Source organism: Bos javanicus, chromosome 20, assembly GCF_032452875.1.
Source record: "Bos javanicus breed banteng chromosome 20, ARS-OSU_banteng_1.0, whole genome shotgun sequence".
In the NCBI taxonomy this organism is placed as follows: domain Eukaryota; kingdom Metazoa; phylum Chordata; class Mammalia; order Artiodactyla; family Bovidae; genus Bos; species Bos javanicus.
In genome coordinates this window covers 62,682,968-62,739,008 of record NC_083887.1, presented here as the reverse complement: position 1 = coordinate 62,739,008, position 56,041 = coordinate 62,682,968, and the positions used below count along the sequence as shown (strand labels likewise).

General features: G+C 45.5%; 2 protein-coding genes and 1 pseudogene across 3 annotated transcripts; 1 reads left to right on the top strand and 2 right to left on the bottom strand.

The window, feature by feature from the left end:
* Positions 1–15,990: 15,990 nt before the first annotated feature.
* On the bottom strand, positions 15,991–41,356 carry ATPSCKMT (ATP synthase c subunit lysine N-methyltransferase). Of its 2 annotated transcripts, none has more exons than XM_061393882.1 (5): positions 41,163–41,356; positions 36,576–36,865; positions 35,754–35,891; positions 33,872–33,922; positions 15,991–18,435 (listed from the first exon to the last, which is right to left on the bottom strand). In XM_061393882.1, exons 1-5 carry the CDS (start codon positions 41,176–41,178, stop codon positions 18,385–18,387), a joined length of 546 nt encoding a protein of 181 aa, XP_061249866.1. In that variant the 5' UTR covers positions 41,179–41,356; the 3' UTR covers positions 15,991–18,384. The 2 variants fall into 2 exon arrangements, with proteins under 2 accessions (XP_061249866.1, XP_061249865.1); XM_061393881.1 differs by lacking the exon at positions 15,991–18,435 and adding an exon at positions 24,006–25,620 and having other exon boundaries at positions 41,163–41,232.
* LOC133233827 (U2 spliceosomal RNA) lies at positions 31,559–31,658 on the bottom strand (annotated as a pseudogene).
* A 101-nt stretch (positions 41,357–41,457) lies between the features above and the next one.
* Positions 41,458–55,595, top strand: CCT5 (chaperonin containing TCP1 subunit 5). The gene is made up of 11 exons (XM_061393877.1): positions 41,458–41,717; positions 44,340–44,400; positions 44,938–45,102; positions 46,410–46,608; positions 50,937–51,129; positions 51,210–51,359; positions 51,565–51,684; positions 52,262–52,447; positions 53,072–53,209; positions 53,622–53,802; positions 55,036–55,595. Exons 1-11 carry the CDS (start codon positions 41,613–41,615, stop codon positions 55,161–55,163), a joined length of 1,626 nt encoding a protein of 541 aa, XP_061249861.1. The 5' UTR covers positions 41,458–41,612; the 3' UTR covers positions 55,164–55,595.
* Positions 55,596–56,041: the final 446 nt, after the last annotated feature.

Genomic DNA, 56,041 nt, shown 5'->3' with positions numbered 1-56,041 from the left:
AACATAACACCATCTGGAACTGTTGTGGTAGAAATAAGTAAAAGCGAAAAAAGTGCTAGTCACTTAGTCATGTCCGACCCTCTGGGACCACACAGGCTCCTCTGTCCATGGAATTCTCCAGGTAGGAATACCAGAGTGGGTTGTCATTTCCTACTCCAGGAGACCTTCCCAACCCGGGGATTAAACCTGTGTCTCCTGCATTGCAGGCAGATTCTTTACCATCTGAGCAACCAGGGGAGTGTAATAATTGATGCACTAAATCCTAATGATTCTGTCCATATTTTATTGACCACATTGAATCCCATGGCCATACCTAATTTAAAGGAGCTGGGGAATTCCAATCCTACTATGTGCCTGGAAAAGTGAAAGTGTTAGTTGCTCAGTCGCATCCATCTCTTTGAGACCCCATGGACTGTAGCCCACCAGGCAACTCTGTCCATGGGACTCTCCAGGCAAGAATACTAGAGTGGGCTGCCATTCCCTTCTCCAGGGGATCTTCCCGACCCAGGGACTAAACCTGCGTCTCCTGTACTGCAGGCAGATTCTTTACCATCTGAGCCACCAGGGAAGAAGACTGTGAAAATAACAGTCAATAGCCCTTATGATTATCATACTCATTTTTTTAGATCAAGACACGTGAGAATAAGCTCGAATAAACTTTCCAAAAGACTGCACACAAAAAGAAGACACCAGGATTTCTGTGGTGGCACAGTAGATAAGAATCTGCATGCCAGTGCAGGGGTCCTGGGTTAGATCCCTGGTCAAGACAGGATTCCACATGCCACAGAACGACTGAGCCCATGAGCCATAATTCCTAAGCCTGCAGGTTACAACTACTGAGGCCCCGTGCGCCTAGAGCCTGTGCTCAACAAGAGGAGCCAGCACAATGAGAAGCCCACTCACCACAAGCAAGAGTAGCCCCTGCTCGCCTAGAGAAAGCCCACGCAAAGCAACGAGGACCCAGCACAGCCAAAACTTGAATAAATAAATATAAATTATATATTAAAAAAGAAGACACCAGTCTTCCTCTGTGGTTCTATATGCAAGAGAATACCTTAGGCCATCTCCCAGTCTTTAAAATGTAGTTTCCACTGGATTTTAAGAGATGATACGTGAAAAAAAAGAATTCCGTCTTCCAACAAAGTTGAAAAAAATGGATCGAAAGTTAAAATGGGTTTCTTCACTGCAGAACTTCTCAGGAGCATCTCATGGAATGAGAGGACCTTGAAACCCATTTAGAGAGAAAATGGCTTTCATTTCTAAGAATATAAGGCAGTAAGTGAATTATCTGGGTTGTGTTTAAGTTTTGTTTCTCAGGTGAATTTATTCTAGGCTTGGTTATTTTTTGAGGATATGAGCCATGGAATCCAAAAAAAAAAAAAATGACCTCCTACAGAAGGAGATCTCTGTGTTATGGAACCAGCTCTAGCATGTCAGAGCTTCGTGGTCTGTGTTTCCATGATTTTAGGAGGCTCCTGGCAGTTAACATAGGAAAATATTTTCATATATGTAGATAATTCTTCTAACACAGATTCTATTCTCAACTTCTATGCCTTAATCAGGAAAAGGGATGGAGTGGGTCTTCTCTTCTCAAGCTGCCCTTTTTTTGGAGTTCTTTTCCCATAAAGACTATCCTGTCATTCATATTCATGCCATTTACTCACCTAACAGCAGAAGAAAGCGTCCTCCAGATTCCATAAGGTCCATGGACCAGACCCAGACTCACTTGTGCCGCTTCACTGATTCCAGCCTGTTCCACACATCTTACCAACTGTCGCTAGGCATTTCTTTGCTTTAGACCACAGTGTAACTTCCAAGCCCTGGTTTTCTGTTTGGAGGACAAGGAGGCTGTGTACCTGTTTACATCATTACCATTGTGTTTACAACTGGTTTTTGTTACAGAATTGCTTTACAATGTTGTGTTAGTTTCTCCTGTACAAGGAAATGAATCAGCTATATGTACACATATATACCCTCCCCTTGAGACCTCCCTCCCACTCAGTCCCATCCCACGTGGTTACAACTTTAGAAATGCAAGACTGATTATTATCTCCAGACACTAAACTGCATTGTGAGCAATTTTATGTGTGACACACTCTCAAGAAGGAGTCTGCTCTCTTGTTGTTCTCTTGCCTTATTTACTTCAAGAAGAACACTGGGAGTCTGCTCAAGAAGGATGATGCTCCGTGGTTATATCTTCTCTGGGAGCTGCAAACAAGACACCATCAGCCTGCCAAGCATATGCAGGGCTGTTCCAATGTGAAAGAGAAGCTTCGCTGATCAGTGAACAGAACAAACCACAGCTGCTAGTTTAGCTCTGGCTTGAATCAGAAGATGCAACTTATCCCACCTCCAAGGGCTGATTAAAGCTCTGATTCACGCATGAACTACCCAGCCCATATGGGATGGGCCACTCAGCTCAAGCTAAAACTTTCTTAGAATTTTATAGAGTTCAGGAAGGCTTCCTTGGTGGCTCAGTGATAAAGAATCCACCTGTAATGCTGGAGACGAGGGTTCAGTCCCTGGGTCAGAAGATCCCTTGGAGGAGGGCATGCCAACCCACTCCAGTACTCTTGCCTGGAAAACCCCATGGACTAAGGAGCCTAGTGGGCAATAGTCCACAAAGTTTGGGTCACAAAGAGTGGGACTGAAGTGACTGAGCACTTATGCAGAGTTCAGGAAAACTGCTTCTGATAACAACCCATTGCTGTTTTCTGATCATTACTTGAATAATGCCATTTAAAGCCATACTCTTTTCATCATCACATTATGACTTCAGCTCAGTTCAACTGCTGTCATGTCCAACTCTTTGCAACCCCACGGACTGCAGCATGCCAGATTTCCCTGTCCTTCACCAACTCCCAGAGCTTGCTCAAACTCATGTCCATTGAGTCAGTGATGCCATACAACCATCTCATCCTTTGTTGTCCCCTTCTCCTCTTGCCTTCAAGACCCTGATGCTGGGAAAGACTGAAGGCGGTATGACTTGCTCAGAGGTAAAATTTGTAAAGCGCTGCTAAGTCATCCTCCCAGTCAGACTGCCTGTTCCATCTCCTTAAATGAAGTCTTAGTCTCTGGAAGTTCCCCGTCTGGGCATTAAAAAGCCCTCAGAACAACCGATTAAAATGTTTCCAGACTTCCTCACTAGGGTACCCCTAATAGAAGATAAGGAAGGTATCTGGAAGGAAACGCAGGAGGCATTTCTGAAAGGGTGCCAAATTCCTTTGAAGAAGTCCCTGTTTTGTCTTTTAAACGTAAATAATTCCTGTGCTATACTCCACAGATATTTATCCTTAATGTAATTGTAAATACAGACTGAAGTACTTATATCACTCATAGTTTGATAGGGGAAACAAACCACACCCATTATTTTAACTGAGAATTTAACATAAAAGCTTGATAACCAAGCACTGGTATGACCTAAAAAATGCAAATAGGGGACAGTGAGGTTCCCAGTCTAGTCAAAGCTATGGTTTTTCCAGTAGTCATGTATGGATATGAGAGTTGGACTATAAAGAAAGCTGAGCACTGAAGACTTGATGCTTTTGAAATCTGGTGTTGGAGAAGACTCTTGAGAGTCCCTTGGACTGCAAGGAGATCAAACCAGTCCATCCTAAAGGAAATCAGTCCTGAATATTCATTGGAAGGGCTGAAACTCCAATCCTTTGGCCACCGGATGCGAAGAATTGACTCATTTGAAAAGACACTGATGCTGGGAAAGACTGAAGGCAGGAGGAGAAGGGGACAACAGAGGATGAGATGGTTGGATGGCATCACCGACTCAATGGACATGAGTTTGAGCAAACTCCAGGAGTTGGTGATGGACAGGGAGGCCTGGCATGCTGCAGCCCATGGGGCTGCAAAGAGTCAGACACAACGGAGCTGAACTGAACTGAGGTTCCCAGAGGTTGTAATGCAGAAAGCAACTAAACACCCCAGGGCTGGGAAACAAAAGGAAGAGGTTGGGATCATTAAACCCTAGAAGCAGAGAAGCGAGTCCCACGGGGGATGAAGGTCTCTGGGGTGGAGACACGAACAGCAGTGTGGGTGTTTCTAAGGGGATCAGTGAAACAGGTTGTGTGCACGTGGGAAAAACTGCAGTTGTTATTACTGCAACATCGGATGCTGAGGGGTAAGGAACCATCAGCAGGCAGTCAGTCACTGGGTGGTCACTAACAGGAAAAAGCAGCAAGGAGGACCCTTCTTCCTCCTCCAGGCTAGCAGCCACCCTCTGGCACTCCCTTTTGGCAGTGCCTTAAAAGGAGCAGCTTGGAAACAGAGAGACTCAGGCTTCCCTTGTGGTTCAGCTGGTAAAGAATCTGCCTGCAATGTGGGAGACCTGGGTTCAATCCCTGGGTTGGGAAGATTCCCCTGGAGGAGGGAATGGCTACCCACTCCAGTATTCCGGCCTGGAGAATTCCATGGACTGTGTAGTGCATGGGGTCGCAAAGAGTCAGACACAACTGAGCAACTTTCACCCTGCAGACACTTAGCCCAACACCAGCACACTGACCACAGAAAGGTTGGGGGAGCTGAGAGACAACAGCTTCATCAACACAGTCCTTAATTTTTTTCCTCCAGTATCAGTTCTAGTTGAATTGATGCTCCAAGAAGATGTACCATATGGATTCATCCAATGGCTCTACATTGTTCAGTCACTCAGTTGTGTCTAACTCTTTGCAACCCCATGGACTGCAGCACGCCAATCTTCCCTGTCCTTCACCATCTCCAGAGTTTACTCAAACTCATGTCCATTGAATCGGTAATGTCAACCAACCATCTCATCCTCTGTCATCCCCTTCTCCTCCTGCCTTCAATCTTTCCCAGCACCAGGGTCTTTTCCAATGAGTTGGCTCTTTGCATCAGGTGGCCAAAGTATTGGAGCTTCAGCGTCAGCATCAGTCCTTTCAACGCATATTCAGGGTTGATTTTCTTTAGGATTGACCGGTTTGACCTCCTTGTAGTTCAAGGGACTCTCAAGAGCCTTTTAATTTCATGGCTCTACACACTTCTGAGAAAACATCTCCTGAAACAGTTCTGAGAAACATGAGAGGCTTCCCTGGTGGCTCAGATGGTAAAGAATCCACCTGCAATGCCAAAGACCTGGGTTCTATCCCTGAGTTGGGAAGATTCCCTAGAGGAGGGCATGGCAACTCACTTCAGTATTGTTGCCTGGAGAATCCCCATGGACAGAGAGGCCTGGTGGGCTACAGCCCATGGTTGCAAAGAGTCAGACACAACTGAGCCACTAAGCCCATACACTTCTGAAAAAACATCTTAGAGACTTGACAACACACCAGTATTGCTATGACCAGTCTGGTGTGAATTAACTCATCAGGCGTTTAGGAAGGTCCAAGGGCCCTGTGTTCCCACTCCAGTCCAGCCACTTCTCTGTGACCGGGGGGCACACTTTCTCGGTTCTCTCATCTAACCTGAGGGTGTTTGATGAAATTTTCTTAAAGTCTGTTCCAATTTTATAATTACTGGAGATCGCTATGGAAAAGCTCATAAGCATGGTTTTTGTGAGAGCGGAGTCAAAAACAGTGAGATTTCTGAGATCCTGTGGACAAAGAGTGTCACCAGCCATTTCAGTAAACAAAGGATATTGCAGTCATCAAGCCGTCAGTCACTGCAGCCGCCTGACAGTGCACCCTGAGGGGAATTCAGGATGGAGATAAACAGGATACTGACCACAGATACTGAATGTGCACATCAGAGGAGTAATCGCAATGAGCCAGACTCCTGCCTCTTCCCTTACGTAGAAAAGCACTAAAATTGTTAACTTGAGATATCCGGGTTTTGTGATTAGCAGCTATCTTTTGATGTTCTACGAGGGTTGTTTTTATTTTTTCCACCAAAACTGTGTATCCTGGCTCCTCCCTTTCCTCTTTGGAGCCATCCTCAGAGCTACCTGAGACACCACATTCCTGGCCACCGTCTTCAGTAATTTCCCAGATAAAACCTAACTGACAGCTTTTAGGCTGTGAATTTGTTTTCAGTCGACAGCACTCAGAAGTAACTTAGGAGGAGGAGAACTTTGAAAAAAGGAGATGAGGCAGAAGGATGTGAAACAGGAATGAAAGAGCAATGAAGAGAAATCCGTAAGGATGTTGAGGGCAGAGCAGATGGAGCAGGAGTTGTTCAGTCACTAAGTCATGTCCGAATCTGCGACCCCATGGACTACAGCATGCCAGGCTTCCCTGTCCTTCACTATCTCCCAGAGCTTGCTCAAACGCATGTCCATTGAATCAACGATGCCATCCAACCATCTCATCTTCTGTCGTCTCCTTCTCCTCCTGCCTTCAATCTTTCCTGGCATCAGGATCTTTTCCAATGAGTCGACTCTTAGCATCAGGTGGCCAAAGTACTGGAGCTTCAGCTTCAGCATCAGTCGTTCCAATGAATATGCAGGGTTGACGATTGTTGGAGCAGGAGGGCACCTGATATCTCTGTGATTCTGATTACCTGCATTTTGCTCAGTGGCTCCTCTCAGGCTTTCCCGTGGTTTTGAAATGTAATCATTGTGAGCTCTACAATCCTGTGTGTCAGCAAGATAAAATGGGCACAGCCTTTCTTCTGTGGTTGGGGATTAGAGTCCAAGGGTGGACACTTAATCGACTTCTCCTGCCAGGAACAGGAGCTCCACCCGTGGCAAAGGTCATGAGGAAGGAGGCTCGGCATACGCAAAGGCGGGATTGAGCCTCAGGAGTCCCCCTGGAAATTCTCAAGCATCTACCCCCAAAACTAGAGTCTGCCTACTTTCTGTTTTGTGCTCTCACCTACACCTCTGACTTTATGGGGGGCTGTCCCCCACTACCTCTCTCTGAAAAAAGTTAACTTTTTACAGCTCCAGTTAATAATTCCTGCGTGTGACAGTATTTCAACCTACAAACTCCTTTGGAAGTCCTCTAGCCTGCCTGAATAGGTTTTTCCGGCCACATGTGATTGTTCAGAGCCTCCCAACTGTGAGAGGCATGAGATGTTCTAAACTGTCTACATACAGATTCCTTTGAGCAGTTAGAAGATAGATTAGAAATTGTATTGGTGAAGGGTTTTTCACTTGTTGGGCCAATGTTTGCTGCTAAGTTTCTATATCTCTTACCTGCTGTGTCCCTGGCAGTGTATTGATTAATATAATTGGTGTAAGTAGTAGCTTTAATGTTTGTAACCTGGGACCCTTGAGTTAATTCTTTTTCTTGTTGTAGTCCACCACACCTTTGCCCTATAGGAATGCAACTTTATCTAATGCTTTTGGAGGGTGGCGCCTGACTAATCACCTTTAGAGAAAAATAAGTTTTCTGAAGAAAGGGTCTTAAAATGTTAACAGGCCTCCGGGCCAGAAGATGATGCAAATCACCTAAGCTTTTGCATATGATAAGTTTGCAGGAAGAAAGCCTGGCTTACTGCATGACTCTACCCCTTCCCCCATTATCCTCTATGCATAACTTAGGTATAAAAACTACTTTGGAAAATAAAGTGCGGGCCTTGTTCACCGAAACTTGGTCTCCCCATGTCGTTCTTTCTCTCACCTTCTGGCTGAATTATTCAGCCTCTTTTCTCCACTAAATTTTCTCACTGAGCTATCCTTATTTAACCACTCTTTATATCTTTAATTAACATTTAAATAAGTTGTTGTTTCCTGATCACCGATGCCGTCTCCCCTTCGAAACCCCTGACTCCACCGGGGCTGGACCCCGGCATTCTCCTCTCCACTTTTACAGTGGGGAAGGGAAGAGACCTGTATGTACTGCCATCTGCCACAGTGCGTTTCTTGACATCAAACTCCCTTCATAGAGATGAAATACCTTGTCCTTCTTGGCACGATGGTGGTATTTCAATGCATCGTATGTGTAATTCACTGCCTTGCAGAGGCAAGAACTGCTTCTGTTTGGGTCACAGAAAAAGCACTGAGTACCAAATATAGACAATGTTTGTGGCCAGACTTTGTGTGTGGTGTTGATGTCAACATGTTTACAATTCTTCCTATAATTCTCCAGTGAATCTGGTTACAAATCACTTGGTAATTAAATACCCTCTTCAAGATATCATGGCTGATTTAATGAGGGCCAAACCCATCATAACAGATTGTTAATCTGAGCTGGTGAGTTGTTTTTTTTTTTTTCCTTTGTTTCATTTTCAAAGATCTTTATTACAGTAAGATATTTGGTAATATTCTTTATTAGGCTGATAAGTTTTGAATTGCTTTTCATTTTATTATCACATTAGTTCCTTTTTAATGGTTTTGCTAGAACTCAGAAGTCTCCCGAGTTTTAATAACCTCTCCTTTTCAGTACTTATAGTCATGGAATTAATTGCATAAAATCATGATCCTTCACTGAATGTGTCACTGGGCCAAAATAAGAAAATGCAACAGGAAGAATTAGACCTTGCAGAGTGATTGACGATTCATCTCACTACAGATTTTTCACTTTGAGACTTTCATTTGCTTTGCTGTATGTTGCACGATTTCCTTTTTTTTCACCTCTAAGTATATCCTTCAGACTGAAGAGTACTTTAGAATTCTCTGAACTGGGGGGTAATACAGTTAAACTTTTTGTTGATGTTTTAAACATAGGAAAGGACACGTTTTTATTCACCTAAGAATATTTTCTTTGTAACTGGTTTTGTTTAAAGGAGAGACAATGATAAGGTGAATTATAAGAAATCATCAAATTAGCAATTAGAAAATTTTCTTAGGATCATATTTTCATGTTCATCTTCCTTGATTCATGATGGTACCAAATCTCTTAAAAACAAATGTTACTTAAAGTCTTAAGGTGAGATCACCCTTGTTAAATCACAATTAATTACTTAAAGAACAAAATGTCAGCTATAACAGACTTGGAAACAACAGAAATTTTAAATTGCTTTATCTTGAAGTGAAGTGAAGTGAAAGTTGCTCAGTCATGTCCGACTCTTTGTGACCCCATGGACTATACAATACTAGAATTCTCCAGGCCAGAATACTGGAGTGGGTAGCCTTTCCCTTCTCCAGAGGATCGTCCCAACCCAGGGATCGAACCCAGCTCTCCTGCATTGTAGGCAGATTCTTTTCTGCTCAGCCACCAGGAAAGCCCTAAACCTAAATATAGTATGTATGTAAAAATAAAACATATTTTATTTTCTTCTAAAGCATCGGGTAACCATATGGCTTCACTGGTGAGTCTTATCAAATGTTTAAAGAAGAATTAATGTCAGTCCTTCACAAAATCTACCAAAAAAATAGAAGAGAAGGGAACATTTTCCAAACTCATTCTATGAGTCTAGCATTTCCATGGTACCAAAACCAGATAAAGACATCATAAGAAAAGAAAACCACAAATTATTCCTTATGGCTATAGGCATAAAACTCCTCAACAAAATACTAGGAAACGGAATCCAGGAACTAAAAACAAAGATCACAAGGTCACCTGAATAAAGAAAAACCATACGACAAAAGCAAGCACCTTTCATCATAATATTCATTAAACTAGGAATAGAAGGAAGCTTTCTCATCCTGACAAATGATATCTACCCAAAAAGCCCACAGATAAAAGCATAGTTAATGCTGAAAGACTGAAAGCCTTCCCCTCTAACACCAGGAACAACACAAGGACATCCACTCTCACCACTTCTCTTCAACATTGTACTGGACATTCTAACCAGGACAATTAGTCAAGAAAAAGAAATTGAAATGTCCAGATTAGATGATATGATCTTGTACACAGAAAATCCTAAGGTATTCACAAGGACACAATCAGAGCTAACAGACAAGTTTAGAAAGGTTGCAAAGTACAAGATCAACTGCATTTCTATACACTAACAATGAACAATCTGAAAAGGAAATTAAGAAAACAATTCCATTTACAATAGCACAGAAAAGAAATATGGAGGAATACTCTTAAGAAAAGAAGTGCAAGATTGAAACATGAAAAACTATAAAACATTGTTGAAAAAAGTTAAGATCTAAACCAGCACTGAGCCCACAGGTTCTAGAGCCCCCCATGCTACAACTAGGAAAAACCTGGGGGCTGCGAGGAAGCGCCCGCTCACCGCAAAGAGCCCACGAGCTGCAACTAAGATCCGACACAGCCAAATAGATAGTTTTTAGAAAAGAAGAGATAGTTCTCATGCTCCCTTCCCCTCCTTTTGTCCCTACACACCTGGAAAAAGGCAAGGCCATGTAAGCGCACAATGAGGAGGTGGCCTCCTACAGAAGAGTCCTCAAAAAAAAAAAAAAAGAAAAACAACAGTGAAAAGACAACCCACAGAATAGGAGAAAATAGTTACAAATTATACATCTGATAAAAGTCTAGTGCCTGCTTAGTCACTCAGTCATGTCCGACTCTTTGCGACTCCATGGACTGTAGCCCGCCAGGCTCCTCTGTCCTTGGGATTCTCCAGGCAGAACACTGGAGTGGGTTGCCATTCCCTTCTCCAGGAATCTTCCCAATCCAGGGATCGAACCTGGGTCTCCCACACTGTGGGAGATTCTTTACCATCTGAGCCACCAGGGAATCAGCTATAACCCAATACAAAATAAAAAGGTTTTCTTTAATGTTAAAAAAAGAAATAATCAAAATAAAAAAGATTCTGTACATTAAAAATCCCAAAGAATCTACAAAGGAGCTATAACTAATAAGTGGGTTTAGCAAAGTCATGGTCAATATATATAAGTTGTACTTTTATGTACTAGTAATAAAAAAAAAATTGGAAACTGAGATCTTTAAAGCATTATTTACAATAGTACCCCAAAACATGAAATACTTAGGTACAAATCCAACAAGATCTGTGCAAGATCAGTACACCAGAAACTACAAAACACTGATGAAAAATGTAAACACTTAAGCAAATGTGAGACATACTGTGTTCATGAACTGGAAGACTCAATATTGTTAAGACATCAATTCTCCCAAATTAATCTATATATTTAATGAAAATTCCTTCAAAATCCCAGTAGACTTTTTTGCAGAAATTGACAAGCTGATTCTAAAATTTACACAAAAAGCCAAAGGAACCACACGGCCAAAACAATTTTTACGAAAAATAAAGTTGAACCTTATAAAGCTGAAGTCCTCAGGACTATATGAAATTAAAGAAAGGACAGATACATAAATCAGTGGAAGAAAATACACAGTCCAGAAGAGACTCACATATATTTTGTCAATTGATTTTCAACATAAATGCAATGACAATTCAAAAGAGAAAGAACAATTTTTTCAACAAACGCTGCTGGAATAATTGAATGGCCTAATGCAAAGAAGGGCTTCCCTGGTGGCTCAGACAGTAAAGAATCTGCATGCAATGTGGAAGACCTGGGGTCGATCCCTGCATTGGAAGATCTGTTGACGGAGGGCATGGCAACCCACTCCAGTATTCTTACCTGGAGAATTCCACGGACAGAAGAGCCTGGCAAGCTACAATCCATGGGGTCGCAAAGAGTCAGACAGGACTGAGCCACTGAGCTACTAACACACACACACACACACACACACACACGCAAAGAAATGGGCTTCCCTGGTAGCTGGGATGGTAAAGAATCTGCCTGCAATGCAGGAGACTTGGGTTCAATCCCTGGGTTGAGAAGATACCCTGGTGAAGAGAATGGCTACGCATTCCAGTATTCTTTCTTGAGAATTCCATGCACAGAAGAGCACTGGCGGGCTTCAGTCCACGGGGTCACAAAGAGTTGGACATGACTGAGCAACTAACACCTTCACACTTTCACATGCAAAGAAACAAGCTTTAATCCATACCTTACTCTACAATATTTAACCCAGAATAAATCACAGACCTTAACATAAGACCTAAAACTCTAAAACATCTAAAAGCAAACATAGGAGGAAATCTTTGTGACTTTAGGAAAGATTTCTTAGATGTGACATGAAAGTACAACTCATAAAAGATTAAGTTGGACTTCACCAGAATTAAAAACTGCTTTGCAAAATATACTGCTAAGTGACGGAAAAAAGAAAAGCCACAGACTAGAAGAAAATATTGGCAAAACACACACATCTGATGAAACATGTCTCATATGTATTTGTATCCTAAATATATAAAGAACTATCAAAACTCAGTAATAAGTAAACAAACAACCCAATTTTAAAAACAGGCAAAATACCTGAATAGACACTTGATTAAAGAACTGATGTGTTATGGGTAGCAGCTAAGATTATGAAAAGATGCTCCCCATGACATCATTTAAAAAAATGCAAAATGATGCTCTAATAAGAAACCAATACAATATTACAAAGTAATTAGCCTCTAATTAAAATAAATAAATGTAATTAAAAAAAAAAAAAGAAACCAGTACAAACTTATTTGAACAAGGGGAGAAAACTCAGATAACCAAGTGCTGATGAGGACAGCAAGCTACCAGAACTCTCCAAAGCTGCCAGTGGGAACACGGACAATATTAATATGCGCACAGTCTGGCAGTTTCTTAAAACATAACATACACCCAGCAATTCTATTTCTAGGTATTTACCCAACTTCAACAAACAGTTGTGTTCAAAAAAAAAACACTATGCAAATTTTTACACTGACTTTATTCATAATCACCAAGAACTGCAAAAAAAAATCCAAATGTTTTTCTACTGGTGAATGATAAAATCAGGTGTATCCCATACAACAGACCCCTACTCAGCAATCAAGATTAATAAACACACGACACAGATGAATCTCAAATGCATAATGCTAAGTCAAAGTAGCCAGACTCGAAGGTTTACATTCTGTATGTGTTCAGTCGCTCAGTTGTATCCCACTCTTTATGGCCCCATGGACTGTAGCCCACCAGGCTCCTCTGTCCATGGGATTCTCAAGGCAAGGATACTGGAGTGGGTTGCCACTTCCTACTTCAGAGGATCTTCCCAACCCAGGTATCAAATCCACAGATGGAACCCACATCTCTTGTGTCTCCTGCACAGGCAGGTAGATTCTTTACCACTAGCACCACCTGAGAAGCCCTTACATCCTGTAAGGTTCCATCTACAGGATATTCTGGAAAATAGAGGGGCAGGAAATAGATGAGTGGCTGCCAGGGAGCGGGGGTTGGGAGAGGGTCTTACCACAGATGGGCACAAGGGAATTTTGTGGATAATGGGATTATTCTATATCTCATTGTGTGTAATTATGTGACCCGCATGTATTTGTCAAAACTAACAGCCCTGTAAACTAAAAAGGGTTTTCTTTTTCTGTAAATCATACTGCAAATTTTTATGCATATAACTTTAATATTTTACCATTAACACCTTGAAACATTAGGTCAAAACATTCTGAACAGTTCTTTTATATGGTATCATTACTGGCCTACCCTTGGAAGTTATTTCTATTTCCTTAGGCCAGAATATTGGTTTTTTCTGAACAAAGGATTGAAAACTGAAAGAAAAAAAAAAAATATATCAAACCCACTTTGAAACTTTCTCCTGCTGTGGGGGAAAAATTGTAAATAGCAAATTGCCATCCTTCATCATTTCCCTCCATATACAAATCAAGCAGTAAGATCCTCTTCCTTGTCTTAATTCTAGCAATAGTTCATTTCTTCTGGGACAGAATTCATCATAGTCCGTCTAAATTATTTGCACGTTTGCTTAGCAGTTTGTAGGATTTGACCAATAGTCATATGGATAATTTGAAATATTTGTTTGTTCCTATTACTCTAAACATAATCCACTGCATTCGGTATCAAAGTAATTCTTTATGCTTGAAAAAAAAAATCAGAACTTTCTGTTTTAATGGAAACTCTTTTTAAATAGATTCAAAATCCATGTCTTAAAAAGCATCAGGTAAAAACCTTAAGAGACAATCACCAAACTACTGAAGACACAAAACACTGACCTGTGAACCAAACAGTGAAACAGAATAAAATGTAAATCCACTACGTACTTATCTCAGAGACCTGCTGAGCACTCAGGCTTTTTTCCTTCTCTCTGCCTAACTACTAAGTGGGGGAAATGTTTTCCTTTCATTTACTGGAAACAAAAGTGATGCTGCGTCAGCAGACAGGCTACAAAACAAAACGTGAAGAAACAAGATGACACCCAGTTAAATGAGAACAAAACAAAACAAGAGGCTTCGTCACAACGTGAATGTCAAGATCAAAACCTGTATTTGGAAACATTAAAATGTGGAAGGAAAAGACCCTTTCGAGAACAGAAAGAGGACACAGCAAATGCCAGGTTCCAAGATGCCAGAGCCAAGGCAAAAAGTAAGATGACGGTGATGGTCCAAGGGAAGAGATTAAAAAAAAAATTATTACTTGGAATAGCACCACCTGGCAAGTCCACTACCCAGAAAGTGATTTGTAAATTGTAAATACAAGCAGAATCCTGTGGTAAATGTGAAATCCATTGTTTTATTTTGGAATCCACCACTCCCCAAATACTTAAGATTTTTGCACTGAAATACTGTAAATGAAAAATTGTTCATAGGGGTAAAGCTTATCTCAATTAGCAATTATAGTAAGAAACATTTTTTCATTAGAAATTTCAAATTTAGACTCATTTAAATGGCAACCCACTCCAGTATTCTTGCCTGGAAAATCCCATGGACAGAGGAACCTAGTAGGCTGCAGTCTATGGGGTTGTAAAGAGTCTGACACGACTGAGTGACTTCATCTTCACTCTGGAAGAAATCAGCATTGTGAGAATTCTATAGTCACCAAACTATATACAGTTTATATATAAACGCACAAAGTTTTAAAAAACAGAATGGATAGCAAAATGTAATCCAACTTGGGCTTTTTTAATATACAGACAGCCAGGTGAGTTAACGGCTCTTAATGAATCCATGTTAGAATAAAATATTGTCCAGGATAAAATATTATCCCTGTGGATGTTGGAGAAATTGTGTACGACAGGAGAGAGATGGCGATCTCCTGGCAGTGTGCAGACATTATTCCTGAAAAGGGGAGGAAGGTCGACTCTGGAAACTGTAGACTGACAAAGGCTGGACCTCAGGAAAGAGGTGGGTGGAGGTGTACGTACCCCAGCAAAAAGGAAGCAGAGATCCCTGCCGCGTGTGAGTACACGGATGAATCCGGAGGACACCGTGTCAGCACAGAAAGACAGATACTGCATGTTTCCACTTTCGTAAGAAATTTAATAGAGGCAGACTCCCAGAGGCAGAGAGTAGAGAGGGGACTGCCAAGGGCTTGGTGGAGAGGTGAAGGCGAGACGTATTCAATGGGTATAAAGTCTCAGTTGTATAGGATGAGTGAATTCTAGAAGTCTACTGCCCAAAACAGTGCCTAGGGTGAACAATTCAGTACTGTACACGTCAGTCTGTTAGAAGGGCAGACCTCAAGTGTTCTTCCCACCAAAACAACAACACAGAAGAACCAGAGACAACCCTTGGAGGTGACGGATATGTTTATCACCTTGACTGTGGTGATGGTTCCACAGGTATGTACACATGTCCAAACTGTATACGTCAAAATGTCCTGTGTTTTGCTGGGGTGGAGAGGGTTGAATATCAACTAGACCTCGGTTAACCTGTTTTTTCTTAAAGAAAAATGTGAGAAAGCACATAATAAAAAAATAAAAACAGGAGAGACTGCAGGAGACAGTGTGGATGGCTAGGAACGAACCTTGCCAGGGGAGTGAGTTTTCTTTCTTAACCAGGAAGCCAACACCACGGGGTGTGGGATAAAGGCAAACAGACCACTTCAGTAAGACGGCGGGGCGGGGGCCCAGCCTCCCCCGACACCTTCATTCACCCATTTATTCAACAAATACATATGGACCGACCACTGAAGACATGCCCAGACTGCCCTCCCAGCTGGGACATAGCGACAGAGCCCAGGTGGAAGTGACGCGGTTTCCAGAGGGGAGGTTTCAGGGTTCTGCCTCACTGGGAGGCTGTGCCTGCTCCCTTCACCCAGGGTGGATGCAAACACTGATGGCATGGCTGGCACAGCTGCCGGTGGTTCAGGGACAACCAGATGATGGATATGGAGATGAAGATCCTGCAGTCCCTTCAAATCCCCTGGCAGGTGGGCAAATCGAGCTCAGTAAAAGATTTCAGAACGTATCTAAGGTTATTCATTGGCTTCACAAATGAAAACACACTTGGGTCACAAACACACACCAAAAAAATCCATACATCAACACAAAAGCCATAGGTATATACATGTGTCCCCTCCCTCCTGAACCCCCCTTCCACCTCCCTCCCCACAACATCCCTCCAAGTTGTCACAGAGCACCAGCTTTGGGGTCCGAGTCAGGAAGTAATGTATCCTCTAATTAAAATAAATTTAAAAAAAAATGTTTTAACTCCATGAATGTGGTTTGTATAACTGGGGACAGATCATGACTAAGGAGCAAAAGTAAAAAGTCCACATGAGTGAGAGTGTCGTGTGTTCAGCTAATTTGAAGATAAGGAAGGAGCCTGTTTTCTGCGCTGATCTGGCCATGCCTGGGGCCACGTCTGGGTCCAGCAGCCACGCTTAAGAAAGATCACACTGCATCTAGCTTCTGCAGAGGCGGTAACCAGCCCAGGGAAGTTAATTTTTATCAAAAACAATGAGAATAGACGATAACCAGGACGGGAGACAATCCTTCAAATCTCTGAAGCTCCAGCTCATGGACGAAGTCCTAGACGTGTTCAGGGTGGTCCCCAGGGTGTAAAATTAGACCAGTGTGTGGGACATGCCAAGGAGCCAGGTTTCAGCCAGGTTTAAGAAAGGCATTTCTAACAGGGGTGTCCACGGTAAACGGGGCTTCCTGAAGGGCTGGGAGCCAACCTCCAGCCCCGGGGATCATCCCCTCGGGGCTCCCTAGACACAGAGGAAAGGCTTCAGACAGGAGTTATGGTTACTTAGAATCAATAACCTAAACGTTCCATTCAGCACTGTTCGTGTGGGACACTTGCTAATCTACCCAGGATGTCCTTTTTCAGACGGTACAAAAGAGAAAGCGACCAGGCCAGCTGGGCATGACCTGTTCTAGAAGTTAGCGGCCATCTCCCAGAGGTGGCAGGAAAGGACAACGAGAATGGAGGGGAGAGGAGGGGCTGGACGTGACCTACAGTGACCAGGAGGGGGCGGGGAGGAAGGGGAGGGCTGGTACAGCAAAGGGAGGCTCTGTCCAGGCTGCCCGCTCTCCTCCTGGCCCACCGAGTCCACCGCCTCGCCCACCCGCCTCCTTTCTCCATCTCTAATTTTGGGGACCACTGGCCTAAAATCTCACAAATCATGTTTCTCACTTTCATTTTATGGTAAAGACATATAACAGGGGGGAAAGAAGGAAAAAACCTGAAGATGAAAAAAAAAAAATCACAAACAGTATGTAACCAACACAAACCACTGAAACTGAGTTCTCCATCTTCACAAAAGCTTGACTCTGACAGCCAGTAGATTTGCCCTGGAAGGTCCAGTTCTCCGATTTTCTGCTCTTATTTACCAGCGTGGCTTCCCAGCTGGCTCAGTGGTAAAGAATACGCCTGCCAATGCAGGAGATGAAGGAGACCACAGGTTTGATCCCTGGGTTGGGAAGATCCCCTGGAGCAGCAAATGGCAACCCACTCCAGTATTCTTGCCTGGAGAATCCTGTGGAGAAAGGAGTCTTGCAACAGCCTGGCCCACTTCGGTCCCACACTGCTGAGCCGCTCTCTCTCCAGAGTGCTCTAAAAAGTGGTGTCTGGTATGTGAATCAGAGCTAATCCATTTGCGTGAACTTGTAAAAAATAACTCTTCATTAAAAAGTTATGTATGGTAAAAATGCAAAAATGTATATATATTTTAAAATATGTAATGAAAGATGTCTTCCTTGTACATCAAGTTCCAAACGCCACCCACCCTCCTGAGACGCAAAAGCTAGTACCAGTTTCTCATATATTCATAGATTACTTCAGGTAGGGTACGCATGTGTGTCTGTGTGTGTGTTGGAGCGAGAAGGCACGTGTGAGCGTGTGAATGCCCCATGATCACATAAATAGAAGCAAACCATGCTGTTCCACCTCCTGTTCATTACTCCTGACAACAGCCTGCACTGCAGCAATACCTGTTGCTCTAACACCAGTCAGCTGGCAGACCACTGGTGCAGAGAGGAGAGGATCACCTGGAAGTCATGCTGGTTCATATCGGATTTTCCTGCAAGGGGAGCGTAGCTTTGAATGATGAGAGTAGAACTGGAAGCTTCGGCTGGAAGGGACGTGGCTCTCAACGTGAAGCCCTTTCTGTTGTATTTCAAGAAACTGTAACAGCAGCGTCTGCAATGACCCGGGGCTTGTGCTGTCCCAGGCTGGTAGCAAATGGAAGCCCTTTGGGGCTCATCGTGGCTCTACGCTTCCCCCAGAGCAGCGTTCCCATGCTGTTTGTATAAATTACTCTCCTCTGGGCAGTCTCCAGCGCCACAGAGCTGCCTGTCTGGGCGGCCCAGGGATCTCCCCAGGTACCAGTGATTCTTTCTATGGATGCTCTGGTTTCCAAGTTGCACCAACTGAGTAGTTTAGGTAAGACTGGGGTAAGGGCAGAGAGAAGCAAGGAATCTGACACGTCTCCATTACAAATTCATCTCTTTCAGCCTTACTAAAATTCAAATTTATATTAACATTCTCCTTAACAAAATATAAGTATCTTGTTTGTATATATACAAGCAAATATAATGCTTAAAAGCAGAGGTGCAAAAAAAAGGGCGGTTAAGTGATGAGGGGTACGGATAAGTTAGGAGTTTGGGATTAACAGATACACAGTATTGTATATAAAATAAATAAACAACAAGAACCTACTGTGTTGCACAGGGAATTATACTCAATATTTTGCAATCACCTATAAATAGAGGAAAAGAATCTGAAAATATATATATGTACAACTGAATCAGTTTGCTGTACACTTGAAACTAAAACACTATAAACCAACTATACTTCAATTATTTTTTTAAAAAAAAGAAATTTTAAGTGTGAAAAAATGTGCAAAAAAAGGGGTGGGGGTAGAGATTTGCCTGGAGGTTCGGGGGTTAAGACTCGCCTTCCAATGCAGGGAGTGCAGATTTGATCCCTGGTCGTCGAGCTAAGATCCCACATACCTCATAGCCAAAAAACCAAAATGTAAAAAAGAAGCAATATTGTACCAAATTAAATAAAGACTTTAAAGTTGGTCCACTTGAAAATAAATAAAAATTTTAAATATATTATTTTCTTTTAAAAGGTAAAGGATTAGAGCCTGGGACAAGGTCGGCGCAGGGGGAGGTAAAGGGAAGACAGGGAACCATCAGCCTCACTCGCCTCACGATTTTGCTGATTGCCAGCTACTCGGTATCGGCATTTCGCCTAATGTCCTGTGACTCACAGAGAAGGCAATGGCACCCCACTCTGGTACTCTTGCCTGGAGAGTCCCAGGGATAGGGGAGCCTGGTGGGCTGCCGTCTATGGGGTCGCACAGAGTCGGACACGACTGAAGCGACTTAGCAGCAGCAGCAGACTGTGACTCACTGTCCCTTCTTCAGCTGTCACGCTCTGCATGGACAACACGAGAAAGCTGTATTTATAGCAAACCCTACAAGATTTTATCACGCAAATGCATCCACCAAGTTTGGGATACAGATGGAGTTTCTGGGAAAATCATTTGACATTTGCATTCATTCGTAGGAAAAATAATTTGGCTGCCCAATTGCTCATCCTACAATATTACAGAGAAGAAAAATCACTTGATTCCTCCCTCGCATCCTTGAATTGAAGCCAGTGATTGACGAGCTACTGTTTTATCCATCCTTCTCGGATAACGTTCACACTATAATATTAAGTTAGAAAAAGACATCTAATCTCCCTCACCTAGAAGAGCCAATGTACTTTTTGTCATTGTTCACGTTCAATTTGCATCAGTCCACAGGGTCACAAGTGGGACGATTCCAACACAATCGTAACTTGGTGTTTTTACAGGAACACTCCCCTCTAAAGGGAGACGGAGTCCTGCTCAAGGGGATCCTGGACCACTCAAGTTTTCTACCTGAACTATATTGTGTTACCTAGATGGAAATTTTCTTACATTTATACAAATATCCACTTCTTCCATCCAAGTATATAGTTTGTGGGATTCCCTGGTGGCTCAGCGGTAGAAAACTCTCCTGCCAAAGCAGAACACGTTGGTTCAATCCCTGGGTCAGGAAGATCCCCTGGAGAAGGAAATGGCAACCCACTCCAGTATTCTTGCCTGGAAAATCCCATGGACAGAGGAGCCTGGGGGGCTACAGTCCACGGGGTAGCAAAAGAATCGGACATGACGTATCAACTAAATGACAACAATAACACAACTTGCAACATATTGGGGGAAAATTATTTCCTTGTGTTTAATACCCACTATGACAAGTGGTATTGTCAACCATCACAAAATAACCCTGTTCCTAAACGGAGTTCTTCAAGGAACCGACACTCAGTTGAATCCAATGAAGAGGGAGCTGGGACATCCCAGGGACAGTGACAGCTCCTCCAGCCAACCAGAGGTCGGTGGTTGAGGGCAGGCATCTGGTAGGAACTCCCACCCCCTAGGACCATGGCCAGCCCCCTGCACTGAGCCCTTGACCAGAAAGAAACCTGTCTCTTGTCTCACACCTCTCCAAGGTCCTCTGGCCTCAACCTCTTGACCTGAGCTCCCACTTGGCGGTCCCCAATCCTCCTGTTCCTCAATTAAAATTTTCAACACAAAACTCTACAGCTCAGCTCCTATCTACCAGCCAGCTGTTCCAGATGCCAAACCTGGTCAGACAAGCTGGGGAAGGGTCGGGGGGTGGTTCCTGGTCTTCAGAAGGCTGCTCCTGGGACAAGGTCCCAAGGTCAGGTGATGTCAGAAGGGAGTGAGGTGTCATTAGTGTCCTGTTTCCACCAGAGGCTTCAGAAACAGTCCCCCGGGTTAATCAGTGCCCAGTGAACCTGACCACATTCTCTCCAGCTGAGCCCTTGATGGGTTGTAGATTCCAACCTCCTTCTCTGCTCCTGCACGTCTCCCAGCTGGAGGCCCTGGTACGTTTCTCTTTACTCGCCTGCACCCCAATACTTCAACTACCTTGTCAGCACATCCCAAGGTGGTTGTGTTTGGGATGCTGAGTTCTGTGGAGTTGTGCGACTCGCCTTCACAGCTGAAGCCTGACGCCTCCTAGACCCCCAGAGATTGGCAGACAGGATGCAGGCGGCCCTGCCAGGACTGGGGAACTCGTCATCAGCGCAGGTCATCTCAGCACTCAGTCTGCTAGAGGACGGATCTCTTCTGCAACATCTCCACCCAGTGGCCAGCCTGCCTCAGCTCCAGCGTCTCCAGTGACCAGCGACTCACCAGGTCCGGAAAGGACTTCATCCTGAGTGTGAACTTCACATCTGTCCGGCTCCCACCCGATGACCCCAGTTCACACCTTGGAGCCACAGAACAGGTCGAACTGCAGAGAAGCAGCCAACTGTAATAAGACCCTGAGCTCCCGAGGCGGGCTGTAACTGAGCAAGTTAATGATCTCTCACACACACACACACACACACACACACACACACACACTGGGGGGGGTGTAACTGAGCAACTTAATGATTACACACATATACATATACACACACCAGAGCAGTTTGTAACTGAGCAAGTTAATGATCTCACACACACACGCACGCGCACACACACTGGAGTGGGTTGTAACAACAAGTTAATGAAAACTCACACACACACATACACACACACACACACATACACACACACACATACGCACACATACATACACACACACCAGAGCAGTTTGTAACTGAGCAAGTTAATGATCTCACACACACACATACCCACATAAACATACATACAACCGGAGCAGTTTGTAACTGAGCAAGTTAATGAACACACACACACACACACACACACCCCCACCCCCACCCACCCACCCACCCTTGGCTAAAAAGGAAAAATAAGTACAATGCCGCCTCCCTGAAGACAAGACCAGGACTCTCCCAGTGCATGGAAACCGCACGACCGTGTTGTCACTTTGCTTTCTGCTGCTGCTTGGCAACCCTACAAACTTTGAAGGATCTTTCCTCTGAACCATCTCTCACCCAAGGTAAATACCACAGCCTCATATTTTTTAATATAAATCTACTTATTTTTTGGCTGCACTGGGTCTTCGTTGCTGTGTGTGGGCTTTCTCTAAGCTATGGCCAGCAGGGGTTACTCCCTTGTTGCTGTGTGCAGCTTTCTCATAGAGGTAGTTTCTCCTGTGGCTCACAGGCCCCAGGCACGCAGGCTCATAGTCTTGGCACGTGGACTCCAGAGCTGTGACATACAGACTCAGCTGCCCCTTGGCATGTGGGATCTTCCCAGACCACGGGTCGAACGCGTGTCTCCTGCATTGGCAGGCAGATTCTTTATCACTGAGCCACCAGGGAAGCCCGCATCCCCACCTCTATGACTGTGCCTCTTTGGGTGTGTTCTCAAGACCCTTTACCACCCAGAATTCACTCTGCTTCTCAGAGCAGTTTCTTCTGTTCCTTTTTCTATTTCCAGTTCTATCACCCACATTAGTCGAGGGACAAACTGTGTTCAAAGCTTCCCCGCCGTGAGTGTCAGGAGGGGAGATCCAGAGAGAAGACCCCTCCCAGGGAGGTCGCCTTCACTAAGAGCGTCCACCCACAGCATCCAACCGACCGGGAGCTTACTCGGCCCCACTCATCAGGGCAATGGGCTGGTTTCCGGCCCTTCCCGCAGGTTCCCAGGAGAGTCCTCTTGAAGCCAGGCTCCCTCCCACTTCCCTTCCTCGCTGGGGCTAAGAAAATGTTGGCTGGAGCCCAGACAGGTCTGGGAAGGGCTGGTGTGGCTCTTCTCAGCGCTGGCTGGTCTCAATCAGATCGGGCCGCTCTGATGGATACCACAGAAAGGGGCTGAAACACCAAGCGCCTACTTCTCACTGTCCCAGAGGCTGGGGAGTCCAGGATCAAGGTGCTGGCTGATGTGGGGTCTGGTGGCGGCCCTCTTCCCACTGTGACCTTCTGTGGTGGACCAGGCGAGAGAGCACTCTGGGGTCTCTTTCATCAGGGCACAAATCCACCCTCATAACCTAAAGCCAAGGTCCCTCTTTCTGATGCCAACACACTTGGGGAGGTTAGGATTTCAACACAGGAAACAAACATGCAGCCCATAATAGCTCCTCTACGTGCTAAGAAGGGCAGTCCAAGGTGAGTTCTTCCCTTCCTTTCCCCAAGTCCTTTCCAAGCCTGAGAAATCATCTCTCCTCCAACAGAACTCCCCAAGGGCAAGGATACAGAGGAGATTCTGCTTCCCATGTCCCCAAGAACAAGATGCTCTCATGGGATGTCAGCTGTGAAGGCCAGGCCCAAGGTCATAGACCCCGTGACTTGGTACCATTCCTAAACGCCACTCTAGGAGTGGGTGGGAGTTCCTGGGGGCTCGCCATCCCTCTAGGACACTCCAGACACACCTTCCAACCTCGCCAGCAGGCTTCCCCCCTCACCCCTCCTGTCTCCATCAGACTGCTGAGGTTGCAAATACCACAGCACCCACGTGAAAGCAGCTTAAGAACAACATGGGTTTATCACTTAACAAGGTAGCCTGAGGGCTTCCCTGGTGGCTCAGTGGTGAAGAATCTGTCTGCCAATTCAGGAGACACTGTTTGATCCCTGGGTCAGGAAGATCCCCTGGAGGGGGAAATGGCAATCCACTCCAGTATTCCTGCCTGGGAAATCCCAAGGACAGAGGAGCCTGGAGGGCTACAGTTCATAGGATCACAAGAGTCAGACAGGACTCAGCAACTCAACAACAACACGCTACAGCCCCAGTGGGGGACAAGACACACTACACAACCAAGGGATGTGCTTCTGGTCTGTCCGCTCTTCTGTCGAGACTTAAGGAGACTCCTGCCGTACGTTCTGCATACTCTGCCATACGCTCTGACGAATGTCCACAATATCCCACCCTCTCACCCCAGACACACTCGCTTCTTGTTACACCATCACACCGCTTATGTCTTCCAGAAAATTTATACATGGTAACATTCACTCACCTGTTTGTCTCTCTTCTAGAACATAAACCCCGTAAGATCTGGGGATTTGCACGTCACTCACCATTGAATCAGAGAAGTTTATTACACAGTAGACAGTCAATAAGCATTTGTTGAATGAATGATTCCCCACTTGCTGCTCATGAAAGTGAAGATTATCAAACTGATCGTATTTTTATCAGTTTAGTTAAAAATGCTAACCATCTCATTTGATCAAACCTCTCTTAAGATGGTTTGGTGTTCGGGTTTCAGGTGTAATATTACTGGGAGTTTAACTCCTGTCTGTGATACACGGGGATTGTGCGAGCCAACAGTCAATATTCATTTTTCAGATATGTGAGGTTTATCTACTAATATTCAAAGGTTTTCCTTGACGTATCTTTAATCTAAATCAGTTAAATCTCTTCTCACAAATGAGAAATATTAAATAAATGGCTGCTTTCATAAAATAAAGAGGTGACCAGCAGAAATAATCTGCAGCTTCTGTGAACAAGCTTTTCTTTAGTGTCTGAAATAATAAACACCACTTACAGGCCTCAGACTCCGTGCTGAGAGTTCTACAGATCGGTCTCCAGCCCCCTGTTCAGCATACCACTATCCAAACGACAGTGATGCTCAGGAAACCAAGGCCCAGCCACTTGGACAAGGCCCTGCTGCTGCTGAATTGGGGCTCTGAAGCCAGGTCTGCCTTTGCAAAGTTCAGGATGGTTTATTTCACTACCAAATCATACCAACTATTCCACCACAGCATGTATCTTCTCTGAATACCATAGTTCATCAAATCTGAGACTCTGCCAACAGTGGCTGACATACAACTGTGCCATGAAGCGCCACACTGCCAATTAGGTTACAAAACACCATCAATTGGAAGGTATGTCACAATTCAAAAATGTTAAAATGTGTATGTATGTACACAGATTTACACACACATATATATCTTAGATTGCCAAAATACAGTAACCCAACAGCCTTGGAACAAGTTATTCCAAAAAAAGTGTTATAAAATATAACACTTCTCTAAGCCTTTAGAAAACTAATCTTGTCCTCAAGTACAGAAAGAAAGGGAAAAAAAGAGTGATAAATCTAAAGTATGAATACAGTTACAGGAAACAGCAAGTTGCATTTACAATACATTCCCTCTTTAAAAATTACTTCTTGTCATCTGTGGCGTCAAATCACATCCTTGACAATGTGCAGAGCTGCTAGTGTCTTTCCCAGCCATCAACGTGAGCAGAGCCTACTCGAATCTTCTCACATCCAAGTAGCACAGTTGTTAGCATACACCGTGAAAGGGGGCTTTTCATCTACCTGCTGGCCTCAACTTCTGCTTATTTTCTCCAAAAGTCAGGGAAAGTAATTGTCATTTCTCATTCCACAGCGGTGAAAAATATAATCTCTGCTGAAGACACAGCCTTAAAGTCTCTAGAAGATCAAAGACTCCAACACCTCAGAAAACTCTGGGTAGAGCCTGTACGGGAACAACCGACAAGAAGTGCACAGATCTTCAGGGCCTCCCATCTCCTCCCCTGAAAGAGCGCGCGTCGTAGGCCCACACGGTGTCTATCCCCTCCCCCGTGACCTGTGCTGGGGTCCAGTGCGGGAAGGGGAACCGGCAAGCAATGACCCGCGCGTCGTCCTGAAGCTCGAGCTCGAGCTTCTTCTCCAGCTGCGCCATCTGTGGAGAATGACAGCCATCATTTCAGGGAGTGGGGATCACAGGAAGGGGGGGTCACAGAAGGGGGGGTCACAGGAAGGGGGGACACAGGAAGGGGGGTCACAGGAAGGGCCCTTCAGTGTCCTTCTGTACTGTCTCCCTGAAAATATCTGCGCCAGATTATTGACTGTAAAACAGAGCACTCCTGGGCGACAAGCCACCAAAATACAGAAGTCACGTGAACCACCATTTTAAAACTATTTTCTATCATCAAATATAAAATCTGTCATTTTTAGCAAATGTGTATCACAGATTTCCACTTTCCTAACTAAAGAAACATGGAATTAGACCATGAAAAAAAATACACATTCTACCAAATTGAAATATGATCAAACATTCCACAATTCTTTTAAAAAGATATCCATAATATCCCAATAATTAATTTCTTTATAGTCAACATAACTTACGAAAAGTAAAATTCTGTTACGTATCACTTATACATAACTTTATAAGTAATCTATTTGTGAGGAAAGAGTTTTATTGTTTACTAAAAGTACTGACACTGTGATTATATTAGCAAATTAACAGCTGCTTAAAATTTTATCTTCAGGTCCTAAAAATATATTACCAGCTTCACCTCTTAAATATATTTTTCTCTATTTTTTAATTATTTTCAAATAATTTCACATCTACAGAAAGGGTACAAGAATAGAGCAAGAACACTGCTGTACTCCTGCACCCGGGCTCACCAGTTTCCAGTTTGTCACAGCTGCTTTATCTGACTTGCTCTTCGCCCCCCTCTCTCAGAACACTTTTTCTAAACCATCTGAGAACACGCTGCCCACAACATGCCCCTTTACTCCCTGGTACTTCAGTGTTTTCTGAGAAAGAGCCTCAGCACAGTTATCAAATTCAGGAAACTTAACACTGTATCCCAACAACAATCATCCCAACAGCACCCGATCAAATGCCCTAGGAATGTCCTCCACACACTCCCCTAGTCCAGGGTCGCGCAGTGCACAGAGTTGTAATGGTTCCTTGGTTTCCTTGAATCTGGAACAATCTCTCGCCTTTCTTTGTCTGTCATGACAATAACCTCCTTTAAGAACACAGGCCAGTCGACTTGAAGCAGTTGATCAAATATATACTCCTGTATATGGTCAATGATTGTAATGGTGTAACTCTAAATACGGGAAGATACAAGAGGGAGTTTTGCCCGGACCATGAAAGATTGAGTAAGACAGCTGGTCCAGAGCCCTCTGGTTACTGCTGATAGACCTAGTCCAGTAAGAGCACACTGAGTGATCTGTCTGCAAAATCTTCGCTGGCCCTTGGAACGAGCCTTCCTAGCATCGTCAGATGAAATGGTCACGAAATGCTGCCCAAAGGACAGTCGAATTTATGACCATGAGTAGGCCCTGTTGACTGCAAACTGGCATTTGCCATCTACCTCTACAAGGGTTAAATCACATGCTGCTGCAGCTGCTGACCGCCAACATCCCCTGAAAGGAGTTCAGGGTGGACAGCAGAAAGGCATTCTGTGCTTGGGAAAAACTGACAGGAAATGCCTTCAGAGACAGGTGTCTTCAGGAGCTGATTTCATGAGCCCAATTCTTGCACCTCCTCATATCTAAAAAAGCACAAAAATCCTTCGTGGTGATGACTGTCTCTTGTGACCAGCAGAAACCTTCTGCAAAAAAGCCTATGTGCTTGACTGTAAGTATTCCTCCTTCACCAAAATCACATAAATACTACCCTATCCCTCTGCCTCTTTGGAGCAGTTTCTCAGAGCTATCTGAGGGGCTGTCTCCCAGGCTACAGTCCTCATTTTGCCCCCAAATAAAATTTTAACTCAAAAAAGAAGCACACGGGCGAGTCCCCCTGGTGCCTGCTTGTGATGAGCGGCATGTGCGTCCGTGGCAACGACCCAGCACAGGGGTTGTGAACTTCACACACTCGACAGTCCTGACCCCGTGGGGTCCTTCTGCTTTGAGGGTAACACACCACTCGGCTAAGGAGGCATCTCAGCGTCTCCACACTGTGGTTACTATTCCTCCTTCAAAATGAACAAGATACTGTGGGCAGACACCTTGAAAAGATGTAAATGTCGTTACTCGTCTAACTGGCCCCCACTGAGTGCTCCATCTTGATGACTGCCTGAGTCAATTTCACTACCCAGGTTGAAAGCAGCAACTTGCCAGACCCATCCTTTCTTTCAGATCAATAGTCAGAATCTCAAGGAAGAGCGTTCCCCTCACTGTCTCCATCACTGCAAGCATGAACTCCTGGATTCATCAACGGGTTACGATCCGCTGTCGTCCTCATTTCTTCTAACGCTCAAGTTGTCCGGTTTGTCATCCGGAGCCCCTCAAGCTGGCTTCTCTCCTGTGCATGTGCCCCAACCAAACCTTCTGAGCACTTCCTCACATTCACACTCGACTAAATGTTCCAGGCTTTCACATCTTCCCTTCCCAGGCCTGGGATCAGCCACTTCTCAAACGTTCCTGGTTCCTCTGAGAAGCGATGTTTAGAAACCAAGACCTGTGCAAAAGCTACTCTCTTTAAAAGTAATCAAGCAGGACTTCCGTGGTGGCTCAGGTCCAGCAAGGCTTTGGCCCCTTCCCGGATGATCTCAGTCCCCCCTTGGCTTCAGCTCCTGGGCGCGGATGCCTCAACAAGCCCCCTACCTTGAGCCCACACCTCTGGGCATCAGCCATTGCCCACTTGACATGCCTACATGTGTCAACCCACATGTGTCCCAGACTGTACGTGCCAGATAGGACTCTGCCTGCCCATCCAGGGGACACGGGTTTTGATCCCTGGTCCAGGAAGATTCCACAGGCCACAGAGCAACTAAGCCCATGCACCACAACTACTGCGCCTGTGAGCTGTAACAGCTGAAGCTTGCGCACCTAGAGCCTGTGCTCACAACAGGGGAAGGCAGTGCAATGAGAAGCCTGTGCGCTCCAACTACAGAGCAGCCCCGCTCGCCGCAACTAGAGAAAGCCCAGCACAGCAGTGGGGGCCCGGCACGGACAAACGTTAACCAAAGTACTCTGTTAAATTAAGATGAGCAAAGTTTCTATGACAGTTTGATTCCTCACCTGTGTCTTTAAAAAGCAGTTTGGGAAAAAACTCCTCTACATGACCTGTGGCTGGAGTGAGCCAAACTTCTGATTCTTTATTAGAATCAATACTGAGGTAACAATGAATAAATTCCACTAAGGATGGAATATTTTTATTCTTATAACAGCTAGTAAAAGATTACTCTTTATTTTTTGTGTGTGTGTATAATAAAGTTTTATTAAAGTATAAAGGAGATAGAGAAAGCTTTTGACATAGGCATCAGAAGGGGACAGAAAGAGTACCCCTCTGCTAGTCTTCAGCTGGATGTTATATAGTCAGTAGACAAGTGAAGTCGCTCAGTCGTGTCTGACTCTTTACGACCCGCGGACTGTAGCCCACCAGGCTCCTCCGTCCATGGGATTCTCCAGGCAAGAATACTGGAGTGGGTTGCCATTTCCTTCTCCAAAAAGATAACTCTTTTACAAAAAAAAAAAAAAAGCAAAAATTTTGTTCTTTGAGGGAAAAATTAAATAAGCAAAGAATAAGACAATATGTGTTTTCCCAAAATGTCAGGGGTTTCTTATGCTAATTTTGTTCATAAAAAGGACAACTGTAAATTTATTCAGATTACTATTCTTTTCTCTTTTACAGACCTTTTATTTCCAAATGACTGTCATATGCTAAGTCAAGATAAACCTATGAATGAAAGGCTCTATTTCAATCATAAGAAATTAACGGACTAAATTACACATAAATATGCAACAAACCTGGGTCTTGATATCTTACACAAAGAGAAGCCGTGATGTGTCATCTCTGCCTAATCAAACTCAAAGTAATTCATACAATTATATGTTTCAAAGTGACATGAACTCATCCTATTTTAATTACTTCTTCAAAACTTGAAACATAAGCTGAAACCAGCTAAAGGCACAAGACAACAGCCAGGTCCGTCCGTAGCTCTGAGCCACTGGGTCACTCCACCTCCCTTTTCTCCGCCCCAACTCCTCTGTGTCCTTTGCTGGGGGCCGCGCGTGTGTTTGAGGCCAGGGCTCAGGCCCAGCAAGGCTTTGGCCCCTCCCTGGGTGATCTCAGCCCCCTACGGCTTCAGCTCCTGGAGCTGATGCCCCACAAGCCCCCTACCTTGAGCCCAGACCTCCGGGCACTGCCCGCCTGACATGCCTACACGTGTCACCCCACACGTGTCCCAGACTGTGTGTGTCATGAGGAATTCCTGATCCCCCCACCCTACCCCTACCCAGTCTGCCTGCAGCTTCCCAGCTCAGCAGACTCCAGCAGCTCAGGTCAGGCACTTGGGGGGGCCCCCCACTGGATCTGCCAGCTCACCCTGTTGTTCCTGTACTCATCGAGCATCCAGAGTCTCACCACCTGTCACCAGCTTCTCCACCCTGGCACTGGCTTCCCCCACTGATGGCCTGGATGCCCGCAAGAGCTCAGACCCGTCTCCCAGCATCTCCCCCACCCTCTGCTCCCCACGGCAGGCCCTGTCTTTCCCACCTGGACCCCATAACTCTCCCCCGCCACCCCTGCTCACCCCCTCCCACCACAACCACCCCCTTGCTGCTTCTGGACCCACAGGCACACACCCCTCAGCACCTTTCCTTTCACAGTGGCTGTTCCTCGACCTGGAGCGCTCTTCCAGACATGGGCGCACGGCTGCCCCTCACTTCCAAGGTCCCATCTTCGAAGACAGTCTCCCTCTCCCGCTTTGGTGAGCCCACAGCACTGACCCCCTTACTGTACCACACAGTCCTCGCTGCCGTCTCACTGAATACCTGCTCTCCCAACTAGCACGCAAATACCTTGGGGCAGGGATGTTTCCTTTTTTCTCTTTATTCACTGAAGTATTTGAACAGGGTCTGATGCTTAGTGGACCCTGAGTAAACACTTGTTTAATGAATGACTGAATGCAGGATTCATGGTCATGAATCCTGTTTCTTTATCAGAACACTATGACACTATTTTCACTCATGGATTCATAACAGAATTCGTAACTAAAATTAAATGAGTCATCCTTTGAAGTTATGAAACTTAATAGCCCACGGGCAGAGTGTACTTAACGCGCATATTTACACCACATTCATCCATTCGTTTAACAAACGTTTCCTAGGTGATCACTCTGAGCCAGGAGCTGGGAGTCTGGCAGATCTCAACAGGTCTGCCCTGTTCCTGAGCTCACAGTGCAGTGCACACAGCCAATGCCACCAAAGCCATTACATGAGGAGAAGTGCAGTCACATGTCCACAGGGAAGGGAACAAGCTTTAGAAATCGTGGTGTCGGGGCTCATCACACAGGGCAACCAAGGATGGCTTCTTGGAGGAAGAGACATCTGACCTGAGTGGTCAGCAGACGTTTGCTAACCAGGCCCAGAGTTGGGGGCACTGGAGTCTTGGGGAGGATACGGCCCCACACAGTGTGGTCCAGGAGCCAAGAGGAGGGCAGGGCCAGCGCGCAGAGAGCTGGGGGCAGCCAGGTACCAAGGCCAGATGGAAGGCTGGGCCTTATCATCACTGGTTTAAAGCACAATGAAGTCACCGGAGGGTTTGCAACAAGGACGCGACCGATCTGTCCCACCCTCCTGGCAGCTAAGTTCACAGTGAACGTGAAAGTCTTTCAGTCCTGTCCGACTCTTCGTGACCCCATGGACTGCACAGTCCATTGAATTCTCCAGGCCAGAATACTGCAATGGGTAGCTGTTTCCTTCTCCAGGGGATCTTCCCAATCCAGGGATCGAACCCAGGTCTCCCACATTGCAGGCAGAGTTTTTACCAACTAAGCCACAAGGGAAGCCCAAGAATACTGGAGCGGATAGCCTATCCCTTCTCCAGCACATCTTCCTGAGCCAGGAATTGAACCGGGGTCTCCTGCATTGCAGGCGGATTCTTTACCGATTGAGCTATGAGGGAAGCCCCAGATATTAAACTGATAAGGACAGATACTACACTCGATCTTAGCCAAAAGGCCGAGAAGCGATCTCCCATCCAGGCACTGGTCTACCAGGTCCACTGGCACTCTCACTCCTGCTACCCTGGACACACACGCAGGACGCAGGCTCAGGCCACTGTAAGCCGAGCGCTGCTGCGCTAAACTGTGAAGAACCACCAGTCTGGCACCGGAAATGCAAGGCTGTAAGGGACCGCCAGTTCGGCACCGGAAACGCAGAGCTGTGAGGGATGACCAGTCCAGCAGCAGCAGGAGAGGGAGGCCACGTAACACCAGGGTCTCGCCCTCTGACACTCCCAATGCCGCCTCCGGCTTCTCACGGCCCACGTGCGCCCCAGTGGCCACAGGAAACCCTGCCATGCTGGCTCTGTCCAGCCACCAAGCCCCTACCGGGACACCGGCTAGTGGGTGGAGAAGGAAAATACGTTCTAACAGGAGACGGCATAATGAGCCCAGACAGCCTAAAAGAATTTCCCAGGACCCTAAGGACCCCAAGGGCTGACCTGGCAGCCCCTGGCAGCCCCTGGCAGCCCCCTCCCTCCTCTCACTGTTTCCATGCAGGCAAGGCCTGGGGAGGGCGGAAAACAGGGACCTCCACCAGGGAAACCGAGCCTCTCAGACCCACCGAGGCCATCTGAGCCTCAGCACCCTGCTCCGTCCCCCTGCGTGGAGGACTCCAAGTTGGCTGAATCCCTCTCGTGCCAGGAGACGTGGGCACTTTGTGCATTTCAGCTGCTTCCTTCTTCCTGAGAATAGTGAAATGCTGCAAGTGCCTTATTTAAGGTTTCTCTGTGTACAGAAGAATGGCTCATAATCACAAAAGTATTTATCAAAATAACACTCTTCCCTTGGGTGAACAGTTCCCAAAACTGACTACACTTCAAATGTGGTGAGAAGCCCAAGGAGCTGGAGCCAGGAGAAAGCCAGTGCTGCCCCCTGCTGGGACAGCACCTCAGGGCCTCTCAAGACAGCGCAAGACATATGTCAGCTTTCTATTTGTATAAAGCATGGATTTTAAATTAAGGTTCTTTGCCTCAAAATGCCAATTATCCCAAAAGAATGCTCAAACTTCACAATAAGTAGGAAAAAAAACCATCAGATTCCATAGCAATTCTGATACCAAATACGTTTTTAGGTGTTTTTTTTAATGATCAGAGATCATGCCTTTCTACTTCTTTTCATTTTTCTAACAAAAGTATAGACAACCAGGTTTCATCTTCATGTTAGGCTTGCTGAGAATTATGAACATACAGAATCCTATCACTTTCAAGAGTATTTAACAAAAGCACTTCTAAATACTTTTTTTAAAAAAGAGAGAAAAATGCATTTTATGGAAAACTCTAATAGAAAAAAATTTCCCCAGCATGAGATATCTTAAGGAAAAATTAAGATATGAATAAGAAAGCATAACAACAAAAAAAGTCCATTTTTAAAAAAATAAAAACTGTATCACTTACTTAGTGGCATTTTGGCAAACAACCGAAATCTGCCAGGATTACTATGCCTACAATTATAGAGCTTGAAAAGTGGAGGAGGATTTCTTTCTACAGTCAGTAAACCAACAATTACAACGAAAGCCTCGCATTCTGGTCATCTTTCCAAAGGCTAAATTTTGGACCTTTTGCAGTCCAATGCTGCAGCATTTTTACTTTCCAAAGTACAGAGTCAGAATTCAATACAAATCAGCCAACTGAGGTCAACAGAAACTACTCAAGGCTTGTGTGTGCATGCTAAGTCGCTTCAGTTGTGTCCAACTCTTTGTGACTCCATGGACAATAAATTGCCACACTCCTCTGTCCACGGAATTCCCCGAACAAAAATAATGGAGCGGGTAGTCGTTCTCTTCTCTAGGGGATCTTCCCGACCCAGGGATTGAACCCATGTCTCCTGCATTGCACACACATTCTTTACCACTGAGCCATCAGGGAAGTCCCCTCCCGTTAACTTTCCCAAGTGATTTCAGCTGGATATAATAAGTGAGCAACTGTGAAAACCCACATTAGACACCAGGAGCTCATAAAGCAGTTTTCAGACTCAAATTGTTAGGGCTTAGGTAGATCACTGAGACCTTCATCTAAAGCAGAACTTTTAAACGACAAGACTGAATCTTTGATGATTAAACTATCAAGGCCCTCAAGTACTTTGTTAAACCAATGATCTGTCATTCTGCACACGGGGGAGCAGGCCAGAAGCCCCCTCCTAACCTAGAAAAAGACACTTGGGTGGCAGGAAGGGCATACTCACCATCTGGGGCACACCAAAGACAACAACATTTGAGTACTGCGAAAAAGTGACCTGAAGAGAAGGGAGAAAACAATTCACAGATTAATTCTGGAAAGTCAAACATCAGCTTAAGCTTTATTTCGGAATGAATAGCAATTTCCCATTTCAAAAAATAGTTGGTTTTCCAGAAAGAGACTCACAGACTTAGAAAACGAACTTCTGGTTGCCACCGGGGAGGGACAGTTAGGGAGTTTGGGATGGACGTGTACCTAGTGCTATATTTAAAGTGGATATCCAACAAGGACCTACTGTGTTGCACAAGGACTTCTGCTCAATGTTACGTGGCAGCCTGGATGGGAGGGGAGTCTGGAGGGAAATGGACACACGTCTATGTATGACTGAGTCCCTCTGCTGTCCACCTGAAACTATCACAACATTGTTAATCGTCGGCCATGGTTGTTATTCAGTCGCTAAGCTGTCTGACTCTTTGTGACCCCCTGGACTGCAGCATGCCTGTCCTTCACTACCTCCCAGAGTTTGCTCAAACTCATGTCCATGGGGTTGGTGATGCCAACCAACCATCTCATCCTGTGTTGCCCCCTTGTCTTCTGGCCTTCAGTCTTTTCCAGCATATATACCCCAATACAAAATAGAAAGTTCAAAAAAATAGTGGGTTGTCACAAACAGTGGCCCTTTTTAAGATTTCCCGTATTAATACTTTCACCCGTGTTAGCGCATCTGTTACAGTTTTCCAGAAGTTTCCACAGAAGCTATCCCAGCTCATTCTCACAGCCACTCCACACAGGGCCACCCAGATTGATGGTCAGAAAAGCAGGGACTCACCAGTGACCACCGGTGGTCACCCTGGTAGACTGGGCCATCTGCACCCCGGCCCACTTTCTACTCTGCTCTACACAAAACAAGCTTAGCAAGAACTCGAGGTTTTTCAGAACCACCTGTTTTTCCTATGGAGTCATCCTTAGAATTCTGGTCCCCCTCCTCTTCTCTAAAACACTTAAGTAAAAATGGCAATAAAATGGTCTTTAGTTGGAAAACTGGGGGGAAAAGTGCTTCGCCAGTCAAAATTCTTATTACCCAATAAAAGTTTTATTTACTCTATAGAGAGATCATTTACGTATATATGGAATAAAAAACAATGCAAACAAAACTCAAGTGAATTTTTATAAGCTACTGATGACACTATTACAAAGGAAAATTCTTATTTAAGAAAAAGCATTTTATGGAGCATTCCTAAAGCAAAATTACCAGGCACTTTTTAGAAAACAAGTAAACTTGGAGATATCTTATACTTTTTGAAGACGCAAAGGAGCATCACAGCACGGTTGGCGGGTCCTTTCCTTTCTCCTGCACTACTTCTCTCTCTCCCTAGGTATATATACACATACACACATGTACCCACACACACTCACATTAGCGTGCACACACTCACATATACACACACACATAAACACACATACAAACTCAGACGCACAGTCTCAAACACACTCAGACACACATATTCATATGCGCATATAAATACACTCACACACACAAAACTATTTACCAAGAATGACGTTAACAAGTTAATGCCTATATGACAATGTACAAGACTTACAAATGAGATAAAAAAATCTTTATCACTGCATAATAAAGAGAAATGAGAACATTTTAAATTGAGTAAATAAAGCCTTAGAAGTCACATGACCTGTAAAGTTATAAACCTTAAGTTTCTACTCTAACGTAGGGCTGATTTGTAAAATCTATCAATTTAAAAGCTGTTCACATTTCATAATGCCAAAATATACACTTCAACTCTCTATTTTAATTCAGTTTTCAGTCATACTAATCAAAAAGCATAAAGTTTGGGGGTGGAGTGCTCTAGCATGTCCTCAGCCGTACGTACCTTCCACAAGTCTGAGATGTAAAATCTGGCAGATGCCTGCACCCCTTCCCGCCGAGCGCGGTACCTGGAGTACCAGACGAGCCAGGGGTTCAACTCATAACCCACAGCTGTGAACCCTTCCTTTGCAGCTGCGATCACCTGTGGGGAGAGGCTGTGTTCAAGATCAGAAAAAGACATGAAAACTCCCTACTTATGTTGTTACTGTTGTTGAGTCCCTACATCATGTCCAACTTTTTGCAAACCCATGGACGCTGGCCTGCCAGGCTCCTCTGTCCATGGGATTTTCCAGGCAAGAATACTGGAGTGGGTCACCCTTTCCTCCTCCAAGGGATCTTCCCAACCCAGGGATTGAACCCACAAGAAGCAGAATTAATTCAATACGAACTAAAGGGTTTTACAGAAAATTATTCAATACTAATGGAAGACTGAAATTTTTTTTCCCCAAAATACTGATTTTTTTTTTTTTCCCTAGGAGTCACCCTTGGAAAAAAATGTAAAATAGTCAAACTACATGACTTAACATGTTTCTGTTGGCCTAAGTTTTTTAATGAACAATTTCATAATCATCAATCAATTGTTGCTTTTTACCAGACATCCAGAGCACTTCCCCCTTTAAGAACAATTAATCTGAGAAAAATAAATTCCAAAGTCCTGCTGAAGGACTTAGTAGTTCAGCCAAGAAAACACAAAATTAAATGAACACTTTATTAGGCTATCAATTTAACAAGGCTTTGCATAAGCCTCATAAGAAATGTGAAACAGAAATTTTAAAACATAAAACCCCAAAAAACGTAAACCTTAAAACGTCTTCGAGTAACTCACAATACGTCCGTCACCACTACCGATGTCCACCAGGGGTCCTCTCCTGCATTCCAACATTTTCACAACGTTTTCGATCTGTTTCGTAGTGGCGGGTACAAATGGCAAACAAATTCTTCGGAGGGCTGGTGTTACAAATGGTGTGGCCACAGCATACACAGCCACCAGCGTCCCCCCAACAATGCCAGTAAATAAGACCCCCCACCTGCTTTTCTTCAAACTGTTGGCTTCAAGACTTGCAGGTGGAGCACGTTCTGATGGCCCTCCTTCTTCAGGTGTTGCTAGGTGTGTCCCTGGGTTGAGAGCAGGAAAAGATTTATGAAACATCAAATCAGAAATCCAACGAATAAACTCGTGCTTTGTAAAGGCTAATTTTGCTCAATACAATTAGAATTACAAATGTAGAATTCCACAATGAGTTCTAGAGTCTATCAACTACATTCTGATGGCCCTCCTTCTTCAAGTGTTGCTAGGTGTGTCCCTGGGTTGAGAGCAGGAAAAGATTTATGAAACATCAAATCAGAAATCCAACGAATAAACTCGTGCTTTGTAAAGGCTAATTTTGCTCAATACAATTAGAATTACAAATGTAGAATTCCACAATGAGTTCTAGAGTCTATCAACTACATTCTGATGGCCCTCCTTCTTCAAGTGTTGCTAGGTGTGTCCCTGGGTTGAGAGCAGGAAAAGATTTATGAAACATCAAATCAGAAATCCAACAAATAAACTCGTGCTTTGTAAAGGCTAATTTTGCTCAATACAATTAGAATTACAAATGTAGAATTCCACAATGAGTTCTAGAGTCTATCAACTAGAGTGTTTAACAGAAAATTATTCAATACTAATGGAAGACTGAAATCTTTTCTTTCCAACATACTGATTTTTCCCCCTAGGAGTCATCCCCAGAAAATAATGTGTTCAAATCTATTTATGAATCAGTATCCAGTATGAATCAGTACCCATGGCATCACCGACTCAATGGACATGAGCTTGAACAAACTCCAGGAGATAATGACGGACAGGGGAGTCCGCTGTTCTGCAGTTCCTGGGGTCACAAAGACTCGGACACGACTTAGCAACTAAACAACAATCCATTAATACAAATATTAACCATGTACTCTGTACTTTTGTGGTTCAGAACAAAACTCCATAATAAGCATAAAAATGTCTAATCATTACCCTATTTCAAATAGGAAGAAAGTATTCTACATCAAAATTGGTCAGGCATCAAAAATCCAGTGGTACAAATTCAATTCTGAAGTTAACAGAGGAGACAAAATTTTACTAAAAATCTTAGTCATGGTAATAAGGAGATATTTAAGGCAGATCGTAAAGGACAAAAATATACTCATTTCAGTGCTATCACAGTACAGAATAAAACAAACTCCAATCACTGATTACCGAGGGAATAAATGGTACCTTAAACATCCTGAGTTTTATGCTTCAGAATGGATTCGTAATAGGATCTCACATTTTCTACGATGAAATTTGAAATTAATTCTGAAATGGCTTACTGATGGGCACAGCACAGAGGGTAAGGGCACAGACGCAGAGCCTACCGAGGCCGGACCCGGCTCCAGTCCTTACTAACAGCGGTGACCCTTCACCTCTCGGAGCCTCAGTCTCCTCATCTGTAAAGTGGGGATCACGGGATCATTGTGAGGATGAGACAAGGGGATACAGGAAGAGCATGCACAACAGCGCGCAGCACTGAACCCCACGGGAACGAGACCACCCTGCCCTGAACCAGCTCTCGATCTAGCTGAGGCGCTAAAACCAAAACCACAGGAATCTGTAGACAAACGGAGTAAGAGGAAGGGGCACAGAATAGTCTCATCATTTGAAGACGTTTCTGTTCAAAAGGTCACTGTGTTTAGTCTCCTACTGCTGTGATAAGAAATTACCATAAACTAGGCCGGTTAAAAACGATACACACTTATTAAAAGCACAGTTCTGGAAGTCAGATTCTGAAACAGGGTGGGCGTACCTGTCCCTTCTGGAAGCCCTGGGGTAGGACGGGCTGCCCGCACTCCTCGGCCAGTGGCCCCAGGCCAGTCCAGCCACCGGCTCCACAAGACACCTCCTCTGACACCCCTGCTCCCCTCTCCTTCTTAAAAAAGGAATCCTTTCCTTGGGAGTACACTGGGCCACCCAGACAGGCCAGGATAAGCCTCCCATCTTGAAGTCCTTCACTCAACCACATCCGCCCAGTGGCTCAGGCAGCGTCCTCACAGGTGCTGGGATTAAGAGATGGACTTCTGCTTACCATCCCAGTGTGTGCATGCTCACCGAGCCATATCTAACTCTTTGCGACCCCACGGACTGCAGTCCACCAGGCTCCTCGATCCATGGAATTTTCCAAGCAAGAATACTGGAGTAGGTGCCATTTCCTCCTCCAGGGGATCTTCCCGACCCAGGGATCGAACCCGCATCTCCTGCATTGGCAGGCGGGCTCTTTACCCGAGCCACCCAGAGAAGCCCATGAGATGTGGTAATGTGTCACAACTGAAGTAAGGCCCAAACGTGGACACAGGACACACCGGAAGCCCACGGCTGACCCACCTCAGCATCTCCCGCTCAGCGTGGCTTTGTTATTGAAGGCTGAGGTCTCCTAAAGTGAGTTTTACAACTGGTGTCATGGCAGAAGACCAACTCAGAAACAGTAACAGAAGTCTACTCGTGCTGCCAGTGATGGAGGTGAAAGTTCAGAAAAATGATGGTGTTTGATAGAAAGCAGGAGTTTTAAGTACATTCTCATTCATACTTTTCAGCATTGCGCAGAGGAACTTAACATGCCAACGGAAGATTTGCTTTCTTTTTTTAAACGCAGGCACATCTGCCTTGCCTCGTATGAAAAAGTCCTTCTGCAGGTGTTTCAACTGTAGAGGACAGTGATCAGAAAGATCTCACATAGCTCTGGAGTCTCAGAACTTAAGAGTTGTGTAGCACGAGATGAGTTGCTGGGGCTTTCCTAGTAGCTCAGTTGGTAAAGAATCTGCCTGCAGTGCAGGAGACCCGGGTTCGATTCCTGGATTGGGAAGATCCCCTGAAGAAGGAAATGGCAACCCACTCCAGTACTCTTGCCTGGAGCATCCCATGGACAAAGGAGCCTGGTGGGCTACAGTCCATGGGGTCACAAAGAGTTGGAGATGACTGAGCGACTGAGCACTCAGTAAGCATGGGCCTCCACAGTCACAAGAGCCAATTCCTTAAATCCATCACCAGTCAAATTTAGAATTTCTTCATTACTTCCATAGGATGAACCCTTACGCTTCAGCCATTACCCTCATCCTCCCCGCCCCCTCTAGCCCTAAGCAAACACAAATCTTTGTCTCTAAAGAAAGCAGACTTTCCTGCTGTATAATACTGGGAGCTCAACTCGATACTCGGTACTCTCGGTACTCGAGACAACCTACAAGGGTGGGATGGGATGGGGCGGGGTGTGAAGTTCAAGAGGGAGGGGACATACATACGTCTGACTCTTTGCGACCCCATGGTCTATAGAGTCCATGGAATTCTCCAGGCCAGAATACTGGAGTAAGTAGCCTTTGCCTTCTCCAGGAGATCCTCCCAACCCAGGGATCGAACCCAGGCCTCCCGCATTGCAGGCGAATTCTTTACCAGCTGAGGCTGGAAACCCACAACAAATCAATTTAAGCCTACAAATGATTAGGTCGTAATCAGCGCTCGTTAGAAAAAAGCAGCTGGAGGGATTCAGAGGACCTGGGACTTCGCTAGGGTTGCCAGAAAAAAACTTTCAGAAGCAGCACAACTCCGGGCTTCAGGGGGTGGAAATTCAGTGCAAAGCCAGGTCCATTTTCTTCTTAGGAGCTGCGTAACTCTGGGCTAGTTACCGAAGTATCAGTGCAAAATTAAACACAGCTTGCCAAAGGTCAGGCACGGTTCTCCCTGAACCCGTAAAGAGAGACGCTATTACTCCGAGAAGGCAATGGCACCCCACTCCAGTCCACTCCAGTACTCTTGCCTGGAAAATCCCATGGACGGAGGAGCCTGGAAAGCTGCAGTCCATGGGGTCGCACGACTAAGCGACTTCACTTTCACTTTTCACTTTCATGCACTGGAGGAGATGGCAGCCCACTCCAGTGTTCTTGCCTGGAGAATCCCAGGGACGGGGGAGCCTGGTGAGCTGCTGTCTATGGGGTCGCACAGAGTCGGATGACACGACTGAAGTGACTTAGCAGCAGCAGTGTTATTACTGCCATTGCTGCAGACAGGTCACTTCCCCAAAGACGCAGCTAGAAAAAAAAGCGGAGCTGTGATTCCCCAACCGGGACAGCGGGACTCCAGGGCCCACATCTCGGAATATCGTGCCAAACTGAGTTATTCGCCGTAAGGCGCTAGAGAACAGCTCCGGGCGGTCAGAAACCAGGGCCAAACGCAAGCACGCACCGCAGGCGCGAGCACTGAGCACCGAACGCCAGGCCGCGAGCCCGGAAACCGGCCCCGCGGATCCCCGCCCCGCCGCGTCCAACTCGGACGGGCTGCTTTGGGGACTAACCGCGAGTCCCACGCCGGGACCGACGCCGCGCCCGCGCCCCAAAAGAGCCCGCCGCCCCCGGCGGGCCTCACCTCCTCCTCCATCCATCGCGAGATTTCCGGCAGTTAGAAAACCGGAAGTGGACTCTACCACCTTCCCAGAGCCGGGAGAGGAACGAGGGAGAAAATAATGTTCTAAGTAAATGAGCTCCTCGTTGGGAAACACTATCAAGAAACAGTCAATATTAAAGCTTTAATGAATGTATAATTTACATCTATTCCTGGCTTTTGGATTTTAAAGTTCCCGTCCGTGTCTTCAAACTTCCACCCCCCCCACAGCTTCCTGGATGATAGAAGTTTCCGAAGGCCGTTGCTTCCAGAAGGTACTGTCTGGCGTTAAACTAGTCTCAAGTGAGAAATAGGTCTCGGGCGGCCTGCACTGCGCCTGCGCGAGCTCTTGCGCCCTCCCGCGAGAGGAAGGCGGGCTCTGGGTTCCGGCGTGGTCTCCGCTGGTTGAGGGAGTGTAACTCTTGCTGCCGCATCATGGCTTCCGTGGGGACCCTCGCCTTCGATGAATATGGCCGTCCTTTCCTCATCATCAAGGATCAGGACCGCAAGTCTCGTCTTATGGGACTTGAGGCCCTCAAGGTAACGGGCCCGGGACGCACTGGCGGTGGGATGAGGGGAGGCGGCCGAAGCCGGTGGTTCTGCGCCTGCGCAATGTCTGAGGGGTTCTGCCATGTGCTCCGGGGGGAGCTTGAGGGAGCCCCCTCTGGTCTCCAGTCCCTCGCCCCGCGCCCGGGAAAAATCGACGTATAAGCCTTTAGTCTCATTTGGGGGTTCAGGTGTCCCGCGGGCGCTCTTCAGAGTTGGATGGGGAGGCTTGAATTCTCAGGCGGTGAAGGCGCGTCCCCACTGGTTTCTCCAACCTGCAGGCATTCCAAACAGTGTTTTCGTCAGTAGGATGCAGGGGGGGTGTTCTCAGGTCACCTGGCCGGTTAGGACGCTGTCGGTGTCCCTGCAACGACCTCAAAGGAAATGAGAGTCATTTTCATCGTGGCGTCCTAAAGGTTTAGCCAGTGACAGCATAATTTCATTTTTGAGTTCCTTTATACATGGCGTGTTCTGGGTGTGGTCTCGTAAAAGTGAAAAACGTACACTTTTAAGGAAGAAAATACAACTGCAAGAGTGAAAAGTGGTCACCAATAACCGTAGTACAAGGCAGTGTGTGACCTGAATCACCAGCTTTGGGAGGGCGTGCGTGCTGGTAAAAAGTCAGAGAGGGTCCTTAATATTTTGGGTAGAGGATTGGCTGTCCCGGGATGGAGCACTGTGGTGAACGGGAGAGAGCCAGCTGCTAGGGAGAGGAACAGCAAAAGCAGGAGAACGCGTGGTACCTTGGAGGAGGAGGCAGAGTCTGGTTTTAGCAACATAGTCTAAGTTGCAGGGGTTCACACAGGTGGAAGTTCTTGAGTGCCTTGACATGACCATGTTATCCTCAGGGATGGGAAGGAGCCCGTTGAAGGGCGTTTGGACAGAATAACAATTTAAGTAGAACTGTACCTGAGGAGGTGGCATTTGGGGTGGAATCCATGAAGTTGGTGTGTATGACCGTGTCATCAGGTCTGAGGTGTCCCTTAGTGTCTTGAGGTTTTACTTAAGCACTACAGGTCTGTCCTGGGCTGTTTGACTTAGGGCGAGTTACACCTCCTTTCCCAGTGGGGGCAATACATCCCTGTCAAGCGGAGGACAAGAATTAAATGGGGTAACTTAGGTGGTCACCCAGCCTTTGACCAGTGGTAGATACTCAAGCCACTTGCGTTACGTGTTCAGTTCTGTTTTTCATGGGAAGCAACCAGCAGAGAAACTAACACCCAATACATGCACCCAAAATGCCAGTATAACAGAAGCCACAGGTGGTTTTGCCTCTGCCACATCTTTGTGATCCTCGGTCTCTTGAGACAGGTCTTAGAGAGAAATGTGGCCCCAGAGCTAGTAAAGAACAGGACCAGGGTTCATACCCGCCTTGCCTGACTCTGCAGCCAGTGGTCTAAAGCCTGCTCCGCGGCCTTGGGGGCTGATCCTGCTTTGTTGTGGGGTCTGTCCTGTACAGGATGCATAGCAGCACCTGGCCTCCACCCTCTGCAGTCCCCTCCCTGATTGTGATAACCAGGGATGTCTCCAGGCATTGCCACATGTCACCTGGGGGCACATTGGCCCCTGGTTAAGAACCCCCTGTTTGCGGTCATTATTGTTTACATATTTCATCATGTAGACCTATCAGTCAAAGGTGTATTTTAAGAATAACCAGTATTTTTACAAACCTAGTGAACTTTGTGTCTCGTTAACCTGTGAGACGGGGTGACAAGGGAAGGCTGCACAGAACATTGCATTTGAACTGCTTTGTAAACTGGTCAGGATTTAATGAGCGGAGGTCTTCAGTGCATCAATGCTTCAGGGGTCAGAGGGCATGTTGGGGAGCAGGCCTTGGCCGCCCTCACTGGCACAGAGCGAGGTCTCAGACTTTGAAGAAAACCTGGAGCTTACAGACCTGAGAGTCGGAGTACTGGTGACTCATTTAAGGGCAGGGGACTGAGGAAAACAACACATTCAGAAAAATGGATGGCTTGGCTGGATGGAGGATGAATGTGAAGGATTGGTGAATGAGAGACCTTGGAAATCTCTATGGTGTAGTGGATCAGTTAGGTCGTTGGCGGCAGGAATAGGAAGACAGGAAACGAAGTATTTGGAGGGAATATGAGCGTAATTATGTACGGAAAGGGAAAAGGATGCATTTGGGCTTCTGTTATTTTCAGGATTGACCCCCTTGGTGGGCGATTCTTGGTTGTGGGTTGTGTACTGACTGGACCTTTGGGGAGAGGAGTGTGCAGTAAACCATGGTGTGACAGTTCAGGGTGTTGTGTGTTGACGGCTGGACTCCTCACGTGGAGTTAGCTTCGTACGGTCCTGCACGGCCTCTCAGGTCAGACTGTCCCTGCTCTTGGCTATAAAACGGGCCCGGAGAACCTGCCTCATTAGATGTGTTAAGGGTTATAGAGAGAACACAGAGCACTTGGTTCTGCTGTTTTACACAAGAATTGTCTTCTAACACTAGGAGTTGTGCAGTTTTCACAGGTAGATGTGGACCTGTCTGCTGCCTTTTCTAGAGAATAGAAGCTGTGTCATAAGTGAGTTTTACAGCCATTAGTTATATGTTGTTAACTTAAAATTATGTCTAACTTGAATATTGGTTTTTTCTTTTTCATTTAGTCTCATATAATGGCAGCAAAGGCTGTAGCAAATACAATGAAAACATCGCTTGGACCAAATGGTAAGAGACTTAACATTCTGTGTTTTTCAGGAAAGTTGTATAACATAAAATAGTCAATTCAACCTGTTTACAGAAAGTTAGGAGACAGAGGGGGGCGTCCTCCCCCTAATATGGTCAGATGTTTAGGGTGTGTCCCAGACCTTCAGCACAGTTAAAGTCATCATGCTACATCCAAATTTAGGTCGGGTGTTTTTTCCACTTAACATAATTTCATTAGCATTTTCCAGATCATAGCTATTGTCTTTTGCAACGTTGTATTTTGTGATATTACATTTAGTGATGCTCCATAATTATTATTATTTTTTTTGCAACTTCTCTGGTTTTAGACATCATTAAATTGTCCCAATGTTTTGCTTTAAATTAGCCAATCAAAAAGGTATTCATGGAGATATTCCTTCATGTATGTTGAATTATTTGTAATAAGCTCATAGATAGGTACTGGGTCAAGAAGTCAGGGTAACTGTTTTATAGATTTAGTGTAGGTTCTTTTTTTTTTTTTTTTTTTTAACCCTCCTTTTAAACACGGTTGTCTCTTAGGGCTTGATAAGATGATGGTGGATAAAGATGGTGACGTGACCGTGACCAATGACGGCGCCACCATCTTAAGCATGATGGACGTTGACCACCAGATCGCCAAGCTGATGGTTGAACTGTCCAAATCACAGGATGATGAGATCGGAGATGGAACCACAGGAGTGGTTGGTAAGAAAAGGCAAAATGTGCTTTCTCATTTGAGAGGAGTTATTTAGTATTAAGGGCTTTCTTGGTTGCTCAGACATTAAAGAATCCACCTGCAGTTCAGAAGACCCGGATTTGATCCTTGGATCGGGAAGATCCCCTGAGAAAGAGAATGGCTACCCAATCCAGTATTCATGCCTGGAGAATTCCATGGGCAGAGGAGCCTGATGGGCTACAGTCTGTGGGCTCGCAAAGAATGTTACAAGCCTAACACACTTGCTGAATGTTTATTCTGAATCTCATCATGGGGAAACAGTGTGACAAATCCATGTGGAAGGACATGATACAAGACAAATGGCCCAGGCGCTTCAAAAGGGTCAATATAAAAGAACAGGAAGGGGGTGGGGAGTCGAGTTAGGCAGCTCAAGTAGATTCAGGGAGCTCAAGAGAAGCGACAGCAGCTCTAATATGTGAAACCTGGGTGGGTGCCAGATTTTTTTCCCAGCTCTGAAGGATGTTTGGGACATGTGGGGTCATTTGTGGGTCGTGTATTAGTATCTTACCAATGTCAAGATTTCCTGAGTGTGACAGTTTTGTTACAGCGATGGAGGAAACTGTGCCTGTCCTTAGGAGCTGAATGTTAAAATATTCAGGAGTGACATGTCTGATTTTTGCAACTAATTTTCAAATCGTTGAACAGAAAAAGCAAGCGTATGTAAAGAAAACAAATGCAACAAAATATTAATAAGTAAACTAGTATTTATTATATTACTCTTGAAATTTGTTTTCAATGTTTGAAATTTTTTTAAGTTTGGGAGGATTGATGAGATGAATATCTTCAGTGTTATTTTTTCTGCATTTGAAATTTGAATTAATTTATTCAGCAAATATCTTATACATTCATTGGGAACCAAACACTGTTCTGAATGTACTTGGAGTGCAGCAGCATTCAAACTTATTTTTGTGATGTTAAAATGAGAGGGGAAGGCAACAGGTTGTGGGAGGGATAGTAAACAAATTCTATTTAATACTGTATAATGCCAGCATAAATTTCACTGAATAGAAATCCTTGGCCTAGGAAACAGGAAGTTTTTTTCCCTTATAAAAATGTTTGTGTTACGTTCTTTGCGTCCTGTACGTCACTGAGAGTTGAGCACCTATCTGTGAGGGGTACCTGTTAGAACCAAAACACGAGGCTCCCATTTTTAGGGATGGCCTCCACCTCTGAGACCCTTTCAGCTTAAATCTGGAGCCTTGGTGTTCCCAGCGCAGCACCTCATGTGTTTGAGTTCCAGCGGGTCCCTGAGCCGGGTGTGCTGTCTCGTCCACAGTGCTGGCTGGTGCCCTGTTGGAAGAGGCTGAGCAGCTGCTGGACCGCGGCATTCACCCCATCAGGATCGCCGACGGCTACGAGCAGGCCGCCCGCATCGCTATCGAGCACCTGGACAAGATCAGCGACAGTGTCCTTGTCGACATGAAGAACACTGAGCCCCTGATCCAGACGGCGAAGACCACGCTGGGCTCCAAAGTGTGCGTGTGCAGTGCGGGGCCGCGGGGCGCGTCCGTGCGGGAGGCAGTGCTTGTGTGCTGGGTCTTAAAGGCAGCAGAATTACCACGGTGGCTTCATACCAATTTAATGAGCTCCCTTCTGGTTTTGTTACTCGGGTTTACTTTCTCTTTACTGCAGATATAAACATAGGCATTTTGTGGTTTTGTTAGAGGCTAGATTTCCAGGTTTGGTTAAGTCCCCTTGATAGTTTTTATAAGCTATACAGTTCTTTATTTCTCAGGATAGGCTAGGGTGGTAGGTCTTACGATTGGGAAGTACCCATTTTTTCTAACAGTTTTCACCATTTCTTTACTAGGAAGCATTTTAATGGAGAGGTTCTTCTCCTTATTCATTCAACAAGGAACAAATAATCCAGAATTTTAGTTGAGTATGACGGGGCAGGCTTGAAATTGTCTTAAACTGGCTGTTGCTAACATTTACATAGTGCTCATTACTTGCCAGGCCTAGAGCTGAGTCTTGGGGACACAAGACAGCTCTTGTCCCCTGGAGACTCAGCCATGGGACACACTCACCTTGAACAACAGTGGAGACTTAGGGGCTCTTGTTAAAATGTAGTATAAAAACCTGATGTAAGGTACCTTATTGCACGGTTTGTCTTCAGTTGAGTTCAGTTCAGTCGCTCAGTTGTGTCTGACTCTTCGTGACCCCATGAATCTCGAAGCACGCAGGCCTCCCTGTCCATCACCAATTCCCGGAGTTCACCCAGACTCACGTCCATCGAGTCAGTGATGCCATCCAGCCATCTCATCCTCTGTCGTCCCCTTCTCCTCTTGCCCCCAATCCCTCCTAGCATCAGAGTCTTTTCCAATGAGTCAACTCTTCACATGACGTGGCCAAAGTACTGGAGTTTCAGCTTTAGCATCATTCGATCTTCAGAATGGACTGGTTGGATCTCCTTGCACTCCAAGGGACTCTCAAGAGTCTTCTCCAACACCACAGTTCAAAAGCATCAATTCTTTGGCACTCAGCCTTCTTCACAGTCCAACTCTCACATCCATACATGACCACAGGAAAAACCATAGCCTTGACTAGACGAACCTTTGTTGGCAAAGTAATGTCTCTGCTTTTGAATATGCTATCTAGGTTGGTCATAACTTTCCTTCCAAGGAGTAAGCGTCTTTTAATTTCATGGCTGCAGTCACCATCTGCAGTGATTTTGGAGCCCAGAAAAATAAAGTCTGACACTGTTTCCACTGTTTCCCCATCTATTTCCCATGAAGTGATGGGACCACATGCCATAATCTTAGTTTTTTGAATGTTGAGCTTTAAGCCAACTTTTTTACTCTCCACTTTCACTTTCATCAAGAGGCTTTTGAGTTCCTCTTCACTTTCTGCCATAAGGGTGGTGTCATCTGCGTATCTGAGGTTATTGATATTTCTCCCAGCCATCTTGATTCCAGCTTGTGTTTCTTCCAGCCCAGTGTTTCTTATGATGTACTCTGCATATAAGTTAAATAAGCAGGGTGACAATATACAGCCTTGACATACTCCTTTTCCTATTTGGAACCAGTCTGTTCCATGTCCAGTTCTAACTGTTGCTTCTTGACCTGCCTAGAAATTTCTCAAGAGGCAGGTCAGGTGGTCTGGTATTCCCATCTCTTTCAGAATTTTCCACAGTTTATTGTCATCCACACAGTCAAAGGCTTTGGCATAGTCAATAAAGCAGAAATAGATGTTTTTCTGGAACTCTCTTGCTTTTCCATGATCCAGCGGATGTTGGCAATTTGATCTCTGGTTCCTCTGCCTTTTCTAAAACCAGCTTGAACATCTGGAAGTTCACGGTTCACATATTGCTGAAACCTGGCTTGGAGAATTTTGAGCATTACTTTACTAGCATGTGAGATGAGTGTAATTGTGCGGTAGTTTGAGCATTCTTTGGCATTGCCTTTCTTTAGGATTGGAATGAAAACTGACCTTCTCCAGTCCTGTGGCCAATGCTGAGTTTTCCAAATTTGCTGGCATATTGAGTGCAGCACTTTCACAGCATCATCTTTCAGGATTTAGAATAGCTCAACTGGAATTCCATCACCTCCACTAGCTTTGTTCGTAGTGATGCTTTCTAAGGCCCACTTGACTTCACATTCCAGGATGTCTGGCTCTGGGTCAGTGACCACACCATCGTGATTATCTGGGTCATGAAGCTCTTTTTTGTACAGTTCTTCTGTATATTCTTTCCACCTCTTCTTAATATCTTCTGCTTCTGTTAGGTCCATACCATTTCTATCCTTTATCGAGCCCATCTTTGCATGAAATGTTCCCTTGGTATCTCTAATTTTCTTGAAGCGATCTCTAGTCTTTCCCATTCTGTTGTTTTCCTCTATTTCTTTGCATTGATCACTGAGGAAGGCTTTCTTATCTCTGGCTATTCTTTGGAACTCTGCATTCAGATGTTTGTATCTTTCCTTTTCTCCTTTGCTTTTTGCTTCTCTTCTTTTCACAGCTATTTGTAAAGCCTCCCCAGACAGCCATTTTGCTTTTTTGCATTTCTTTTCCATGGGGATGGTCTTGATCCCTGTCTCCTGTACAATGTCACGAACCTCATTCCATAGTTCATCAGGCACTCTCTCAGATCTAGGCCCTTAAATCTATTTCTCACTTCCGCTGTATAATCATAAGGGATTTGATTTAGGTCATACCTGAATGGTCTAGTGGTTTTCCCTACTTTCTTCAATTTAAGTCTGAATTTGGTAATAAGGAGTTCATGATCTGAGCCACAGTTCAGCTCCTGGTCTTGTTTTTGTTGACTGTATAGAGCTTCTCCTTCTTTGCCCGCAAAGAATATAATCAGTCTGATTTCGGTGTTGACCATCTGGTGATGTCTATGTGTAGAGTCTTCTCTTGTGTTGTTGGAAGAGGGTGTTTGCTATGACCAGTACATTTTCTTGGCAAAACTCTATTAGTCTTTGCCCTGCTTCATTCTATATTCCTAGGCCAAATTTGCCTGTTACTCCAGGTGTTTCTTGACTTCCTACTTTTTGCATTCCAGTCCCCTATAATGAAAAGGACATCTTTTTTGGGTGTTAGTTCTAAAAGGTCTTGTAGGTCTTCATAGAACCATTCAACTTCAGCTTCTTCAGCGTTACTGGTTGGGGCATAGACTTGGATTACTGTGATACTGAATGGTTTGCCTTGGAAACGAACAAAGATCATTCTGTCATTTTTGAGATTGTATCCAAGTACTGCATTTTGGACTCTTTTGTTGACCATGATGGCTACTCCATTTCTTCTGAGGGATTCCTGCCACAGTAGTAGATATAATGGTCATCTGAGTTAAATTCACCCATCCAGTCCATTTTAGGTTTGTCTTAATCCACATCAATTCAGGAAGTATTTAAATTTGTGCCCTAAAGGATGACATGGGCTCAACTAAGAGGACAAGGCAAGTGCAGGAGAGACGCCTGCTTCCTTCTGTCCTCCATGGTGCCAGCTGTCCCCTTGTCGCAGGTCTGAGCCGAGACCACTCCTCGGCAGGGTTGACTGCCCGGGGTGGCCTTTATTGCAAGTACAGCACTCTGGTTCTCCTGGAAAGAAGGCGTTACCCTTTCTTGAAATGCACACATTCTGTGTTACTGCTTTCTGGGTTGACTCAGCTTTATTTGCAAGTCTTTAGAAAACTCAGGTACGCGTAGATCTTTTCTATAGACGTTCAAACGGACCAACAAGGGCCTGATACACTCAATAAAGGTGAAACATTGTTGGTCAGTTACTTAGGACACACAAGATTTGTGGTTTCTTGGCTATCTTTTCCAGGTAACTTAGGATTCCAGGCACTGTATTTGGAGGGCTACAGTTGCCTTGTGGTTTTTTCAGAATCAGATGTGAAATTATCGAGCAGTCTCTTCAAATGTTAAGTGGTGCACTTCCCATAGATAGGATTGGCTTCTCCTCAGTGGGTTCATCTCTTTCCTATTCTGTTTTGGCTTGAAAGTGTTAGTGGTATTACAAAGTAGTGGTCTTGGTAAATTTTTGGTTCTTGGCATACGTTAGTGGTCTCTTCATGTACGTTCATAATGGAAGAAAATAGTACATTTCAGTTATTAACAATTTTTTTCCCATCCCAGTTTATGATTCCCTTTGGGATCCCTGGACCCGGGTAAAGCGACCCTTCCCAGACTGTTGAAAGTACAGGTAGTGGTTACATTCTTCCCTGGGGACCCTGAACATGGTTAGTTCTGTAACATACCTGTGGGTCACACTGTCGTGTCATCTGAGTTTTGCAGCACGTGTTCTTTCTGGCTGCAGTCACTGTTGAGTAGACATGAAAGGTCAGTGTTGTGTCCCCCCTCAGGGTTAACAGCTGTCACCGGCAAATGGCCGAGATCGCCGTGAACGCCGTCCTCACCGTGGCCGACATGCAGCGCAGGGACGTTGACTTCGAGCTCATCAAGGTAGAAGGCAAGGTGGGCGGGCGGCTGGAGGACACCAAGCTGATCAAGGGCGTGATCGTGGACAAGGACTTCAGTCACCCGCAGATGCCCAAGGTGAGCCGTGCCTCCATGGCATCGGGCTTTTCCCTCTTGAGCCCTCCACGTAGTTCATACGTTTCTGTCTCTTCCTGCAGCAAGTGGAAGATGCTAAGATTGCAATCCTCACGTGTCCATTTGAGCCACCGAAACCAAAGACGAAGCATAAGCTGGATGTGACATCTGTGGAAGATTTTAAAGCCCTTCAGAAGTACGAAAAGGAGAAGTTTGAAGAGATGATCCGGCAGGTGGGCCTTAAGACGGCTCCTAGTGAGATTTAAACTAACTAGAGCTGACAGAACATAGCCACTTGTGTATTTCTTTCTCTTTTCTGTACTTTGATGCTCCCACCTACACACCCAACTATGTTTCTCGCCTTGGTTTCAACCTTTTTTCCAATAGAAGAACACAAAAAATACTTTTGTTAACGTGATTGTGGCATTTCTTTCCCAGATTAAAGAAACTGGTGCTAACCTAGCTATTTGCCAGTGGGGCTTTGACGATGAAGCGAATCATTTACTTCTCCAGAATGACCTGCCGGCGGTTCGCTGGGTCGGAGGACCTGAAATTGAGGTAGGAGGCTACCTGCAAGGAGACTGCGCGCAGGGCTTGAGCTCACGGAGCGTCCTGCTCGAAGCCCTTGTGACCTCGCCGTGCTGTGGTTCCCACACTGTGCTGAGGCTCCGCAGACCAGAGGCTGAGTCGCAAGGGGGGAAATGCTAGAATCTTCCTTGCTGTTTGTGCACGTGTTTGCAGTGTTCCATGGCATTTTCAGGTGCTTTCCTTTCTCACTGCGGTCTGGTTGGCCTTCTGAAGTGGCAGGCTGGTTGTGCACTTCTGTGTCAGCCTCATAAACATCCAGAGCTGCCCAGACATGGTCTGTGGCCCCGCAGACTCGGCCTAGTTGGTCCTCATGGGCGCGGGAGGGGAAGGGGGAGAGCTGAGAGTGTGTTCAGGGTCATAGTGGCAGGTCGCCCGCTCTTCAGAACCTTGTTCCCTAAGCAAGGCGTTGGGCTGGACCTTGATTCTTAGGCTGCACTGGACATTGGTTCTAGGGAGCATGGCGGTCGTGGGTTACGTTTGGCTCATCTGTGGTCTGGTGTTGAGAGTTCCCTGCTCACCACGCTGGTCTTTCCATTCCTCCCGTCAGTTGATCGCCATCGCCACAGGTGGCCGCATCGTCCCTCGGTTCTCCGAGCTCACCGCTGAGAAGCTGGGCTTTGCGGGTCTTGTGAAAGAGATCTCGTTTGGGACCACCAAAGACAAGATGCTGGTCATCGAGCAGTGTAAGAACTCCAGAGCCGTCACCATTTTCATCAGAGGAGGAAATAAGATGGTAAGGACTCACTCACTTGTCCTGCATTTTTTCTGATTCTGGAATGTGATAGGGCTTTTCACATAATGTATTTAGCTGGGACACTTGAAGAAGGATAAGGTCATCTTTCTTGGAGAAGCAGGGACACCTCGGGAATTCCCTAGCAGTCCAGTGTTACGACTCTGCTCTTGCACTGCTAGGGCTTGGACTCGATCTCTGGTCAGGGAACTAAGATCCCTCGAGCCATGCAGTGCGGGCCTCTCCCCTACCGGCCTGCCCCGCCCCCACCCCCCCCAAATAAAAACCAAGGTCGCGTCACAGTGTAAAACCCTGAAGACCACGTTCCACTGTTGGGCCCACAGGACACACTTGCCTTTCCTCGGTCTCAGGTAGAAACCGGGACCTGAGAGAGCATGGGTGTGCTCTCCACTCCCCAGGGATGGGCTTCTGGCGCATCACGATGAGTAAGACTCATTGTAAGACTGTTGCTTTGTTGTTTTTGTTCGACCCCCTTCACTTGGTCATATGTCCTGGAGTGCGTCCTAGGCTGCCCGGTATTGTGGGAGTTTTTCCCCTAAGTACGTTATAGGGAGGAAAAGTAGAATGAAGATAGAACCATTAACTTGGGCAGCGTTGCTTTCCCAGATCATCGAGGAGGCCAAGCGTTCACTTCACGACGCTCTCTGTGTCATCCGCAACCTCATCCGGGACAACCGCGTGGTGTATGGCGGGGGCGCCGCGGAGATCTCCTGCGCCCTGGCGGTCAGCCAGGAGGCCGACAAGGTGAGGCCTCTGACCTCGGTGTGTGACTGACCGCATGGTGTGTGGCGGGGGCTGGACTCCGGGCCTTTGATCTGAGCTGATCCTTGTGCCTGAGGATGTGGATGTGGGGTTACCACAGGCCAGCGTGTGTCAGCCTTTTTCACACTGCAGCCTTGGCACAGATCTCTGCACGCTTAGTGTTACCTGGAATTGAGAATTGCTTAGACGTTGTAACTAAAGGTGCGGCGGGAAGACTGGCTTTCTTGACTCCTGACGTGTACTTTCTGCATTCTCGCCCTGTAGCGGCACTCGTGATAGCCTGTTCTGAGGACTCGTCCTGAGTTAGCTTGTCCAAGGGTGTCATTCTGTAATGTCCCCAAAGAGCTGCTGGGGGTGCTGTCAAGTATGCTGACGTAACCCTGTGCCCTCGCAGTGCCCGACCCTGGAGCAGTATGCCATGCGCGCCTTCGCCGACGCACTGGAGGTCATCCCCATGGCGCTGGCCGAGAACAGCGGCATGAACCCCATCCAGACCATGACCGAGGTCCGGGCCAGACAAGTGAAGGAGGTGAACCCCGCCCTTGGGATCGACTGTCTGCACAAGGGGACCAATGGTGAGGCGCTGGGCGCGGTCTGACCTAAGCTGGGGAATTACTTGCCGCATAGCGTGTACCGTGAACTGGTCCTGGCTTTTTAAATTTTTGAACACGCTTTGGGTACCCAGGTCCTGAATTTTAGTGTTTGATATAATTACCTGGGGAATTGTTAGGATGCTGGTCTTAGCAAGCTACGACAAAAAACTGCAGTGCAGTATTTATTCCAAAGGTGATTTCCAGTGTAGAAAATCATTCCCATCTCATTTCTTTTACATAAATGTCTGTCAGTGTGGGTTCTGAATGTCCTATAAAACAGCTCTGAAATTTATTTCAGTTTACCGCTGATCTGTGGGCGCGTCCCGTAAATCACAGGGTGTTTTATAAACGGAGTGTGTGCTGTGCTTCTGTAGCACGTCTGTCACTCATCGCTGAAAAGGGCGCAGCCCTAGCATGTGAGATGGGGGTCTGGTGAATCCCCAGATCATACTAGTTGGGCCATCTCTGGGGTTCGGTCTCAATCCTGACCACAGAATCTGATGGCTTATTTTTTTACTCAGAACAACAGGTGTATTCTGGATTTTAGGTTAACAACCTGAGGATTTAGTAACAGCAGCAATTTCTTGTCAGACAATTTACATTGCTTTAACTTGAATGTCTGGGTTTTTGCTGAAGGAACTTTACATATCAGGCACCGTCTAATCTCACTTACTTCAGGCTTACTAACTGACAGCAAAGGGAACTTTGTGGGGTGAGAAGTCACTGAATGATTCCCTCTTTAGCAAGTCACTGAGAAACTCACCCTGTCATTGAAGAGGGCGCCCTGTCCTCCACAGTGCTCCAGTAACCAGGCCCACATTCCAGAACGTCCTGGGAAGTAATGAAATTGTATTCTTCTGAAAACATAACCGAGACTAGTGGCTTTCAAAGTTGGATGTCTTTTAAGTTTTACTCTGATTCATAAATGGGAACAAGGTATTAATAATAACGGGCTTCCCTGGTGGCTCAAATAGAAAACCTGGGTTCAATCCCTGGGTTGGGAACATTCCCTGGAGGGAGGGTATGGCTGCCTACTCCATTATTCTTGCCTGGAGAATCACCAGGGACAGAGGAGCCTGGCGGGTTACAGTCCGTGGGGTCCCAAAGAGTCGGACACGACTGAGCGACTTTCACTTTCCATTAATGATAGGAGTATGCTGTTTTAGAATGATACGTTTGTATGCTGTTTTAGAAGAATGAATTTGTGTTTTTCAGATATGAAACATCAACACGTCATAGAAACTTTGATCGGCAAAAAGCAACAGATCTCTCTTGCAACACAAATGGTTAGAATGATTTTGAAGATTGACGACATCCGTAAGCCTGGAGAATCTGAAGAGTAAAGAGAGAATTTAGAGTAAAATGAGGAGTAAGATCCACTACTGTGACTAAATAAATGGGTGTCTTGTGCTGCATCTACAGCTATTTATTGTTACGTCCCGTATCAGACACTGTAGTAGATGCTGTGACAACAGTAGCTGTTTGGTAACCATAGTTTCACTTGTTCAGAGACATGAAAGTGTAGAGGTATGGTCTTACAAGGTTTTGTATTTGTTATATTAAAGGGAACTCTAAACAACCTTTATATTCTGCTATTTAAGTTAAACATTCACTATAACATTCATCAAATGCCTTAATTGAAGGGGTTTGAGTTAAAATTTTTTTTTTAATGTAGGACCTGTTTTTAACAGTTTTAAACGTTTGGGTTTGTTCTCAAGATTTACTTTAACATTGAGGAATATGGGCTTGGTCCTATTAAATTTATTTAAGTGCTGCATCTGTCTAAGTGGGTGAATCTTTGTGGAGACCCTTCAGAGATGAGTATCCAGCACACGACTGTGGGCTGTGTTCTGTGCTGTTTGGTTATACTGACTGGGGTGTTCCCACAGTGCTGAGTAGACCAGCATTAATGGTGTGATCTTCACACCGCCCCCTGGCGTTATCCTGGCCTGGCTCCACCCAGAGCCCTGGCCAGCGTCATGCAGAGAAGGCCCGGGTGGGCACAGACTGGCGCCCCCTCAGGTGCTTAGAAGGTCATTCAGAAGCCAGTTGGGGATTTCGCCAGGGAACAAAACAAGTGAAGGTTAGAGTGAAACAGAAACAAAGGGTCGAGTGGAAGGAAACACCTTGCGGTTGCCATGTGTGTAGGTTGGTATTGAATTAGTTCTACTCACTGGGGGTTTGATCCCTGGGTCTGGGAGATCCCCTGGAGGAGGAAATG

Excerpts from the sequence above, each read along its gene's own strand:
- ATPSCKMT (XM_061393881.1), bottom strand. Across the intron at positions 33,923-35,753 it reads ACATCTCAGACTTGTGGAAG|GTCACTTTTTCGCAGTACTC; the intron begins GTACGTACGGCT and ends CCTTCTCTTCAG. Across the intron at positions 25,621-33,871 it reads TCTTTGGTGTGCCCCAGATG|ATGGCGCAGCTGGAGAAGAA; the intron begins GTGAGTATGCCC and ends CATTCTCCACAG.
- CCT5 (XM_061393877.1), top strand. The coding sequence starts at position 41,613 with ATGGCTTCCGTGGGGACCCTCGCCTTCGATGAATATGGCCGTCCTTTC. Across the intron at positions 45,103-46,409 it reads TGGAACCACAGGAGTGGTTG|TGCTGGCTGGTGCCCTGTTG; the intron begins GTAAGAAAAGGC and ends TCTCGTCCACAG. Across the intron at positions 52,448-53,071 it reads TCAGAGGAGGAAATAAGATG|ATCATCGAGGAGGCCAAGCG; the intron begins GTAAGGACTCAC and ends TTGCTTTCCCAG.